At 34.8% G+C, this 72,089-nt stretch overlaps 2 protein-coding genes across 5 annotated transcripts in view; both read right to left on the minus strand.

The window, feature by feature from the left end:
* Nucleotides 1–3,374: 3,374 nt before the first annotated feature.
* On the minus strand, nt 3,375–32,455 carry LOC106867971 (uncharacterized). 4 transcript variants are annotated; one of them, XM_052965940.2, is made up of 9 exons: nt 32,259–32,455; nt 24,648–24,809; nt 23,057–23,216; nt 21,997–22,106; nt 20,154–20,258; nt 18,665–18,820; nt 18,234–18,392; nt 10,979–11,221; nt 3,375–3,871 (listed from the first exon to the last, which is right to left on the minus strand). In XM_052965940.2, exons 2-9 carry the CDS (start codon nt 24,798–24,800, stop codon nt 3,752–3,754), a joined length of 1,206 nt encoding a protein of 401 aa, XP_052821900.1. In that variant the 5' UTR covers nt 24,801–24,809; nt 32,259–32,455; the 3' UTR covers nt 3,375–3,751. The 4 variants fall into 4 exon arrangements, with proteins under 4 accessions (XP_052821900.1, XP_014768537.1, XP_089203843.1 ...); XM_014913051.3 differs by having other exon boundaries at nt 24,648–24,877; XM_089347717.1 differs by lacking the exon at nt 32,259–32,455 and adding an exon at nt 30,037–30,156 and having other exon boundaries at nt 24,648–24,877.
* A 34,450-nt stretch (nt 32,456–66,905) lies between these two features.
* LOC106867963 (splicing factor YJU2) overlaps nt 66,906–72,089 on the minus strand; it is a 17,039-nt gene continuing 11,855 nt past the window's right edge. The window contains exons 6-7 of the mRNA XM_014913045.3: nt 71,582–71,714; nt 66,906–67,750 (exon numbers count right to left, since the gene is read on the minus strand). Coding sequence (XP_014768531.1) covers nt 67,430–67,750; nt 71,582–71,714 — 454 coding nt within the window. The 3' untranslated portion in view covers nt 66,906–67,429. The remainder of the gene's footprint in view (nt 67,751–71,581; nt 71,715–72,089) is intronic.

The following is a 72,089-nucleotide window of genomic DNA, read 5'->3' on the forward strand; positions in this document are numbered from 1 at the left end:
AGCGCACGTCGTTTCTCGTTTGATAAGTAGGAACGTGAAATTCAAATGATTAAACGTAAGGTGCCAGCTGCTGCAATTAGATATACATACATAGTAATATGTATGTGTATATATATATATATATATATATATATATATATACATACATACATATGTATGTGCATAAATACACAAACTATATGGTTCATGAGACTGATAGAACTGAACCCCAAACGAAGATGACTTAATATATATTTTATGAGTCTGGGAGAAGGAATAGTGCCCATGACCCTTGAAGGTCTTCCGAGACCAGTGAGATTGATGTCGTTTATGTTCCGTTAAACTGCTGTGAGTCGAACTTACAGGAAAGATATCAGCTAAGAGGATACTCCAGACGGCTGTTGTTCAAGTAAGGTAGGTAATGACTGACATATAATTAGGTGCAGGGTTTGGGGAGCTGGAGACAAGTGTTACGAGAGGTGGAGAGTAATAAGTTAAGAGTGTCTAGGTGATGGAGAAACAAAGCCAGTCAGTTCAAACAAGCAGTGGACATAACAGCTGTGGTAGAAAGAGCAGAAAAATAAGATAGCACTTATGAGAAAGAGGCTGGAGCATGTCTGAGACTGGTTTTATGCCAAATCGAGCGGCCTTTCCTTGTATGAAGTCCAGTGTCAATACAGCATTGGGCATCTCATTCATACTTTCGCTAGTTGGGATGTTAGCTTTCATTAAGTGCTGTTCGTGTTTATTGGTAGGTGGCGTTTTAATACTAGCAATGCTTTTGTGGTTTCTGTAAACGGAATCAATGCATGTTTAATGTTGATAATGGATGATACATGGTTAGGGAAGGTTGGAGAGGAGCGAAGTGTCTTATTTACATAAAAAAGGATATTGCTGGAGGTGATGACAAACAGGTCACTTGATACACTGAAGGTTTAAAGACTTGTTTGTTCCAATTCTGTCGGATATTGAACCGTGAAGTTATATTTTGGATCAATCGGAGATGGTTGTCTAACTCGCTTTAGCAAAGATACCTCTATCGTCAGTAAATGGGTGATTTAGCCATACTGCTTAATCTATGCGACCTCGCTCACTGTTGAACACTTTACACATTACCGTTTCGACTTCTTTGACTAGCAGGTTACGCAAACAAATTAAATCGTGCTCTGTCAAATCAATACGATTGGTTTTCTTTACTAACATTTTTGTATGCCCACGCGAAAGAATCACGTGACTAAAGTTAAACTGGCAAACATTCTAACGAGAATGGTATTTCACGAACCTGATTTCCTAAGTGATCTTTAACGAAAGCCTTTACTTCGTAGTTACACTAAATATTTGTAACTACAGAATTTATTTCTTTATATCACAAATTAACATTACAAAACTAGCATTGATAAGTGTATCTAATTACATTTTCGCCAACGTTCTCGATAAACATTCTCTTTAAATATTTTCTGTCACCGTAAAATTTACTACTTGGTGAATTAAATCGTCTGTTTCGATTCTCTAACGTAGTTATTTCATTTCACTACTTTGGTCACAAATACCCTAAATTAAAAAAATGTCACCTTTCCATTTTTTTCTTTCTAACAGTTTCGAGATTCATATCCTTAAAATGGAACAAATTTTACTTGTAGTTTTTTAGTTTTTTTTTTAATAAAAATTATCTAGAAATGCTTGGTTAGTATTTATAATTTATCATCTGATATAAATAAATTACAAAGTAATTAAGTATGTAGTATTGCTTTAAAAAAAATAATGCAAGATTAATTATTTTCTTTTAAGCAAATATATTTTTCGACATTTTAATTTTTATGAATTTCCAAACAAACAATTTCATGGTTTAATAGATTCAAATTAGAAGAATGCCTTGTTTACTGTATTGTAACCTATAAAATGAAATGTTTCTAACATCTTGATGCCAAAATAAATTTCCCATAACAGATGTGAAAATAAAAATGCGAGATTAAAAAAATTAAGAAAACCAATTATTCTAAAGTGTTTAAAAAACATTTAGATTATTGTTTCAAATAAATGAAGCAAGTAAATATTTAGCACAAAAAAAAAGATATTCCTTACATTTCTGACAGACTTTTCATCAGATATTGAAAAACCTTCTTCAGAACTACTTCACTATTCGCCAGCATATCTTAGGTTTTAGATTTTTACTCAGCTGACTTCTTTTTATAAATAGCAGACCATTAGTTTTATTGAATTTCACTGATTACATTAAGAAATAGATTATTTTGACTGAGCACAAATAATAATCCGTATTCTCGGAACGTGCATGCTTTTCCATATCAGAGTTTTGTTTTTTTTTCTCGAACACTAGGATTTTGAAGCCGGCTATCCGGTTTCCACAGCGTATAAGTGATGAAGATCACATTTTCACTGATTGGGATGCCGGTCCGCTTCATGGTTCAAGGCCAGCAATTTTGAGGAGAGAGGGTAAGTCTATCACATTGACCCCGAAGGGATGAAAGGCAAAATTGACCACGGTCGAATTTGAACTCAGAAAGTAAAGAATCGAAAAAAATACCACTAAGCATTTTGTTCGACGCATTAACTATTCTGTCGTTCGACATCTTAATTTTATATGTAATAATCCTACTATAGGGACAAGGCATGAAATTTGGGAAAGGGAGTCGATTAGATCGACCCCAGTACTAAAGCCGTCCTTGGCAGAATTTTATCTGAGAATGTGAAGACGGACGAAATACTGCTAAGCATTTCGCCCGGAATGCTAACGATTTTGTCAGCTCGCTGCCTCGTAACAATGAAATAATTTTAACAATCATTGCGCATTCTCACAAAGGGAAAATTCATCTTTTTGACAGATAATCAGAGGCAATTATATTAGGTTGTTAGATAAATTCGTTTTTGTTTTCTTTCGATGTGGCACTCCATCGTCAAATGTCTGAAAAGAGGTAAAATCTATTCAAATTTCAGACACGATAAAAGAAAAATGTAGAGGCAGAATAGGGTTAGAAAAACCCCATAAAATACAATGATAAAAATATTTTTCGTGTTAATTCAAATAACATTGGAAAAGATTAAAGTGGGGGGAAAGGGGGGAATTTATCTGACAACCCAATATTTAATGCTGCATGACTGAAATGAGCATGCTGAGCATTGAAAGTAAACTAATAATTAGCTTAACGTTCGCCGCTGACTACATCGATTGTGAAGCCAAGATCAAGAACTGCGAAAGACAGATTTGTACGGTCAGTAAAAAATTTTTAAACATTTCTCAAATATATAAATTCTAAATAAGATTCAATTAGAAAAAAAATTGAAAAAGAATATACTATCAACAAACTGTAAAAAAAATACTCTTTCATGGGTCAATTTTTCCTTTAGGTGGGGAGGTGCTGGTCAAACAAAGCAAACAATTTTTTTATAATTCTTTGATTTATTTATTTTTATTTATTTTATTTTGGTTTTCTTTCAGGTACAAATATAGAAAATTATATCTGAAATATCAAGTCCAATTCTGAATATATAAAAAGTAGGCAAATGTCATGAGAAAATGTTGATCTAAACATTATGATTAACAAATAAAATAAAGCAAAAAAAATTAAATTATCAAAACTTGTTTAGCTGAAACGATGCTGAAATATACAGTTTATTTATATATTTTTGTATCATGCAAAAACAGATACATAACAATTATCCGTGATATCTGAAATTTATACACACAGACAATCACACAGAGAGGATTAATGATAAAGTGTATTAGACACGAAGTACCAACAACTGCTGCAATAGACTAACATAAGCAAGTCAACATTCCTTTGGTTGCTTTCCGAAGTGGTTGAGTTGCACTCAGAGCAGGATGGTGGCTTATACAGCCATATTTTGATTGTAGCGCAAATTTATGACGAGGACCCTAAAGAGAGGAGATAAACATGAAAATATAGTTTATTATATGATAAACCAGCCTTTCGGTTGAGTCATACTATTGACTTAACCGCCCTTAAATAAAATGGAAGATCTAAATTACAGATTTTAACTTCCCTCATCAATTTATATCAATGGAAAATAAGCTTTAACAGTTTCTATATTTGTATAAATTTACTCTTCTCACATTTACGAGTTTGGCGTATCGTCAGAGCCACAAAAGGAATAACTATTTAACTTTTTCAACAAGCATTGTTTTAATAAATATATTTTTCGATATATAGTTTAGATATACTTATATAAATTTTCTTATAATGATTGATTTTAGTACAAAGGCAGTAATAGTGGGTGCGGGTAGGCTGCTGGTGATGACAATGCTGGCTTCTATTTTTCTTTTTACGCTAAAAAGTTTCCTCGCGATCCTATGAGGAAAACATTGAAATCTGTTTCTCCAGATCCTTTCTTTCAAAATTTTCTAATCATAACTGCGTATTTTATTATCTTACCTTGTGCTGAGAACATTTGTCTGAAACAATCTTCCTCTGAAAATAATTTCCCCTAAGAATAATGAAAACACTTCTTGGCACAAAAATTAACAATGATAATCCTTTCTGTTGAAGGCACAAGGCCATGAAATTTGTGGGAGTGAGTTAGTCGATTACATCCAGCCCACTATGCAACTAGTACTTTATTTTATCGACTTTGAAAGGATGAAAGGCAAAGTCGATCTCGGCGGAATTTGAGCTCAGAACGTAGAGACGGACGAAATACCGCTAAGTACTTTGCCCGTCGTGCTAACGATTCTTCCAGCTCACCGCCGTAATAATAATACTTTTCAAATTATGTCATCAAATTGTTGAACTGGCGGGAATTTTTCCGAATCACATACTTCTGATTAGTGCATTCCACAGTTTAGTTATATTGCTCACATTTTCGTATTTTTTATGACTTATTAAAACTTATAACCCCAAACACACATTCTCCCAGACATATGATACTTGCATTCTGTGTTCCACACAGGCTTTATACATGTTCAATCTAGACACATCAGGCCTGGACTGAAACACTATTAGAATGTAACACCCTAGTCTTCTTCAACAGTATAAGACAATCTCTTTAGATATCAAAGAGAGAGATCGGCACTATACCCTCCTTAATAATGAGCAACACATACTTAAAACATTTACAATCCCTAGTTTTCTCATGTGAAAACTTCATATCCACAACAAAACCAAAGTTAACCTGAAGATATTGCGTTCTGTATTATCATAATTTTTGATCAGTTACAGACATTCAACAAAGTCCAAGTGCAAATCAAAAGTCAAGTCTTTTTAGTTCTTCGGTTAAGATTCAGTTCACAGAAACATTTTCTTCTAATATAACAGATTCTGCTCGTCAGAACTAAAACACTGCTTACCACTTTCGCTCCGGTTCATCCGACACGCTTACCTTTCCTTGTTTCCCCATACTTAACATGTTTCATCGCTCTAAACCCTACAATATTTGTTTTTATATTCCTTCTCTGAATTTCAATCTATGGAGTTCATATATATCGCACAAATATCAGCTTGCAGAAATTCATACTAAGCGTCAACTGCGTCACACACACATTAACTACATTCGAAGGGTTTGAAACGATAGGGAGTGTTATGTAATCTCCTTCGATTGAATATTGTTATTGTCTAGAAAAGGTATACGTATCAGGTGAAAGTAACCGGAATCATTGTACTCTGTGTAATCCAGTAAATCTGCAATACGCCATTCTCTTTCATTCGTGAAATATTTGAATAAGCAGCTGCAAATTAAAAATTGTTATATCCTGTTGTAAAGACACTGCTTTGTCTCTGAAATGCCTTGAGACTTCATAAAGAAAATAGATTATTATGAAATATTACTGTCATTCGGCTTAAGTCCTCACAGAGCAGAAAAATTCTTTGCTTCATAAAATAGACTAATTGAACAATTACAACCTGTAATATTCTAAAATTACAAATTATTAATATCTGTCTAATATAAACAAAATATTGATTTTAGAGATGATTTTGCATTGTTCGTATAACGAATTACCTTCCTCCTAATAGAAAATATTTTTAATGCTGCTAAATTAATTTCTTTTAAAATGACTCAGAAGTTGAAGGTTGCTACTGTTGTGCCAGAATAATGAGGTTACAAGTTCGCAAACGAATATCAACTTTGGCTGTAACATCAAAAGTCAGAATTTTAGAATATAAAATACAAATATAAGCGTGTTTGTAATTCTAAAACTTTTTTTCAAGATAACTTTATATATGACCTAAATGTCTCTCCGCACCAGACATCGACATGAAACTTAAACATTCCATGTTCGTAATGCAAGGCATATGCTACAAATCTATCCCGGAGCACAAGATCATCACACACAAGAACGAAATCCCAAAGGAGAGGAAAATTCTTAGGACGACAGACAAAGATTGCAAATCGCGTAGACAAACATCTCAAAAGTAGTGAAAAATCCTGTCTGAAAAACAACACTCACGGAGATTGAGAAAATTCTGCAACAAACCCGTGAAAAAGAGAGAGAGCAGATAAAGAATCCCGGGTATAAGTCAAACCTTAAATGGAAGGTAAGTGAAATACTGAACGAACGTTTCAAAAGTGTTTTTTAAACCCCATTAGGACACAGGCAAGTAAACAAACCAGCGCAGTTCTTTGCCACCACATCTAGACCAACGAGATTAATGATTGATTACATCGACATCAAAGAAGATGTAAACCTGGCAATAGATGAGGAAGAAGCAAATTCAGCTGCTGACCTTGGTGCATCCCCAGCAATCCTTCTCATCTCATGTAAACGAGTCCTAGCAAAACTACTTCAGTTTCTTTTACAGAGAGTGGTAAACTCCCAGGCAAATTAAAGGAAGCAGCAGAGCTAAAACGAATAGGCCTATCTGTCAGATCTCACACATCAGCAAAGTCATGAGGAAATTAATCACGTCCCTTGAAGGAAATGACTTGCTGACTAATACCCAGTGTGGCTTTCAACTAGATAGCAGCTGCCCGATACCTCTCTTACAGCACTACGACTTGGCGTTAATGCAGCTGCTGAGTAACTCATGTGGACGGGATATATCTCGATTTTGATTAAAGTTGACTATGATATCACAAAGTGCGGGACTTTGGCATAATCCAAAAACTTGAAGATGGCTACGTGACTTTTTAAAGATAGAAGTCAGGCTGTGGTAGCCAATAGAGCTACCTCTGAGGAAACACAAATAGTGAGTGGTTTTTCCTCAGGGCACTGTATTAGGGCACTTCTATTCATAGTGGCCATCTCAATCATGCCTCATATGTTCAGATAGCCATCTTTGCTAGCTATGTAGACGACACAAAAGTTTCTCAGGGTATACAGAACCCTAGAGACGCTACGCACCTGCAACAAGGGTTAGAAACAATATATAGGTGGGCTGACAACAATTACATGCAGTTTCATGCTGGAAAACATTCATTCATGCCATTAGGTGTCAATAAGTAAACCATACCCGTCACACTCAAGCGTATACGGCATGATAACATGTATATGTGCCTTGATTTTGTAAATTTTTTTAGGTGCCTATATAATCGCAAGCTGATATGGGCAATCTCTCGGCCTTCCGACACTTGATCCAGCGTAATATTCAAGATATCATAGCTGGAGGAAGAAAGAGATATACCAGTCCTGCCCTCGGCTAGTACTTATTTTAGCTGAGTAAAAAGGTGAAGCACGACACGTCATCCAGTCTAGAAATCGAATCCCAACCGCTGGACCATATAACTTTCACAATACATTCATATATAGCTTTCGATATCATTTTTAAGATAGTAGGCTATGATTTAAGGGAAATTTTGCAACTATTTCTGATATGTCAAGTGTCAATGTACCAGTGAGTATTGCTGGAGGCCGTGTACAAAAGTAGTGTATGCATACTAAACCAGAAAAATGCTAATGTACTTTTATAGATTAATCCTGGATTGCTTAACACGAAAAGAAAATATTTTAAATGAAGCGGTATAACATTAAATTGTTTTATAATTTAAGTGATTTCTTATACACAAAAATTTTGTCTAATTCATTTTGAGAAAAGACAGAAGATTTGAAGTATTTATGCATTTAATGAAACGTAGATTTCCTTTATGAAACTTGGGCGTTTCAACCAAAATATTCAGATTTAGTGAAGTAAACTATCCCTGGTCGATACAAAAGCGGGTTGTAGTTTTGACTTGATGCGAGTTCATCCACACCACTAACTATCGCTTTATATAAGAAAAAATATATAAGACTAAATCGATCGCAGTATGTTACGGGTATTTATTTTTTAACTGATTTGAAAAGAAAGCCTCAATTACTGAGGAACTTAGTACACTCATTCACATGAAAAATATTGGTAAAACGTAAAGCATCAAATGAATCTAACACTTTTATACATTGTAGTTATTGAATTACTTCCAACAGAAGTTTGATAGAATCAATCTAAAAAAACTTAGTCCAACACTTTACCGTTTCTACCATCTTACATCACAATTAAAGCGATATCGTTTCCAGTATACTAATGTCAAAGTCACTGGCAATATCTCAACAAAATGTATATAAGAAGAAATCGGTCATAAAATGACAATATTTTCATGTTTTTGAGGTCTTTTTATTTTCAGTTTTTATGTTACTTTATTTTTATTTATTTGCATCTTGTAAACAATCCTGTAATATTCATTTCATTCTAAAGTAAATCATTGAAATGATCGTAGTGGAATTCGAAACTCATTAGCAGACACAGGTTATCAAAAGCTTGTAGCATCATCTGCTATAAGTTGATTCTAGTGTCGATCGAACTCTGAGCATTCAACTAACAAATAATTTAGGTTAGTACTTATGTTCAAAAAGTAAATCTATACCATTTATGAAGTTTTCAAATGGCCGACTATTAAGTGGGGTAACTGCATAATCAACTAGTATTGTTTCTATTAGCGCCGAAATGTCAAGGTACTTAATTCGAGCCTGTTCGCCTTGCTACAAATATATATCATTAAATGGCTCATTCAGTGCTGAATGGAGGTGATGTGTGAACAGCCAAGTGTGCATATATTATACTGTTCAACGCTTTATATAATTTACCAACACCATTATAATCAGTTTCTTCCAATCACCCCTATCTTCTTTAAAATGATGTGCCTAAATTAGTTATAAAAAAGACGAGATGGTCACGACAGTAACATCATTGATCATGTATATGCTCGATGAAGAATAACTTTGAGCTAAGAACAACACTATTTAAATGTCCGTGTACTGTGCAATTAAATCAGCTTTGAAAGTAGCAGCACATTAGTATTAATCCTCGCAGAAATCTCTATGGTAGACTGAAATACTAAGTTTTGCTAGATACATAAAAGGAGGGTAAGTTTTAGGACATATGATGCATCGTAAGTTATGATTATTGGTAAAAGAAACAGAAAACCACTAAAACTATGCAAGAAAATATTCAGTTAAAATATTCGAAATGAATTAGCCATAATTTTAATAGATAGATCCGATAAGTGTTAGGAAAGTTAGTGAACTGTTGAGATTATCACAGCCATAATTCTTCAAATCTGCCAAAAGCTTGCAATATTGAACAAACATGAAATTGAAAAGTAAATATGTTCAACTGAAAGTTCCTGAATTTGACTATTGACTGCAAATATAAATGTCGCCAGAAAAGAATATCTAATTATGTAACCCATAGACTTGATGCTCAGACTTTTAGTGAAGAACCATCAAAACATTGCCCATAAATACGTTCAACTCGTACAGAGAATCATGAACAGAAAAAATATTGGCTTAATACAGGGCAAAGCCTGGATTTAAGCCAAACCATCTTATTTTATCATTAGCTATTTATATATTCGAAACTTGTATGTAAATGAAATTGCTTTCGAGGTATCAGACCATCTCTAGACATCAAGAGATACAATCAAGAAGTAAATCTCAACAGTTTAACAGCACATTTACTCAGTCATTTCGCTTCAACAAACAACTAATGAAACGTGTGAGAAGTTTTGAGTATTTGAAGAGTAGTCTTCTAATGACATAGTTCATTTTTCTTTAAAATAGCTTTCAAATCATCTGAGAAATGTTGCTGGGGAGACGGCGTCCTATCTAAGTAGGCATTTATAGTTTATTCCTTTAATGTCGGTTCTTAAGGGATATTTAGTATTACTAAGGCAATTATATATTTTAATCAACTTGCGACTATAACTTTATATGTTGCAAGAGACTATAGAAAAGGAGTCAAGGTTTTATTACTAAGTGTTTTCAACATTAACTTTTATCAATATTCCGGCGCCATTACAATATTACTTTAGTTTCAGCAAAGTACTCTAAGCATAGACTGGAAAACAAAATTGAAAAATTACTAAATAATTCAGAAAAAAATCTGATACGTCTGAATATGTGTGTGCGTGTACGTTATGTATATGAGCATGTACGTCTACATAATACACTATATGTGAGTGGGTGTGCTCGCGTTTGAAAACAATAAATTTACTCTAATGTCAGACGTGTAAATAAGGTCAAATTCAGTGTAAATTATGAAAATTTATTTGAATATATATATATATATATATATATATATATATATATATATATATATACACACACACACACACACACACACACACACACACACACACACACACACACACACACACACACACACACACACACACACACACACACACACACACACACACACAATATTGATTTTCTTTTATCAGATATCTGTCTCGGAGGTATATAGTTGATTGTGAAAGTTGATGGTAGAGTTAGTTCTCGAAATTGATCTATGTGGAAATTTCGGATCAGCGTTCAATATTTACTTCCACCTCCCCACGATAAATGTTAATATCTTAAAACCCATATGGATAAATAGTTGTAATTTATTCAGTGAACTATTTTACTCTCACACAGTTCGACCCTCACCTAACATCAATCACATTTCGGGAATTGAACAACTCGCGTAAAATTCTCAGAGTAATTAGAAAGGTTACATGTGCTTTGCTTAAGTGCTTATCTACTGATCCACAATAAAAAATATACTGAATGACTTACCTGATATTCAGATATTTCGACATCAAGTAGCTTCGTTGCTAATTTTTTAACGCAAGAATCCAACTGAAACCGTTTATAGCCAGTATAATAAGTTAACCCAGGCGTCCATGCTTCTTTTATGTTCGGTTTCAAAACGTATCGAGAAAGTAATAAAGCGGACGCTGTAATTTCTGAAGATCGATAAACCACGAATTCGTGATCCACTAGGGCCAAGTTCATCAAATATTTACAAAGGTCCTCGACCTATGAAACAGAATAAATTTGTCAGAAATCTAAAATATAATTGATGAGAATGAGAATTTCATTAATATTTTGTTTTAATTTCTTGCGATAGATAAAATATTTAAAACGGATTCGTCATTTCTAAACAAAGTTCTTGATTATTAAAATGGTTCTCAAATTTCAATGAAGAAAGGTTATATTTCTATTTCTAATACTAAATCAACTCATCGTGTATTAAAATAAAAGTTGACTCTAGACAAGGAGCGGTCGTATTTATACCGAATCAATAAAACAAAATTTGTCCATAAGCCTTAATACATCGTGATTGATGCTATTGCTTTTATGTGTACCGAGAATCAACCAGGAATTGAACAAGTGTCGTAATTTTCATTTGCCAAGAGATTACTGCTATTCTTAGAAACTTTGGCGTATTACTGTTTATTGCTTTTTTTCCCCTTTATAAACAAAGTTCTTTTATGCAGATATAGAAAAGACTTGAAAGAGATTAATATGACGAGTTATGTCTTGTTACCACATTAGCATAATTCCCCCGGTAAACATAACTTGTGTTCACAATTTTTTACATATTTATGCGTTGATATTTGTCTGTTATCTTTGGAGAGATAGACCACTTCAGTAATACAGATTCCACCTCAACAACAATACAGATTCTACCTCACTCCACATGCACACACAGGATAGCATCGCATATTTATAAAAAACACTTTAAAATGTATTTACTGCTCAATTCTAGTTTAGCAATCATTAAAAGAAATTGTTTTAAATTTGTTGCGATTAGTAAGTCCAATGTGGGTTTCTCAGAAACTAACTGAACAAATTAGTCAAAGTCATATTCGTGATTAAATCTGATATAACATTAGGAGGCAGAATCAAAACGAAATATAAATACTCAAGCCCACGAATCATAATGAATTCAGATTTACTATTAAGGTATAAAATTGTTTATGTGGGCGTTAATATACATCAAATTTATAATATTCTGGTAATTACATCGAGAGTTCGTCTTTGTTGACATAGCTTCAGTTTCTACTAGTATCTCGCTATTTATCATCTCCCACGTAGGGTTAGCATATCTTCCCCACCAAAATCATTTACAGCTTAAAAACAACACACATTTAGCGTTAAATCTAAGTTTTCTCATCACTAGTAATAGGTTATCGTAATACAAAACTAGACATGTTTCATGTTCAATAAGAAAGAAAATGGGAGTTTGTGACATCCATACTTTTAAATAAAACCTTTAACGATGAAAGCTAAGTGGAAATTGTTTCAAACAGAAATCGAAGCTTTTCCTGTAAAAACAATTTCTATTAAGCTTTCTAGACATCTTTATACATTGTTTACACCTTATGAATTAAATATTGTTTTTGTTAGATTTTTTACCGGATATAAAGGTCATACATTTTTGAGAAAAGGAATCAATAAGTGTAACAATTTAACTTTTATATAACTTTGGTAATCATTAATGGCTTCAGGCAAAGCGACATAGCTCAATTCAAAAGTGGACGTGTGTGGCATTTGTCAGATTGCCGTACGCCATTCTTTATGCAATAAAATATATTTTTTAAGTGTTTTTGAAAAATGAGGTTGTTTAATAAGTCGTTAAAATGTGTAACCGGATGGATTCTCTTGTTATAAGTTATATAAAAGATACGTCTTTATTCTTCTTTCTCTAAAATATAGTCTTTGTATCCAGTCAGAAACAAGCCAATATTTAATTCGTAAAGTGTAAATAAAGTACCGATAAGAGACAAGTAACTGTAAAGACTTACTACCTGGGAAGTTTACTAAAAGGTTGGATATTTGATTTATCTACTTCAGTAAAATCAATGTACAATCGATTCAGGAGATATTTGAACCCGGAATTTAACAGGATGAAATTAAACACAGTACTATGTAGTCTTAGAAATACAAAAACACGAGACTGTCATGGATGTAACATTTTGATTATATGTCTGTTCAATCACAGATAATAAGTGGCTAAACAACTGTTAAAAAATCTCAAGCTCAACTAGTAGCAGGTTTTTTTTTAGTGGTTTCTCATACAATATGAAATATAGCTGGATCAGTGTACATTCAACAGTATAAGGCTGGCGTACTTTCCACTAGATTTGATCTTAAAGTTACTGAGAGACCACCGTTCTCCAAATGTGGTCTCAGAGTTTTCAATGCGATGTTTTCGGGCAAGAAATTGAAAGGTCAAAAAGTTTTGAGAATAATCGTTATGAAATATTTTATATTACCGCTTCGTTGTTTATTAATTTCTTACACTGATTCTATGGAATTCTAATTCATAATGATGAAACGAATTACTAATGCAATTAGTTCAGTTTTCTTGTCTTGACCATCTGATACTTGACTGTCAGATAAAATACGAAAGATAAATAAGCAAGATTTAATATCACCAAACCACGCACACGCCTCCATACACTGTATATGACACCATGTGAGACATAATATTTTTTCATATCCACATAAAAAAAGATATGCGAGTAACAATATTCATTCTTGCTAGATATTTTCTGAACGGATTAATCTATGCATTTCTTTATTGTATCCTTTCATAAACTACATGTTTTCAAATTTAAACAGCTTTCCCTAAACTAATTTGCTTTTGAACATAATTTAATGTTACTGTTTACATAAATGTGAAAACAAATGTTTTAAAATGTTTTTTATTAATTTCCTCAATAAAAAAAAACAGTTCTAATGATCCGTGAACGATGGCTGGAATATTTTCGTGTAGCAGCAATGCTATTTCATACATGCAAACAATACTCCAATAAGGAGTTGCTTTCAGTTTTGCTGAGAGTGAGCTAATCCAGCGATTATATACGCAAGATTTTATAGAATTCATACTTAAGAAACTTAGAGTTTATCGTACCAAACTGACTAGAAGCCAGTTCTGAAGCACACTGCTTGTAAGTATTCGAAGTAACCGAAGTTATTGCTGTTTAGATTCCGGTCAGCTCCGATTAATTACACCTTTGATCAGGTATAATGCATCTAGAACTACGTTACGTATCTTCTTTTTAAGAGGGCAGAAAGTTACAAGAGATTTGTCTATTGTCACTAGTCAGCTTAGTTGGAGTGTGTCCAAATAAATTTTCGAGCTTAGAAACTGTGTGAATATAGTACTGATGTAGCTAATACGGTAGTTTCATCAACAATCGTGCTATATACAGAGTATTCTTAGTTGAGCAGTGGCGGATAAGAGAATTTGGATAAGTAGAGATCCTCTAAACAAGTTACCAGGTTGTCACCGCGTATAAATTTAAGAGGCGAGAACATTAAGGATATGCAATGCCTTAAGACATCTTTCTTGGCGCTAAAAACGTTGCTAATGGTGATCGTTTCTTGGACGGTGATAAGCCACTCTTTATGTAGTGTCCCCTTTATAGCTACTTTACAATTTACCTGTAACACGTTCAAAAGTTCAGGATTGAGATCTTGGACTGTTAGAGATGTAGAGACATGCCTAGAATGAGTTATCAGCCAGCATAGGTCAAAGTTGAAGCGCCTATGTCGCTAGAGGTTGTCAGCCCGAAATTGGCAGAGCTTTAAACATCAAGAATATAAATTTAATCCCCTTTGATACAACCCCCAAACCATGTCTACAAAATAATATTAATTGAACACGTCATGATTCCTCGTAGGTTAAGAGGTGTGAGGAGGGAACATCCTGTGATATTAGGTTAACTTTTAGGTTTCTAAGCGTTAGAAAGTGCTTTGGTCAAAGACATTATACGAATACTAATTAAGACTGCGCCTGAATGGCTAAAAATTCGACCTCTACACTGAAATTAATTCGTACATTGAAATAATTGAAAATATTTTAAAAGAGCTAAGTTGAAATAGGCTTCTTCAATGTACAATGATAGTTAATCGAACTGCTGTTATTGAATAGGGGGTTTTACTTAGCGGTGTACGCAGCAAATGAATTCACAGGAATACGAAAGAGACTATGTCTCGGTAATTAACAGATTTTGATAAGCAAGAGTAGATCTTATGTAAATATATGGACGAAAGGTTTATGTCTAAAGATTCATACGTGTGCTATATGTATAATTAGAAAGAATGGATGGAATAGGAAGAATTTCCCAGGAGAGTGTTTTTCAATTTTCTATGTGACTTCGCCACATTTGTGACTATTTACTTGTTGATGAAGACAGACGAGTAAATTCTTATGGTTGCAGTTAACCTCTACACCTATTCACCAGGCATCCCAGGTGCAGGCTAATGGATTTATTTAATAGTCTCAAAATTGATCAATGTGGATGACCCAGAATCAGTAGGAAACGACATTTTTCACTAATGGACAACTTCTTAAAATGCTTTTTGCGGATTCAGGTAAAATCTGGTGGTCGACCTTCATTTGGAACTGGTACGCTCATCGATGTATGAACATTACCAATATTTAAGCTCAAATATGCATCTGATCCGAGGGACGCAGCGTATCCGATGGTAAGAAATCGGAATTAAATCAGGCAATATGTTTATACTTACCACACTACAAAAATGAGAGTTGTGATACGTTCATCGTAACACTATTAGTAAAAGAATGTCAGGACTACCAACCACCCTAGATTGGTTAGTTTTATTTCAGAATGTCTAAACTCCTAAACAATCTGCATTAATTTTGGCTGTGTAACTTTTATTCATTTTTAAGTAGATTTTTTATGTGAAGATTGGAAATTTAACATAAAGTAAAGGTAATAAAACAAAGAGAGAGAAAAGGTGAAAGAGTCATCGAATAGAAAAAGCAAACCCCCAGCAGAAGAGCCTATGGGTATAGAGTTTGTATAGAGATTCAAAAATAAATTCAAAGGAAAAATATGTCAGAACAGAAGGGAACAATGTGCATGAGAAACAGAGGAGAACGAGATAGCAAAATAAAATGGAGGCAAATTTTCAACAAGTTAACGGGTAAACTTTTGGGAATTGAGTTGAGTTGGGTATAACAGATTTTAACTGTTAAACCAGATCAGTTCTGAACAAGCAGACCTGTTATTAAAAGCATTCCAGCCATGATAATCTCATTTGTTAACACACACTATGAAATTAATAGTCTGAGAAATCTGATATTGTAGTCGCCAAAATATAATGATGTTTATCATTAACTAATTTCCGATATTAATGACATCAATCTCAGTCAATTTTCTATATAAATAAGTCTTATTACAATAAAAGTGAACCCTTATTTCAGTGATTTTCTTCCAGAGACGATGTGTAAACAGACTAGATTTATCTTTTTTTTTAATAACAAACAAAAGTGATCTAAGTATATTTACGTGTATGACGAATATTTGTTTCAGAAAATAGTTCGTCTTTATGATATAAGTTTTATGTAATTAATATTTATTATTTTTAATACCATATTTATCAAATACTTTGTCCTGTAAGTGGTTAATCAGACGATCGAAACTAAAGGTTATAAAATTTAGCTTGTAACTGTTACCATTAGATATAGTACAACAAAAATTCATGATACGTGTAAAATAACTGAGTCACAGTTTAAAGACCTTAGCAACAGGTTTCTTTCAGTAAAAAAAAGAAATAATTTTGCTCATTAAACAAAACGCTCTGGAGCTATCGCAGCTTAAAACGGTTTCGAAATATAGCAAAAACTACATGACATGCAATTTGGCTAATAATGGGTAGGGACTGTGATATTAAACACCTGTGTTTCAAAACTCGGTGCATATATTAACTAAAACATCACGTGTTTTACGTGACTTTATAAAAAAGGAGTTTATCTGTATAAAATATTCTTTAGAGTGTAGTTTTTAACAAACATTTCATGCACAAAAGTCGGGATGGTCAAAAGAAAAAGAATTACTAAATTAATCTAGATATACACAAATGAACTATTTCAAGTTCTGTAAGAAATGCAGTAAACTAATTTGATTTCTTGTCACTTAGCTAAACTGCATTTTTAGAGCAACCAGTTCAATACCCAAATTAATTATATATTCAAATATCCTATGCAAATCAGCTAATTATATATTAAAATATAATAGGAAATTAGGCGCAAGATTTTTTTTTTCAAATTTTTCACTGGGTTACACCCCTTGATAAGCCTTGTATAAGTATGATCCTTTTAGAAAATAATTGTGTCAGACAATGTTATGTCTCGATTTTAATTAAATATACACAAATGTTATCTCGACTATCTCTTTTCAGCCGTTTCCTTGTGTTTTATACACGTTATACAGAAAGCCTTATCAAACAGCATGAACTTTGTAGATTCGACATAGATGTCCAGTTTTAGGTGTGTCTCTTTTTTTCCCCTTAATTTGTCAAATCATACTGGATAATTCAAATGATGGTTGTAAGCATAGAATTAAGCTATTTTTGAAATCTAGACATATGATAATGGATAAAAAGGCCTGTACCGTTACTTAAATGGCGTACAGATCCGTTGAGTGTATTGTATTTTTCTATGGGTGAGTTTTATTGCAAAATCTAAAGCAGTTGCTCAGTATGCATTCCCAATACGGGAAATTAAATTTCTTTCCGAGTTACATAAAAAAAATGGCCAAGATTGTAAATGGTAAAAATAACACTTCTGCACAAGTCACTCCTTTCAAAATTTGCTACAATATTAAGGAATACACAATCCGTGAATAGAGAAAAATGAATAAATTTTTATCTGCCTTTTCTTTGACGAAAAAAGAAATCACCCATTTATAAAAACATATTTTGATTAGTTATGCACATATCACTATACCTTAAAGTGAAAACTATTGTGATATAATTTATAAATTAATGCAATCGTATAATTCATCGTATAAGAAAATAGGGAAGAGTTAAAATGTGATCCACTTTAGAACTGAAATTTTCAAATTAATCAATCAATATTGAATATTACAATATAAACAAAATAGATCTAACGAAAATCTTTATGGTTAGCAATTAAGATCCTCGTGAAAATATTCATTACTTAACAGAAATACACACCTGCGAAAATACTCATAAAATTCGTAAGCGTAAAGAAAATAAGGTTACATACTTCTCTCTTATGTAATTCAGCCAGTAAAAATCTTCCCAAGAAGACGATTGGCGTTGGTATTGATAATTCAAAATTCATCACTGCTAGAACAAACAATTCTGTTGAGAGCAATTGCTGTTTGCTGTAAGAGTTATCTGTCAGATAAATGAGCTGAGAGACCTGGAATTCAATTAAACACCTTCATTAGGCATGTGAATTGAGTGTTGTATTTTGTTTGTATTGTGATTATCGAGAGTATAATTATTTTTATTACTAAATCTTTTGTTAATAATTTCCCAGGTGAATTTCATATATATATGTATATACTGTAACTGATTTAATTTCAGGAGCGTGGGTGTATGAATACAAGCAAATACTACGTTTCTGTAGACAATGGCGTAGTAACAATGTTATCTATTACAACAATAAAACACGAAAATATAACGACTAACCTTTAAAATGTCTTGTTGGTAAAATTTGGAAGCAAGAAAAAGACATGCAATTCCAAGAAGTTGTAATTTATCCAGGGGTGTATTTTGAACAGCTAAAAATACATCTATGAGCTTCACTGTGAGCATTAAAGTTTCTTCGCAGAATTTCAGATGAACCTAGACATTAACATTAAAAAAATTGATTTTTCCCAACCTCATAACAAAAAGTCTCATGCTTATGGTCAAATAATAAAATAATGTGATAAATCTTTTACATATAACCCACTCTCTCGAGATAGGTCAACAGATAAAACTGTTGCAGTAAATAACGGGAAAAAGAATTCATCACTATTTTCATGGATATGTATGAAATTCTGTCCAAAAGACAATTCTAATGTCCCATCATACTTTTTTTGAAATAGAAGTGCTTTTACTCGGAGTTCTTTAGATTCTGAAACTAAAAGCAAAATCAAATTAGAAATTGGGTATATCAGCATTAGAACAATGCCAATTTATAGCCCACAGTTGTAGAATATTTGACATGGCAGCCTTAGCATGGATTTGAAATGCAATTTGCGATCATGATTCGTTTTGGAAGTATTAATAATTTATATCACTGCGTGTGTAGTTAGATGGTGAACAGACCATTTGAAATACCAATTGTCAAGACAAAGAGCTGATTACATATGAAGCTACATGGTTTCTTCGAAACTTGTTACAATTGCAATTTAGTTTTATCACTACTCTTTACAGAGACAAAATAATTAACAGAATGGCCAACAACTAATGAATGTACTACTTATCAATGTACTTATTGACGGTACATATTTTAATTATGGATGTATTTTAATTATGAATGTATCAGCTTCGCTGATAATATTTGAACCAGGAACAAAGCGGTATGAATTTGGACATTTCAATGCATCAACACTATGCACATTGATTTGAAGCCATTAATATTGGTGGTAATATTTCATGGTCCAAAATGTTCTAAACCTGGTTTTGAATGATTTGTACATAGAACGGATGTTAAACAAGAGGAATCGAGAGCAACAAATGCTCAGATTTAATGTCGAGGTCGTCCGAGGTCGAATATTATGGATTTAGTATTTCCGACAGTTTGATGAAGTGAAGCACGATAAAAAGTAAGTATCCTGCACAGAAACTTAACACCAGCAGCAAATTGATATACACGACTCATAAACAGATAGTATACTACATTACCAGCTTGAACATCTCACCACCCAATTTAATTCATGGACAACTTGAAAGTTTCATTAGACGAATGAAGTTAATGGCAAACTACAAAAAAACTAAAGTCAAATTTTGAAACAAGAAATTTTATCCATTGTAAAATTTCGAGCTCAATTAAAATTTGTACTTTCTTTTAAATTAAATAAGCTAAATATATAAACCACTGTGCCTACGTAGTTATGTAGTTATATACTGTGCACTATCATTCCAATTAACAGTAAATTGTAAGGAAAATAATCAGAAATTTTACACCTACTTGTACATTGATAATCCAATCAATCAGAATTCCTCGACTGTTACAGCTTACTTCTCTTTGTCTGCGTAGAAAGTCGGCTCTTAAGACCCATTTCTTTTCAATTTCCTACAATTTAAAAATACATAAAAAATTTTCAATAAACTCCAAAACCACATATTGCTTACAATTAACAATAATATGCACCGAATAGAAATTTGATATTTTTCTTTCAGATCAAACAAAAAGTTTCGAATGTTTTATAGTTTGTAATTTTAATTTCTCTGATTTCAGGATTCGGAAATAACTCGACTCAAGCTTTAATTCAGCTATCTGATGTTCGTGCATTTAAACAACTATACTCATCATTTGCTGTTGTGATTGAAGTTAATTAAAAACTGTAAATTTCTGTATATCCGATTAATATTGGTCATTAAAAAACCTGAAGTTCTGATTTGCTAAATTTATGTATTCTCTAGTTTTTTTGTTGTTTTTTTTTTACTATTTTGTATTCTGGTGGGATCAGTCACAGAATATGAAATGCGAAAAATAGAAAATCTTTTTAGAAGAAATATAAATTTGGAGGCAAAGATTTCATAAGGAAAATCTGATGGATAGCTTGCACCAGCTCATTAAATCTCTCAGAATAGCGATCATATTCAGTTTTAACTGTACAGATTACACCAATATTATTAAACATTATAAATTTCGATTACCTTGTTGAACGTAATTATACTGAAATGTTATGCTTATAGTTGACAACTGATAGCAAAGCATTTAGATTATATTATAGCTGTAGTTCGCTATTGTCAGCAAAATATTTTCCTCCCGACTACTTATGTAAGGTCATAGAAAAGTATCGTTCGCGTTAAATAATGTGATTTTACATAAACAGTATATGTCTATGGACATATACTGAGAAATCAAATTCTAGTCGTAAGAATATTGGTTTTTAGCACAATGTCATCAATTTCAGGTACGAGATAAGTCGATAGCATCGACCCCCAGTGCTCAATTTGTACTTATTTTATCGATCCCGAAAGAATGAAAGGCAAAGTCAACCTTAGTGGAATAGAATATTTTAAGAATATAAACTTCAAATGACTATAATTTTGAAAAATATGTAGTTGATAATTTTCCTCAGACTAGCTCCCTAAAGTGGGAAGAAAATGGAATTTTTAGCATCTGTTCTCTAAAGCGTTACTAAAATATTAGAAAGAGAGAGCTACTGCTGGGCATCGAAAATTGATCGCAGGTTTGCTTCCCAGAAAATTCAGCAATAACAGACTGGTGAATGAAGAAATAATAGTAAGTTTGTGTCTGTATCTATTTGATACATATGTAACTGTTGTAATTTTGATGTACATTAATATTCCTTAACATTAAAAGTTATCACAACGAACATCGCATTCAAAACAGGTAGTCGAGAATATAAATAAAATCACCAAAAAGCTTTTTTTAGTTTTTACTTTTATTTTTGCTTGTCTTTTACACAATTTCTATATGGTCTTAAATCCAAAAATGTTTTAAAACAAGGTTAAAATATCCATATATTCGTTATAGAGTGCTGCATCATTTTATCATACTCTAATTGGCAAATTTACACCAGCAGATTATTTGCTATCACTGCTGATTTATATATAGTCTTCAAGAGCATATGTAGTTCTTATGTAGTGGCAAAACTGAATGCCAATTAGGAGTAAATCCTTCAATTGTCAGATTATGGTCTCTTTCTAAAAGTGTATAATGCCAAAATTGCTTTAGTGAATGATAGAATGAAATGAATTTAACTTTTAGGTTTTACTAGATAAGCATAACGTTATAAAAGTAAAAACTGCAAACATTTGGAGAAAAAAATGAAACAAACCTGTAAGTACTGAATGATGTCTTGTGCATATTCGCCACAATTTGTGAAGTCCGTAACCCCAGTATCGATGTCGGTAACGTTTGGTGGTAAGTTTTTGTCGGTAGAAAAATCTATTTGATGAAATATTGAAACTACAAGCGTCGAAGACTATCTCAAAATGCATGTTTCTCGTATATATTAAATCTGATTAATATTGTTAAGTGGTTTCAGCGAGGTTTAAAAATCAATATAACTAATTCAAATACAAAATATGTTTGATAATTACATTAACTAAATAGTACATCTCGAACTCTGAAATAATTCTACTTAGAAGTTTGATATTAAGAAATGCTCACCACGGAATATGATGTTGAATATTTCTAAACTAGTAAGGAATTGTACGGAGATTAAGTGGCCTTGATGTATCTGATACTTAAACGAAAGTGATATAATCAAGAAACGAAACAAATCTTGAACTAGACTCTTGAGAGTCTACGGAATCATTTCATGGAAAATAAAATTTTGTTTGAATAGGAAAAAGATATTTCAAAGGAAATCTGAAAGACATATTGTGCGTAGTGAGAGATGAGAGCAATAAGTATTAAATAGCGATAGTACTATAAGACCGCGAAGTGATTAACAGCTAGCTCAGAAACTAGTAGTTTGCATCGTGTTACTAACATATTCATGACCAATAGGCGTAGATGAGGAATATGCAAATGCGTACAACAGTGTGACACAACCTATTGATGTAAAGACACTATGTAAAACTGACGAGTGTTTTGTTAATTTGTGGTACAGTGTTCAAATGTTCGCATAGATATAGGTTTTCTAAGATGGATCCGATATTGACAAAGTTTTTAATGGTGTTATATTTCTAAGTTTTCGAGATTCATAAATTCTTTTTTAATCGACTAACCTAAATATTATGTAATCTAAATAAAATATATTTTTTTCAGTTTGAGAGAACTACTGGGGTCACTCTAATATGAAATAGTAAATCAGTGATGAAGAACATACAATCATTGTGAATAACAGTAATTAAGGAGGTAACGTATGATATGTAGCGTGGCTTATATACCTGAAATTTGGAATGAGAGCCCTTTGCATTTGTTTGACGAACAGTTGCACTCAAGATTTCCATAACTCTCATCAGGTCCATCACCAGGTCGTATATAATTTTCATCACTGCAGATATCTAATCGTACTTTATGTTTAACATTTACAGAGTCTTGAAGAACCTGACGAAATTGAGTGGAAAAGAAAAGTTATTTCGCATTGAAATGTTCAGATACTAGATATTTTGTGAAAATATTACGTTTAGATTTGATTAGGACTGCGAAAATTCATTCTAACAAATTATGTAAAATAGAAAAGGATTATCTCTCGTGCCTTTAGCAAAAACCGAGTGCTAGTTTTGCTATTGCAAATTAGAATCATAAGTATTTAGGCCGGGAGGACATGACAAAAGTGTAGATGTGTAATCTTGTCAGTCATAGGTATTTACACAACCTCAATGGTTTAGTTCACATATTTGAAAATAAGTCGCATGGGAATGACGCGTATTTCGATACCTAGCAGTGCTAAGCGCGTATCCTTCCAAGTCGATAGATGATCGATCCAATGAATTTTCTCTTGTATTTGATTTATATTAATTTTTTATTTGTATTCCAACAAATCAGAAAACACAATTACGGTTGAAAATGTGAATAACACACACACACAGACACGAGATGCTAGAAATTTATATACTTTACAATTACTTTTAAACTATCTACCTAGTATCCATAGATACATTAAAACGCAATGGCTGTCCTTTCATTTTGTTGAATGCATTTTTTATAAAAATTAATTAATATTGAACAGACAATATATCTTGATATTAAATTGCTAAATCTTAGCATTGTTACCTTGCCAAAGGTTCAAAATGATTTAGCTTGAGTCATGTCAGTCAGCTCTTCTTTCTACATCTTTTTACCTTTGTGCGTGCGTTTAGAAATAGATAAGTGAAGTAGCTTTGATGGTTCAGAACAATCTGTAAATGTATGCGTTGGGAGCTGTTACCTTCATCACAGGATCTTGGTGCATTTTTACAAAACTGTATCACCAAGTGCAGTATCCCAACTGTGCAACATGTTGAAGAAGGATGTCATCAGCGGTAAGGTATTTGTTGAAAGCAGAGATGCTGTAAATCTACAGATAGCCTAAGTGCACTTCATTAAAAAATTCAAATCAATTAGTTAATTCCCTTCCCATCCATCGGGATATCCATCTTTCTACCTATCTATACTTTTATTCATCGAGTCATCTATCTGCGTAACTATCAGTTTATTAACATATCTAAATGCCTATCTCAACTATTAATAACGTTGAACCTGAAAACCTAGACCAACAACAAAACTTTATAATATTCTGACAATCCTTGGTATTTTTTAAATATCTTATCACTTAATATCAGTTGCTTGCACTGCTATAAATCACAATTTCAAAGAGACCATACTCGCAAAAAATATTACCATTTTATGTACTCTGTAATTCCTTTCACTCATTTAGAGTGAAATAAAAGCAAACAGCTTGGTATATCAAAGTAATGTTAAAAATCCGTTTATCGAATATGCAAAGTCGTTAATGTTAAGTAATATTTTTTTTTTAATTTAGAAATTCATACTTACTGTTTCAAACTGCTCCGAACACTCAGTGCTGGAAGATTCATAAGATATTGTTGAGTGCCTACGTTGTTTAAGTTTCTTTTGACTTTTGTTCTCTAACTTTTCCAGTTCTTCAGACATGCGCCGCAACGATAATAACTGTCTCGCAGTCGTCATGATAATCGCCTGGCAGAAACAGATTGCATTACCATGGATACCAGATCATAAACATATTGGAAAGTGGTAGGAAATATCTGAAGGAAGAAATTTGTTACATTTGTTTACTGATGAACACAAATTTGTTTCTAATTATTGTAGTTATCAATTAGAGCGGTTGCGGGGTGTCATTTGAATTCTAGTTATGTAATCGTTTTCTTTTCCGTCTGAGCTAATTTGGTTTTCGTCTCAGTCGTTGTGTAGCTTTTTAGATAATTGATTTTAAAATTCCCGTTATAGAATTGCAACGATCTCATGTTTATATTCTTTCTTCTTAGTTTACATCAATATTGTGAAACGAAAGTCTTTTTTAAAAAATACTGAATATTAATCGTCAGTTTTAACTACAAGGTACGGTGTAACAAAATAAAGAACTGTATAGCGGTGTAAGAAAAAAAGACAACCCATATATGATTACCATCGGTTAAGGTATTAAAAGGTTGACAGAGCAAAAGATCCAGCAAAATGTCAGACTATGCTCCTCTGTATTTAACTCACGTTCTCGGTTCACATCTCTACATCTACGTTATACTTTTTTTCTTTAATCGCTAAAATAAATATCAGTCAAGCACTGCGGTTAATTTATTCCTCCACACCTCCTCCAAATTTTGTGCCAAAGTTAGAAACTTGTGTATGGTTTTCAAATGTGTAGATTGCGTAAAAAGTGAGTAGCAGATTAACTACCGTTCTATACTTAGTCTGGATTTCAAAGCCCAGCGTGATTTGACCTTTCCCATCATCTAATGACTGTATAAAATAACTCCAAGTTAAATACTAGATTCAACTAAATTACCTATACATATCTTACTCGTTTGTGATCTCCCAATGAAAAACATTAAAATGTTAAAAGATTCTTGAGAATTTGCTATAGAGAGTTCGATTTCATTTTTCTGTATAATAATTTCAAATTCTAGCAGAATCAGCATTAGATTGACTCAACATATACCTCGTACTAAAGACTGCTTGGTGGTGGATAATAAGAAAAATGGAAATAAGCTGAAGGTGATGAGTGCATACGGCTGTAACCATCACATTTACGGTATCGAAATTTAAGATTTTGCCTTCTTTGAGAAGACGACAAACTATTTGTGTTTCCATAAATAAGTAGTATAGCAGACTGTTAGAAGGAAACGACATGATTGCACAAGTATATATGCATTTACTCTTAACATGCATACTCACTATATTGTCAATTTCTTGTACTTTTGTAATCTTGAGCATACATAGTTGGATGAGTAGCGATAGTTACTCCAGGAAAAAGAACATAGGAATGCAAGTCATAACTTTCATGTCTTTCTTTAAAGTTTCAAGGTAAAAGAAATACAACTTGGAATCCTAACCAAACCCTAAATACAAGTTACTTATTCTGTCATACGTCTGTGTTTATCTTTAAAAAGAAATGGATCTCGGTTTTTTTTTATGAGGTAAAAGAAATTGATTTAACATTCAACTAAATAATTACCTATATACAGTTCTGACTCAACGGATTTACTTAGAGGAAAGAAATAAGAAAATTATTTAGTGCGGTGCTTCGATATAACAAAAGGAAGATTAATTGGAACGACACCGTAGGCTTAACGAATTTAAGTAGTGTTAACCTCACAACTCTATAAGTGGAATTAAACTATGCTAAAAAAATATCTTTAAATGTTGGTTGTTGTAATATTAATTTTTAACCTGAAAAACAGAAAGAAATGATTAGTATTTCATTAAGGCAGTTCCGATTTATAGAAATAAAATTAAATTGCGAAATATATAGGGTTTCATTACTTCTTCAGCAATAAAAAAAGGTAATGAAATTGCTTTAACCCTTTAACTGCGAAATTAAATTTCATGGTTATTTCAGTAAATAGAATTGACATTTTCTGCAAGTCACGTTGCTTCAATAAACTTGATATGTTTCGGCAAAACATAGCTTCAAACATGCCACTCCTCAACAAAAGATAGATTGGTATGTAAAACGGATTTTTTGAGTGGATATTTTTGATTTCTGCAGAAAAAGGTTTAAGTAGGATTAGAGATAGATGACCCTGTGAGAATGTAACTCAATAACACTTAAATCTCATCAAGATATTAACTATTCTTCACTATATGCTAAAATCTAATATTTCGTAGAATGAAATGTATAAAATTGTAACGCTCACGGTTATTTGGTGAGCCTTTAAAGGTATAATTTATGTGAAATTACTTCATTCAAGACCCACTACGAATTCTGCTGGGCAGAAATGAATTTAAGCAAAATATTGGTTTCAAATTTTTATACAAGGCCAGCAATTTCGGGGAGGCTTAAGTCAATTACATCAACCCAAGTGCTTGGCAGGTGCTTACTTATTTTATCAAGCTCGAAAGGATGAAAGGCAAAAATCGACATCGGCGGAATTTGAACTCAAAACGTAAAGGCGGACGAAAAGCTGCAAGGCATTTTTCCCGGCATGCTAACGATCCTTCCGGCTTGCCGCCTTCCAATTCAAGTAAAATATTGAGGTTTCTTTTGTCTAGAAACATGGGGTTAACATTTCTGTAGAGGAAGAATAAGAAATTTGATTAGCATACTTCCTGCAGCACATTCACGGAATAAATGCTTCGATTGAAAACTGAAACCGCGTTGTGATCTCAGTTTGAAAGTAAGTTAACTCTTACACGACTTCGTTTACCATATGCACAAGTAAATTATTGATTCGTCTCAACATATTTCAAGATCATTACATACATACGTTAATTCGATTGCCTAAAAGGCAATCGAATCAGTGTTTGTATGTAAAGATCTAAGAAGAAAATTATAAAATATTGTGATTGTACAGGTTAGACTACTTAAATCCAGACATTTCCTCTGACTCAATTCAAGTGGAAATATATAATCACATCTGTTAAACCTGGTCGATTTACTGCTAAACAAAATGACTGACGAACATCGAAAATAATGAGAATATCACGAAGCTTACTTGTTTCTTAAGTCTTGTAACTTTGACAATTGACCTTTAAGTTTTATCGAAGCCGATCTCAGCAGCACGAAATATAATGAAATAGATATTCAGTTTTATCCGATAGTTACGATTGTCTTTAAATGAAAATCAGAAAATAACGCTTCCTTTTACACACAATAAAACATACGCACGCATGGTTTAAACTAAGTTTATTAATGGAATAAATCTGTTTAGATTATTTAAGTAGTTATTCTCAGCACTACCATTATTTAAAGCTTTTCTAAAAAGGGTAAAATATTGTAGACAAGCTATTTCAAGTGAAATATTATGTGCCTGTATTAGAAACAGGCACGGACTACAATAGTATCTTACAAATATTTGCAATGTATATTTGCTAAGTTACTGACTCCAAATGAACTTTTTAATAAAAAGATGAAAAAATAAAATCCATACTTATTGAAAAGATTCATCAAAAGACTAGCAAATTAGATTTGATTGCTTTCGTGCATCAATTAAGCATCAATCACTAAGTAATGTCGCTTATTTTGAAGAGAGGACGTTGTTTTCCAGCAGACGAGAGTATTGTCGAGTATGCAAGCTGTATAACAATATTTTCCACCATTTAAGTGATGTCAGTGCATGTTGAAGATAATGATTGCATACGGTTTGGCTGAGCGTTCAACAAGGAAGTTTCTACATAGTCACTCTACCTGCTGAAAATAATCGACTTCCTGTTATACTCAAATGGAGGGATCATGACTACAACGCTTTTTGTCACAGATTTGTTCGATCAGCGCTGATCTGGAGCCAAACAACTGCCAAGTTTTCTTCCAACCAGCGAGAAAAAACTCCTCATTGATCGCTCGACCTCAGATTTTTTACTGCGCACACTGGTTAGGGTTAGGTGGTGTGCACTCGCTTTACCTTCGCCCATTTTATGTGGCGACCTGCTCGAAATAAATTTCTTCAGAATTGTACCCGACTGATGACAATTAAGAAAGGTTTCATTGGACAATGTTATATTCATAAAGATGGAATAATAGATTACATAAATTAGAAAAAAATCGCCCGTAATATTTTTGTGAGTTAATGAAACATCAGACATATATATATAATCTGTTTTGATGTATTTAAGAGATGAGGAATTATGTACAGTATTTACATTCGACAGATATTTGTCCTCATCATGTTTGTTGTTAACACAACGTTTCGGCTGATATACCCTCCAGCCTTTTTCAGGTGTCTTGGGGAAATTTCGAATCTGGGTTCTCATTCCTAAGGTATTTTTCAATATTGTTATTATTATTGTTCAGGTCACTGCTTGGAATCGAACTCGGAATCTTGAAGTTAATAGCCCGCGCTCTCAACCACTACGCCATATGCCCGTGAGCATATGGCGTAGGGGTAATATCGCGTCGAATGTAAATAATGTAAATATGCATAATCTATTTTGATGTTTTTACGTACGAGAGGGAGCATGATCTAATAGCGCAAATGCCTGTCTAGGTCCGCAAATTTTAAGCACTGTGAAAATTTCCCGTAATGTTTGGGGTAACTTACGAATTCCAAAACAGAAAAGGTTTTACTAATTTATGTTTTTGCTAGATTTATTTCCTATAATGTTCGTCTTAAAGACGTTAATGTTTAATGAATATGAAGCACTTATTTATGCAATAACTTGTGTTATATACAAGACTACTTTTTGTCGTATTGAGACGTATTGTTAACTGATATAAGTGAATAATTCAGAAGAAAAATTAAGAAATGCTTGTCGCCAACTTCTATAGAGAAATTAAAACGAAGTTGATATAATCTAGAGTTGAAACCGTCGTACAAACATAGCTATTCTAATTTCTAAAGACGTGCCACAAATGTAATAACTTAACGGAAATTCGTCTGTGTTTACAAAGGTTTCGTATTTTGACAATTACAGCCAAACTTGAGTCTATGTATTCTCTTCAGTGTAATCACTTTAGTAAAATGAACCTTTTGTAGTAGATACAATTAAAATAGTTTCCAAAATACCATTTAAGACTTATCAGACAATCCTATGGCATATCCTATTATGTTTGTGTTTGCTTAAACAGCTCGTGAATTGAAGCATTCGGTTTGCAAGTCTAGCTGTGATTAACAAATATTTGTTGTACTGTAAACACACTGCCATTGTTCAAAATTTAAAACATGCAGACTATTGAAGCAACATTTTATGCTACACAGAAAATGTTCAATAATTAAATACGTTTTCTTCATTAACACTTCAGAATATAGCTTACGTTTTCTTGTGTTTGTTTCACTCATTGGACTGCAACTATGCTGGAATACTTCCACGAATGGTTTTAGTTAAACAAATCGGCACTACTTAAATACAGAGATCCCGATGCATCTACGTAACGATATGAAGGGGAGGATTACTTTTAGGGTTAGGGTGTCATTACACGTCCACACAGCAAACATTCAAAATGTTTCGTACGTAACACCCGTATTTAACCTATAAAGTGCTGGGATTTGCACTTACATAGTATGGACTGCTGAGCACATTATACGAAAATAAGATTACCATGCACACGTAAAAAACAAAAACAAAGTTAAAATATCTTCTTAGTATATAAAGGTGGCAAGTTTTACATCATCTGAAAAGTCATTAGTTGAACTCTTGCATTCTGTGGGGGTATCGGAGCGATTGAATGACATTAGTCCCCAACAAACGACCATAAATTAAATGCATCTATGTGGGCCACGATCGTGGCCTGTCGAACTGTTCCTGACGGCCTCGATCGTGGCTCGTCGCGCTTTATGTGTTAAGTAGTATCTCTGTATTTAAGTAGTACCAAAAAAAATCGACCCCAGTACTTATTCTATAAATTTCAATTCCCCGAAACGTTAGTTACGGAGACGTAAATAAGCCAACACTAGTTGTTAAGTGGTGGAGTGGAGACAAAAACACATACAAATATATAGGGAGGGTGCAAAATTAATAACTGGAGTAAAATGTGTAATTTCTGATTTCTCATTATTTTCTCTCTTTGAAATCATTAAATTGCCGGTATTACATCACCGTTTTGTACTGTTGCTTCATCTTTAGGATCAAAAGTTGGTCAGCATAATAGTTGTTGAAGTTGAGAGCTTGAAACTTTTCAGGTGACAGGCACTTTCTTTTCAAAAATTTTCCTCAACTCTGACTTTGATAGTAATTGAGATAGCTAATAAAATATCTGGATAATTTTTGGTGTTTAACAATCAATATTCTTTTCTCTTTTGGATTCCAAGTCATTTTTTCCTACACTAATGTCTAATTTGATGAAATTCAATTTTCAAAAAATGTCTTAAATGGGGTAATATGAGTAATGACTAATTTCAATAATTGCTTTACTTTAACTGCTTGGTGTGTAAATATGTCGAGAAGAGAGCCACTATTGCAGATGGTAAAGAAGCTATAGAAAATATTTTAAGTTCTTTTTTTATTATTTAGTTGTGTTTCGTTGATTTCATATCATTTGCCATTTTTCCACGATACCTTTTCATTTGACCTGAATATTTAAAATTTTGTTACGTTTTTGACCTTTCTGATGTCTAAGGATGGATATTAATGTATACGAGTCTGTTTACAAATATAATTCTGAAGAATTAAAGAGGCAAATTTACCTCATCTTGTCTTACTCATTTTGCCCCAAGTAAATTTGCCATATGTTCAAAGACAGATAATTTTCTTAAATATTGTTCTGAATATGTTATAATGGTTTTTAATGCATTTAGAGGTCATTTACTTAGTTGATATGATTTTTGTATGGTTGTGAACTTTTGTAAAAAAAAATATTTTTATTCTCAGTCAAAAGTGCTGTAAAACAGTGTGACCCCCCCCCCCACATATACAACACACAGACACACACAATGGGCTTCTACACAATTTACGTCAACTAAATTCATTTACAAAGCATTGGTCAGCCCATGGAGATAGCAAAATACATTTGTCTAATGTGTCAAGGAGTGGGACTGAATCCGAAACCACATTATTGCAAAGCTATATATATATATATATATATATATATATATATATATATATATCGGAGTAGATATATATACAGGAAGTTATTTACTTTGTAAGAGTATGTTTAATTGAAGCGACCACCATTAAATGTCTCGTATTTTATCATTCACAGAGATAGTTTCTTTAATGTGTTAAAAATTAACTTCCATTTTTCAAATTGACATAAAAATGTTTTTTTCTACTTTTTCTTACCGATAAAACCCTTAAATTAACTTGTAAATTGCTATTAGATATTCGTCTTTCTATGTAGTTTTTCAATTTACCATTCCATTAACTAAGAAATGTGCTTGCTTTTTTTTATTTTCGATAAACCAGTTTATGAATATTTATCGGAACAATAATTTCAATGATTCATTAGAAAAACCTATAACAAACAAGTATCTAACTTTTACAAAACTTATATTAAAGTAATAAATTAGGAAAATTAATTAGTTTAAAAATGTGGTTCACCTGATTTAGAAGTCAACTTCGATATACTGCGTAATAAATCCTTTTGAACTGTTTCTCTCAGAAAACTGTTTCAGGCGAAATAACTATTGAATTCTCGTGAAACTAGCTATGACCAAAGTCATTTGAATATGAATTGTTATGCGCAAAGCAGGTGCGCAGGAAACAAAATCTGCTAATCACAAAGACTTATTCTGGGTAGGAGTAAATGAAGTTATCTGCTGGGCCTTATAGGCTGTTCGGCTGGAGGATGTAATTTCTATGTAATTTTAAAATAAGAACAAAAAACGGATCTGTTTAAGTTCTCAAATTTTTTTGTAAGATCTCATTTATTTTAAAATTCATTTATTAAATTGTACATAATAGTTAAAATCAAAAATTGTATATAAGCACGATCTCATTCATTTTGTGTAATTGTTTATCTTGTGCCGTCCTCATTTATGCGTGATCCGCAGTGATCGTAATAAAGATTTTAGCTTTAGAGTAAATGAGTAACAGAAACAGCAGACCACTGGATAAAATGAATCGCAGCATATATTTACATCAATTTATGTTTTGTTTTCAAATCCTACTAGGATTGCATTCACATCCCACCTGCGTTGCTTATTCTCGTTCAAGTAGATCAAGTAGTTATCTCTAATATAAGCACCAGGATTGGAATTTGTGAGAAAAGAATAGTCGATTACATCCATCCCAGTGTGATACTATATTTCATTGCCTCTGAAAGGAGAAAAGGCAAAGTTGACCTCGGTGGCATTTGAACTCAGAAGGTAAAGACCTGTAAGACATGCTACTAAATATTTTTGTCGGGCACAGTAACGATTTTGCCTGCTCGTCGATTTAAGTTAATCAACCTATACTTATAATATACTGGCATTCTACTGAATCCACTAATCTATTTTCTTTTTGTTTTCTTGTGTCATAAAAATGATTATTCTCCATAATTTTTGCTAATTATTATTTCTTTGTTTAAAAACGCAAGGCCACACATCTATAGGAAGAGAAAACGAAATGGCATAATAGTCTTACTATTCTTATCGACGTAAAGGAAGAGAATTGGTTGCAATCAACAATCGAAACCGGTTTGCATAATCATAGCTCGATAGTTTACCTTTTCTCTACAGAAAATAGTTCTCTATGTGTAAGGAATGAAAACTTGCTGTAACTCTTAATGGGTCGTTTATATAATGTCATTATGTCGTGGTATTCAAAGCAACTAAAGACGACGGAATGATTCTAGATATCGCTGGTATGTGGAGCAAATAAAGTGAAAACGGTTACTGGAAATCGAACTCTTGGCGAGATCGTACCATCATTATACAACGCTCAAAATTATTACCTGATATCTACAAATCATACTAAATATATATTTACAGTCGCTAGGACAGCTATTGCAATATTTATCCTGAAGTTATGTCTCTTATGCAGGTAGAGTGTTAAAAACAATAAGTGTCAGAGGAAGGCGAAAATTTGTCCCAGCAGCCAGCGAGAGCGCCAGATGAATAAATTTACTCTTTCGTATTGCAAGATGTTTTTTATGTAATCTTGGTAAATATATCTGTTAAAATTAGATGTCAGTGTTATGTTAATTTTTTTCGTAATTTAGGAGACAGTTTGGATCTTTTTTAAAACGTGGGCCACATTTTTCATTAACGAAACACTTTGAAACTTGGAACACTGGTAGAATGTGTCATATAAAACATCTTTTTCTCTTAGTCTTCTTTAAAAAAAAAGAAATCCATAAGTTTTTCCATGTTAAAGTTGTCGTATTTCTGTAATTTCAACCAATCACTGACGTCCATTCAGCCGATATACATTAAGTGCCGACTACATAAACAAACGATTCTGAAACAATTAACCCTAACCCTAACCCTAACCCTAAGGTTAGGGTTAGGGTTAAAGCAAATTTAAAATGAAAAAAGCAAATAAAACGAAGGTATGGAGATTAAATACGCTTTACATCGCTTAATCAGCCAAAGGAGTAAATGTAAACAACTGAATACTTGTCAGTGATTGGTTGAAATTATCGAAATAAGACAATTTTTTACATGAAATAAATTCGAATACAAAAATATTTTTCTGTTCTATAACACAAAATAGATAAGTATACGAAGTTTGAAAGTCTTTCCGTACCAAAAACACTACGTAAAACATTAATGAAAAATGTGGCCCCCGTTTTAAAATAGATCCGACAGTTTATTCACCGCACCCTGCATGTACATTTATGTATGTATGTATGTATGTATATGCTAATATCCGTATACTCATCCCAAATTGAGACGAGTACCAAGACTTCCATGTGGCACGCTTAAACAATTGTGAAAATCTTCTCACATATATATATATATATATATATATATATATATATATATATATATATATACATACATATATATATGTATATGTGTGTGTGTGTGTGTATGTGTCTGTGTCTGTGGCTGTGTTTGTTCCCCCATCACCGCTTGACCACCGGTGTTATTGTCTTTACGTCCCCGTAACTTAGCGGTTCGGCTAGGATAAGTTCTGGTGTCGATTTTGTTCGGTTAAACCCTTCAAGGCGGTGCCCGCGCACGGCCACAGTCAAATGACTGAAACAAGTAAAAGAATAAAAGAGTTTATATATACATACATATATATATATATATATATATATATATATATATATATATATATATATATATATATATATATATATATATATATATATATATATATATATATATACATACATATTCTCCCATCGTCTTATGCAGCTGAGTAGACCTCGTCTGTAGAAGTCGGTAGGTTGTGTCTGGAGCTAAGACTTTACTTCGGAAGTAAGTTCATCATCATCCGAAAAGTGTTTCCTCTTCGAAAAAGACTTCATGGTCGAAGTCAGATGGTGCCAGGTCGGGAAAGTAAGGGGAGATGAGGAATGATCTCACAGCCAGAGCAGTGTGCTTTAAATCTGGGCAACATATTCATTGTGAACTAGGGCGTTGTGAACTAGTGGAAAACTACAATTTACAATGTTACATGTAGAGACATGCATGATTATATCTGTACAAGTTCCATTTACTGCAATAACCGGAAGTGGGCCAGTAGCCTTTGGCTCGGAGTTTGCGTAATGCAGAATTCGAACTATGGCCTTTTAGTTGATACTATGACAAGCTCTTGACTCGGTCATCGGTATCTGAGTAGAATTAGTATAATGAATATGCAATGTAAATTGTCTATAGTCGCCAGTCTTTTGACAAATACAAAGTGGACTTTTGAAATTGTGTAGTACATATTGTGTATCAAAGAAACCACACATTTTTAATTCTGATTAACCAACTAAATGAAACATCGTCATTTATCTGACTTCAGTATGTACAGAGCGCACCAAGACGCCATAGTATCTCATTTCCTATCAATTTATATACTTAAATCCTTGTAACTGTTGGTAAATGTTGTGAACTATAACTTTAATTTACACAAAGAGTTCGTCACTCAGCTTCGAATTCCTATCGAAACCACATTCTTTTATATATGTTACTAATACTTGCAGAAATTCGTGAACGTCACAACTTTTGCTTTCCCTCTAAAGTGTTAATTGGCAAAAAATATGACCATCTCAAGTATAACAATATGTATGTATGTATGTATGTACGTATGTATGTATGTATGTATGTATGTCAATATTCAGTTTATTTCAAGATTTCTTGCCAATAGAGAAAGAGTGGGTTTCTAACCTAGATCCAAGGTTCCTTCATTAGAATTTCAACATCTGCAGGGTATTTTTGTATGTATGTATGTATACGTGCAGATTTGTATGTTTTGTTTTATGTATGTTTTCTCATGCATATCTAGACATGCTCATATATACTTAAATGATAAACTTCTGGAAAGTTCTACAGATTTTTACAGTTCTAGTGATAACTTGGATCTGTAGTCTTCGAATTTATTCATATCTCCAAGAAAAATGTGTTTTGTAATTACGGTTTCTTCTATAACTATAGCTAGAAAGAATCTGTTTACCTGTTGAGGTGTTGTTTTCGTTCTGTTCCTCGGTTGTGTTGTTGTTGATGTTGTGTCAAGCCGTGTTGTTTGTAGTAACTTTCTGCATGGTAAATTCAAGTTTCTGTCGGAAGTCATTACGATCGTGAATAAAAGGCTCCCTCAGTTAATTCATCTGAAGGTTAACCAGTAATTTAACAGGGCTGATAGTTGTGACTCCAAATTTGGAGATAGAATTCATCATATTTTCGATAAATAGTCTCACGCCAAATACGCCACTTTATATTCATAATGTGTTTCTTATATTGTAATGAAGCACGTGTAACATGGAATTAGAGATACTAAATTCTCCACTCTCCGCTTGAATACTTACATACAGGTGTGTGTGTGTGTGTGTGTGTGTGTGTGTGTGTGTGTGTGTGTGCGTGTGTGTGTGTGTGTGTGTGTATGCGTGTGTGCATGTGTGCATGTGTGTATGTGTGTGTGTATGTGTGTACGTATTAACCTGTTACTAAGAAATTAACAAGCCACTTTTATCGGTGTTTAGGTTGTGCCAAGCAATTTTGTTCATATCTGTATATACATACATTATGCCCTCATGAAAGTCACAATATCAAAATTCCCTTTAGACATTTTTACTATATAAAAGAAATAATGGTGTATGGGTGAGAAACTCTATATAGGTGGATATATATTCTGAATGAATATTCTTTTATTACAATAAAACGAGGTATGTTTTATAGTTTCACCGTTCTACTGATTGACTGAAAGATAGACACGTATCAATATATTGTGAATATATTGATACGTATCTGCCTTTTCTCTTTCTTTTAGAAATCCTATAATTTCTAGATCACCATGAAAACATTTGTTAGAGAATGTGGAAATTTAAAATCAAGATTCAAAACTTTTACTAAAAGCCGAAAACAATTCACCAATATCTAATGGGTAATTTACAACATGAAGTTTGAGTACTTTCGACATAATTTCATTGTTCAAAGTCTGTTTTACCGTTATATTTCAACTAAGACTATATTCCATGATTATGCCTCCATTTTTGTTTTGAGACAATTCTTTTGGCATATTACAGTGCACATCGCTTTTGGTGTATGAGTGGAGATAATTTGGACAATTGCCTATAGTACTGATCATATCTTCTGCACGAACGCAGCAAAACCGCCATTTTGATCTCCTTGTGTCCTGTTTTTTTTTTCTCTATTGCGTATTACACTTTAGTTTATAGGTATCCCTATAAATTTTCTTTACGCTTTAGTACACATGTTCCTTTACACGCTCAATCCATTATTCAGTCCTTTAATCACTGGCATTCAAATTGCTTTTCGTTGTACGCTAATTTTTAAAAACATTAAGAAGGAATTGTTTTAAATAAAATATGACGCCGTGCATTCGTAAAATACATGAAATAGCTTCCTACCACCCACCTAAAATGGCGGATTATCAGTTAATTGGTATCACTATTCATGTTCAGTACCATTACTTTGAACTGTAATGTGCTATTTGCCACCTTCACATTATTTCATTCCTACTTCTCATTCCCAAACCTTTTTTCTCTCCCACCCGCGCTCTTTCTCTTCCTTTCTTTCATCTCCTCCTCGACACCATTTGAAATTCTTCATAAAGCTACATTTATCGGAAATTGTCTTCCTGTTTCTGTAATTTTCGAATTAAATCTTCGTTAGTCCCAACGTTAAATTAAACGACCAACAAACAACACCAAACCAAGCCAATCTATGTATACAACAAATAGTCACAATCGATAGAAGAGTATTTAACACAACCTAGCTAATAAAAAGCCGATACATTTTATGTCACTTACTGCAACATAGGAAAAGTACAATGGTTTTGTTCTTCGTTGCTTACTTCTATCGGTAGCCATGGAGTGTTAGACTTGTGAGAAACAAGAATTAAGTATTGTGACATCCATACTGTTGCAGCGGTACTGGGGAAATATAAACGAAGTCACTAGCGGCAATTAGAAATAAAAGCTGCGATGCTGATATGAACTCAGCTCACCGGAAATTCACTCTATTACATTCTCCGTTCTTTTCCAACTATGATAAATAAAAGCGAAACGTGATCAGAAGTTGAATGACATTATTATAGGAAAATGGTCAAATAAATTTCTAGAATGTTAGAGATAACTTTGTCGTCTAAAATCTTACCTTATAGTCGATTTATGAAAAGCATTCAGTTTTATTACTTTATTATATAAGACAAGTGGAGGCGCAATGGCCCAGTGGTTTGGTCAGCGGACTCGCGGTCATAGGATCGCGGTTTCGATTCCCAGACCGGGCATTGTGAGTGTTTATTGAGCGAAAACACCTAAAAGCTCCACGAGGCTCCGGCCGAGGAAGGTGGCGAACCCTGCTGTACTCTTTCACCACAACTTTCTCTCACTCTTACTTCCTGTTTCTGTTGTGCCTGTAATTCAAAGGGTCAGCCTTGTCACACTGTGTCACGCTGAATATCCCCGAGAACTACGTTAAGGGTACACGTGTCTGTAGAGTGCTCAGCCACTTGCGCGTTAATTTCACGAGCAGGCTGTTCCGTTGATCGGATCAACTGGAACCCTCGACGTCGTAAGCGACGGAGTGCCAACAACATATATAAGACAGAGAAACGGCTACATTTTCCTTGACTGCGATCTGGAAATTATTTATTGCACTAATAGTCTAATTGGGTTGGAGGCCAAAGTTCCCCTTAACAGAGTAGCGGAGAGGGTTTACTCGTACGCTCTACATTTTCTGCATCCTCACAGATCACAAGATTTCTTTTATTAAATCTATTTTCATATATATATTAGACACTCTGCCTTTTATTGAATAACCGCAGCTTCGTCCCGAGAGAGCCTTTGTGGAAGATGTTAGGTTGGTTAATGTGCCACCTGTAGGGTGTTCTCGATTCCGTGTCATACAAGAGAGCAGTAAGAATGGCAGATTTATAAACTTGTACTTCCACATTGTCCTTATACTTTCACAAATGATTGTTTCATAAATATATGTATGTATTTAAACTTACTAGTAACGTCACTGAAAAGATTATAACAGCGTTTTCTTGCAAATCTATACATATAAATTTAACATGGGCGGTTCTTTCTTGTCTTGGGATTCACAGTCAAACGGCTGGGTGGAATTGCACGAAAAATTACACAGATGTGTAGAATGATCCGGTGGTGATGCTGGGCTTTGTATTTTTTCCTAACTCCCAAGGTTACCGAGATAATCTATTATAATAATACTCTTGTATTTATGAATGAGAAAGGAAGGGGTGATAGATGAATAAGGAAGGAAGGGGGGGATGTCATATTTTTTCATAGCTCCCATGGTTACCGAGATAATCTACTATAATAATACTCTTGTGTTTATGAATGAGAAAGGAAGAGGTGATAGATGAATGAGGAAGGAAGGGGTGATGTCATACTTGGTAGTGGGATGATGAAAATTGTACGCTGAAAAAATAATTCAAACAGCGTTTCAACTCTGTGTGAGTACATGTGTGTGTATGTAAAAGGAGGTATATTAATGTGTGTGCGTGTGCATGTGTGTGTGTATGTGTGTTTGTGCGTGTGCGCCCGCAATGGAAGTGGGATGGTTCATCTTTGTTCGCTTAGTATTGGTTTATTTTTTGATTTGGTTGAATCTTGGTTGGGTTTTTTTTATCAGTTATTTTTAGCGTTTTGACAAAAAAGTCATTCTAAAATTGTTTTTAACGTAAGCGTACCCAAACAAGTCGAATGCTTACACAGAGCAGCTTTTACAGCCACATCATCCAAATCGACCGGATGAAACCGGACTTAGCTGCTAGTAAAATTATAATACCATGTCATGATCATTAGCGCTTTCAAATTATCATAATCATTACATAATACTTACTTGTCATTTAAATTAATCACCTCATTTTAAATACATTTTTGAGACAATAAAAATATTAATGTCACTTTTATAATATTCAAAGTGATACAAATAATTTTATTGACTCAAAAATATACTTAAAATAGGGTGATTCATTTTAATGAGAAGTTAGTATTGCTGTTTGCCTGTATTGTGTAAAGGTTATGATAATTGGAATGCGTCGATGATGATGAAATAGTATTGTCATGTCAGAAAATATTATTATAACATTTTAGGTAGAAAAATGTTATTATAATCTTTTCGGTATCATAAATGGTGAGTTTGAATATATGCACATTAGTATGAAATAAAGATTGGTAAAAGTATAACTGTGTGGGAGTAAAAACGTTGATTTAACCTAACAATGTAAAAAGAATCGTCAATAGTTTGTATGTGTGTGTATATATATATATATATATATATATATATATATATATATATATATATATATATATATATGTGTATGTACATAAGTAGGTATGTATATATGGTTGGCAGATAAAAGAAGAAGAAAAGTGACAGTATATGTGTGTGCGTGCGTGCATGCGTGGGTGTGTGCGTGTGTGTATGTGTGTATATGTGTGTGTAGACACCGAGTGAATGTATATATTATGTGTGTGTAAATGGGTAAAGGCGAATAAATCTTTTATTGTATGATACATATATACATACATACACACACATACATACATATATATATATATATTATACATCCATATATACATATACACATGTATACACACTCAGGCATACACATATGTACACATACACACACATGTATATATGTCCTCTATACATATGTGCATACATATGCGTATATATGCGTGTGCGTATATATATATATATATATATATATATATATATATATATACTCTTTTATTCTTTTACATGTTTCAGTCATTTGACTGCGGCCATGCTGGATCACTGCCTTAAAGGGTGTTAGTCGAAGAAATTGATTCCAGGACTTATTCTTTGTAAGCCTAGTACTTATTCTATAGGTCTCTTCTGCCGAACTGCTTGGTTACGGGTACATAAACACACCAGCATCGGTTGCCAAGCGATGGGGGCGGGGGAACAAACATCCCCACACACACACACAAATATATACATATATATTTATACGACGGGCTTCTTCCAGTTTCCGTTACCAAATCCACTCACAAGGCTTTGATCGGTTCGAGGTTATAGGAGAAGACGCCCAACATGCCATGCAGTGGGACTGAACCCGGAACCATGTGGCTGGAAAGCAAGCTTCTTACCACACAGCCACGCCTGCGCTATACTATATATATGAAGATATATATATAGATAGTTAAAGATAGATATGGCCGGTCTACATGGTTACCCTGGATTTTACGTCCATAAAGCGCTTAGCTTTACGGCGTTTCTTCAGAACCTATGCCTGTAGCCTCTCTAGAAAATGGAGGAGGAAAATACTTCGTTACTCTGTCAACAACAGGGGGTTTGTCTCCCTTTGATCGCTACTCGTATTTGACCTTATTATCGTGTGGATCCCAGGACGCCAAGAGGTATATATAAAAACATATAAATATGTACACGCATACACATATATAATGCATATGCATGTACACACACATATATATGCACATATATATATGTGTATCCAAACACACACACACAGGCAGACAGACATGCGTATAGATATGTAGACACAAAAACAAATCCGTTGTACGCAACACTGACCACTGGCGCCAGTCCTAAATCTTTTTACAACAACAACAATCCCTGAGAATCATCCGGCAATTAGACAAATACTTTATGACCTTCCAAATCCTTTGCTCGGATACTTCATACGCCAACCACTGGCATTCTTCTTCTTCTTCTTCTTTCACCGCCACCACTAATATCTCCACACCGTCCCTTCAGTTGACTGAGTACATATCCCTTCACCAACCCTATTGTTTAAAATATTCAGTATTAAGGTTAACGTGGTGGTGAACTGGCAGAATCGTTGGCACGCCGAGCTAAATACTTAGCGGTATTTCGTCCGTCTTCAAGTTCTTAGTTCAAATTTCGCTTATGTCGACTTTGCCTTTCATATTCTCGGTATCGATAAGATAAGTGGCAATCAGGCACTGGGGTCGATATAATCGACTTATCCCTTCTCTTGAAATTGCTGGCCTTCTGCCAAAATTCGAAGTCAATATTAAGATTAACTGGAGTGTGGGGGCAGTTTGCAGAATCGTTAACACGCTGGGCAAAATGCTTAGCAGCATTTCGTCCGTCTTTATGTTCTGAGTTCAAATTCCGCTGAAGTCGACTTTAGTTTTTATCCTTCGTGGTCGATAAAATAATTAGCAGTTGAGCTTTGCGATTGATGTAATTGATTTGCCTCCTCCATCGAAATTGCTGGATTTGTGCGAAAATTTGAAACCAATATTAAGACTAATCCTTTTACTTTGTACTAAATCCGTCCATTTATCAAAATATCCATGCATGTAAGCAGTAGAACTTGAGCATAATTGGCAACCTGACGAGGTTGACCATTGGTGAAACAATGAAGTCACTTTCAATGAAGTCATTACAAATTTCTTAGTTTTCCTTACAATGAATCCTTTTTCGCAATTAATACTCATAATTTTTATGTTTATATTTATATACACCTAGGGCAGCAAGCTGGCAGAATCGTTAGCACGCCGGGCGAAATGTTTAGCGGTATTCCGTCTGCCGTCACGTTCTGAGTTCAAATTCCTCAGAGGTCGACTCTGCCTTTCATCCTTTCGGGGTCGATGAAATATGTACCAGTTACGCAATGGAGTCGATGTAATCGACTTAATACTTTTATCTGGTCTTGCCCCCCCCCCCCCCGTGGGCAATAAAGAAATATATATTTATACACACAAACCACACACATACACAAGTTTGTACGGATGTATGAATGAATGGATTAATGAATGAAAATAACTAGCCTCATTGTTGAGAACTGCGGACATCATACACAACCACCTCTCCAGGGCATATACTGTGGTTTGTGCAAAAATCATACACTCTGTCAGCCTGCCTCCCCCGTCAATTCCTATTTCTCATTGATCCATATTCATCTTTGTCAACCGCGGACCCATTTTCGGTCTAGCTGGTCACCAAGGAAACAGGAATAGAGGTTCTGAAAGGTTCACTTTTCATCGCCTGACCATCATCTCTAACTTCCGTTCTGATTCATCTCTTTCGGAACTGAATCGTTCGTTTTACGGGCTACCCAACCGATGCACGATTGATAAAGGCGACTCATTTGTCGGGAGAGAGTGAATCAACCTAACAGCATGACCGGTAGTTATTCTTGGCTTACTCAAAGAGATGAAAATCCAAGTTAATCATGACGGGAATTCAGTTCAAAATATAATGACTAAATATATCAAACCATTTTAGTCTGGCTCTCTTCCGATTTAGACAGTCTTCGGCGGCTGATTGTCAATTCTCTACCAATGTTACCATTCCAATGTCTTTACTAGGGATGATTTCTAACTTTGACAGAAAGAAAGAAATTTTAGGTGATATCTATAATCGGTTCGCTCTCTCCCTAGAACCTAGTACATATTTATTCGACCCTGAAAAAATAAGCGGTGAGCTGACAGAATCGTTAACACGCCAGGCAAAATGCTTAGCGGCATTTCGTCCGTCTTTACGTTCTGATTTCATATTCCCCCGAGGTTGACTTTCCTTTCGTCTTTTCAGCACTCATGACTTCCGGAAACCTATTTTTTCACGCTCAGAATTGCTGAAGCATGGAATAAACTATCTGCATCAGTTGTAAGCTGTCGAGACATTACATCCTTCAAAACTTCCATGCTTCCAGAAATCGGCCGACAGTACACCTGATGGCCTTTTTATTTTATTTTATTTTATTTTTTTAGTTGTAGTGCACTTGAGCACTGTATACGACAATTTCCTTCATTATTTCATTATTTCATAAATTAAATACCTGTGAAATACTGGGTCAATCTAATCGATTACTCTCCTCCCCAAAACGTTTAGGCTTTGTGCTTTTAGTAGAAAGGAATATTTGAACTCTAAAGGTAGATAGAAATAACTTAAATCGTTGTATCTGTCGGTTTGTTAGTTCCACTGCTCACCAACCCAGACAATAGCAAATGCGGTATTAATGACTGAAGATAAATATTTAATCAGAAAATGTCCGATTAGACGACAGCACATGACACGATAATAAACAGAAATCTATAAACAAAACGTGCTTTAAAACGCTATAAGAACCAATGATATAAGGAAAGCATATTGCAAATGATGATGTTAAGATGTTTAGAAGCAGATGCAAGTGCTTTGATGTGAAGACCCAATAATATTATAACCAGATTTAAGTAAGTACCAGTCCAAGAGCATTAGCAAATACATAAATCATGAGCTGAGAAGATTAACCACTAAAATCGGCTAACGCATCATGTGCATACTTTATATACGTATCATTAGTGTATATATATAATTGCTCGTTGTGAACATATATATATATATATATATATATATATATATATATATATATACACACACATATACACAGATACAGATATATATACTCATATATATGTACATATATATATTTGCATATATATATATATATATATATATATATATATATATATATATATATATATATATATATATATATATATATATATATATACACACATACATATATATATATATATATATATATATATATATATATATATATATATATATATATATATATATATATATATATATATATATGTCATGCACATATATACGTGTGTGTGTATGTGTGCTTGCGTGTGGGTGTGTATGTATGTATAAGCAAAAGAAACGACGAAAAGACGTTTCCAAAACGATTAAAGGCGGCTTAATGGCGAGAAAAGAAAAACAACAGAAAGACCTAGGTAGATACACATTCGATATGTCTGGGGGGGGGGGGGGTATTGTTCAGTAAGAAACTGTCGAACTCTTTTTTGAACTCTAAATTAACAAATAAAGTGATTTGCTAGGCGGAGGTCTCTTCATTCCCTTCGAAATTTATCCCTAATAGTGGTTTGAATTTTGGCTACTCCTTCTACCGTTCTAGGTGTCCTATGATGGTCACCTCTAAGGTATTTAAATGTACACTGTATATATATATATATATGTGTGTGTGTGTGTGTGTGTGTGTGTGTGTGTGTGTGTGTGTGTGTGTGTGTGTGTGTAATTATAGATGGACATGTGTGTATAGATAAATGTATATATATAAGTGTGTGTGAAATATGTATTTACATACAAATATGCATTTGATATGTGTTATTCTTTATAAATTTTAGTCAGGCTGGAAATAAATAACGATGACCCTTGAGGTTTTCTGGAAGGGAATTTTCTTCAAATTCGATACGTGACTTAAATCCTTGAAACAGGTTGAACTTTGGTTTCGAAGATGAGAGCGTTAAAATGCACGGTAGATTAAGTCTACCATCGAAGTACGCCCGACAGAATTTGAACGCAGAACGCAAAGAGCTGGAGCAAATACAGCAAAGACACCACCGTAGCGACGTAGCTAGATGGTTGAATGATCTCCCTTGCAAGAAAAGTCAGAGAGTAACGTCCCTTCCCTAAGTTTCTCGAAGCATCTGTGTCACGATACGTGATTCTTAATTATTCAAGAAACTTAGCGTTTCTCTTGGAAGTTTCTAGAATGTCTAGTGTTCCATTAATAATAACAGCTTGCTAACCCATCTTTTTGCTTCTTAGTCAATTAGACCAAGAGCCATCGACGTCGTTGCCGTCTATTTCTCTGCGGCATCACTTAACTGAACTTTCTTGCACAGATTACTTCATTGAACTAGCTTCTGCAATTTGATTCCATGTATTATCATTGATAAAAGGAAATAAAATATTTTTTATGTAGTAAATACATAGATCTTGAATTTATTCTTTCATTTCTCTATGAATTCTTGTAATAACATGCACACAACCACATCAACTTGTACTGACTATATATTCCATTACACCATTGTTACTATTCCACCAATTCATTGCTCTAGATGAGTAAATTTGTATTATGAGCTTCGAATGTCTTTTCGCCACTGTTGTGTCTCGTTGACACAGTTATGTCCTTCTTTGCACACTCTGTATATGCCACTTTATAACGTGAACTTATAACAAGGTTATAAGAATACAAATATAAATCAGAAACAACACCTAACAAACGATATCTCTTCTTACGACTTCTACAACAAAAATATTCATGTAGAAGCCCATTGTAGCATTTCTGAGACAAACAGTCACCCACAGCTTGAAGCCTGGATATTAATGCGATGTCAAGAACTACATCCGGTAAAGTTTTAATGAAATGCATTTGTTTCAAAACAAAAGTTTTCATCTATGACTCAAAAAGATGGGTCACTGGACCCATGCACACATGGATCATACCCCTGTTAGTTTTATCAGATTGCGCTTGTCAAAATGGATTCCTTTCCAATGAGGTCAGATGTTTAAAATACTCTCACAGAAAAGCACAATTACATACAGAACACTCACATTTTCTGCATGCTTGCTTATTAACAATTATCTTTCTGGAGCCTTATATATATATATATCTATATATATTTCAAGTAATGTTTTCTTTCACAAGCATTATGGCATGTAATGAACTGTGTCTTTCAGTAGCTTTCCAAACAAATTTTTATAAACATTTATTTCACTGAATTTTCTTTCAACCAATCACATTGCAGTATGCGAAGTTTTGTTATGTTTTGTTTGCATTAGCATTTTTGTTTGTTATACATTATCTCAATTTTTGCATTACTGCTGCAATTCATATTCTGGCACATGTTTTATATCGGCATGTTTTGTTGGCCTTAAACATATATACTTCTCTTTATCAGGCATAGTTTAATGTCTACGATTTGTAATTATTCTTCAGGAAATCGATTCGCAATATTTCCTATTGACTATTTCTTGGATAACATTAAGACATGACTATTCATTGAATCCTTTTGAAACCAACAGATTACTACTTAGAAACCATGTAAAAATTCTCTTACATATGAAATATAAAGAGGTACATGAACAAAACATATTTTCATTGCATCTGTGTTGGAGTCAGTGTTTATATGACGCAAGGAGGAGAAATAATTCTATATATGTATTGGCTGCTGCGTTTGCTCGATGCATCAAAGCTTGCAGAAGCTTCAACGTACGTAGGACGTTTTGAATTTCAACGCAAGTAGTAACGCATGTCGAAAAAAGGGTTGGCAAAAACTGTTTTGTTGCTAGGCAACTGATTTTGTAAGTGTAAAGTTGTGTATCTACCACAATGACTAGGCCGACTTTCTGCCCCACTTTTCTGACCATCTCTTCGTTCTGCTCTTTTCAGTGTGGCCTCTCTTTCACTATCTATCTTGCTTTATCAAATATAATATTGTTCATCCAGTCTCTTTACCAACAGAGAATGTAACATTGATGAAAGGTGTATCTTAGCCCTTATTGATTTTTACCTCCTCCTTATCAACCAAAGGAATCATATATGTAAGTCGCTGAATGGTTCGAAAGTAGAATAGGCGTAGCTTAACGTTTGTTTGGTTTGCAAATTTAGACGCATTTTAGTGAATGCGTCGTTCCTAAATTATGTAACATAGTAACTATTTGTTTTGATCCATAGAGTAATGTTTGTTGATGTAACTGCAAATTTATAAAATTGATTTAACAGCATGAAATTTTCGCTTCAGGCAGAACAGTCGACTGTTCATTTCCTCTCACCAGTACCTTGCATTTTTTATTCTATCCGGTTGTAAATAGAAAGATACACAGATAGATGCAGTCAAATAAATCTATCAGCTAGGGAACTATATAGTGTGAAAGTACAACGCTCTACTGCTTCAGGTGTTTTGTTTTCTTTTACTTACTGGAACTATGATGTAGATTTAAAGAGAGGGTGATAAAAAGAGAGAGAATTAATTGAATTGTTAGACTTTAGTTCGGCTCTTCTCTACTACACTATTATATAGCATCACATATAAATAACGCTTTCTTACATAAGCACAAAGTCGGAGACTGGTATTTATTTTATTGATCCAAGAAGGAAGAAAGGTAAACGTGACATCTGAACTCAGAACATAATGTTACCGTTACTATATACCACAGGGCACCTAACAGGGCGCTTAAACGTTTCTGCAAAGACCAAAACTCGTATTCTTCGGTATATTCTACGATATATTGCCAATTTCATTACTTGAGAAAAAAAATTGAATATTATTTCAGAACAATTTTTAAACATGTATTTAGCTGAAATAATAGCTTTTCAATAATATATTTGACAATCTCAAAATGACAATGCTAAGTATTAGAAAGGAAAGAACATCTTCCCAAATACATTTCAGCTGTTAGTAATTACTCGCATGTTAAGCGCAACTTCTGCAGTCAAGCTGTAATAGTAGTATATTTTAACTTATATCTTCAAAATACCTCCAGAAAATATACCTTCGAAATCCATAATCCAATTTTCCTCCATGTTCAAAATCTTTATAGATATGTGTAGTAATTTGGCTGACATCTCGTCAACTAACTTTAGTGTCATCTCTGTTGTTAAATAGCACAGCGAAAATAAAACCCTGTTTCCAACGACGAGAAAATAATTTCGTTCTTTCCACGCTGTGCACGAATTCCTACGAAGAATTCAATTACTTCTTTTTAGACACATTTTACGTCGTTTAAGATATCATAGTGATCCCACCCCCTTGTCATATTAATATGTTAATGAAAAATAATGCCTTAACGTAACGTTAGATTACCGTGAATGTTTTACCTTCATATCACTTGTCAAGAAGCCGAGCTGATTTCTCTCAAGTTTTTGTTCATATAGAGCAGCGCTTCTCAAACTTTTTTCTAACTGTTGTCCTCTTTTCTTTTGCAAACACTTTTTTAACGACCTCTTGCTACGAATTAACTCTTCTACCATTTTTTAAATCTTCATACACCTAATATCCGGTCAGACTAATTTATCATTGTTGATGTTGATATTATTGTTTTTGATGTGATTGTGGTTAACAAGCCGTTTATCATAATATATTTAAAATATTTTAAGAAGTTAATATGCCAGGCGCAGTCATTTTTACGTAGTTAAGAGTCTTGCTTTACAACCACGTGGTTCGGATTCTAACCTACAGAGCAGCACCATAAGCAATTGTCTTCCACAATAGCAGTGGGTCGCCCAATGCTTTGTGTGTGAATTTGGTAGACGGAAACTGTGTGGAAGCTCATCGTGTGTGTGTGTGTGTGTTGCTTTTTTCCGCGAGAATTGGTTTACTTTAGTAATTCGGCAAAAACAACTGTTAGAATAAGTTACGGACTTGAAAATTAAATAATGAGGTCGATTTGTTTGACTAAACCTTTCAAGGCTGTGCCCCAGGATGACTGCAGTCCAATGACTGAAATAAGTAAAAGTTTAAAAATAAATAGAAATATAAAACAAAAACTAAAAACCTGTTACAGGCCACTTGTGTAACGATGGTGTTCGTCACTAATTTCATATGAGTGTCTTGTGACAGCGTATGTAAAGAAAGTCAGAAAGCAAGGTGTATATATAGCATTGAAATTTATTGTTGAAGGGTAAAAAGTACTAACAAGAAGCAAATAAGAATTGTATTTCATTTGGGTGGCTTGTATACCGCAGAATGAAAACAGACATAAATGAAATGAGTTGCGCAGCGTTAATAGTGTACACTGTAATAGTAGCATATCGGAAGAGGAGATGTTGCTACTAGGACCGCCAATGCTGCAACTAATTTAGCTATTTGAAAAAGACGCGTACACTGCTAGGCAGAAGTTGCCACATGTATCCTTCCGCAGCCAGCTCTAATTGGATGGAGTGGCTATAGCACGACTGTGGTGTGCCACCACGACAAAATAGCTCTTTTCTGTCTCGCTACAAGCCCAAACCAGATGATTCCTCGCCCCCTGTCGTTCCCTTTTTCTTCAATACTCGTATGCAAATTTTCCGCTGGTATAGATTATAAAGAATGAGTCAGCCAGGTGCATACATACTTATACTGTATGTGCGTAAATCAGCCATGTCAGCCTCTGTTCATTCAGCATATTAAGGGTGTGTCAACAAGTGGAATCCCTCTTCGTGTAATGTTATAGAGATATGTCAGCCATGTGGATTTCATCACATGTATTTTCGTTTTGTTTTGTTTCTTTTTTTTTTTCAGATGAATCTCTCTTCGTGTCGTGCATCAAGATGTGAGTGAGTCAGGTAATGTCAATCACTCACCAGGTTATTGACTGCGGCAGTAAACTACAAATACGAGGTAAAGCCAAAAGTAAAGTAGCTCAACCAGTAATTGAACCGAAGCTTCAGGTTCATCTCACAGACTTACAGTTAGCAATCTAGCCACGATAAAAAGAAAAAAATTCCTTTTCGTTCAATTCGGTATATGCAATTGAAGTAGTATTAAAGTAAAATAGCAATGTATGTGTCATACTTCATGCCTATGCATCATTGATAGGCAAATTAGTGGAGTGTTCGTCCGAGATAGCGTCTTTTATGAACGTGCTGTGTTTAAAAACACAATGTCTAAAGGGGAGCGACGAAAATCGTCCCAGTAGAGGCTAACGAGAATGCCAGATGCATACACAGCATGTCCGTAAGAGATGTTATATAACTAACCAATCAACGATGTATATACATTAAGTATGATATACAGATGGCTATTCTACTTTGTTCAATCTCGATTAAGAAATTCGTTTCAAGTATTGCTTTTCAAGTGAAGATTAGACCTTGCATTTCGAAATATACCAACTTAATTTCGTGCTTTATATTTTCACCATTTCTAAGCTGGATCCTCCAAATGAGTTTCTTCTAATTTGTATAATCTAGTGGTGTAGCTACAGTGTGTACCACCCAGTGCAGTCCTTAATTATTCCCACCACAACCATACAGGCTTTTACAGCAAACCCACAGGTGCCTCCCCATAAAAGCGTTGTTCACGGCGGACCACAACCTCGCTGACTCCCATCTCCATGCTACTGGTATAACTGCATATTCTAAGGAGCTTTTTCTGTAAAATTTTATATAACTAAGCATATAAAAAGGGTATAAAACAAGGGAAAATAACTCGTTTATGACATCTAAAACAATTTTGTAGAATTTCAATCAGAAGAGGAAACATTCCCATATTTTTATTGTATCTTAGAGATGAAAGAGCAGAAAGTTTTACAGAGTCTATGTGAAAGATAGAAAAATGGAAGAACTTATTGTCAGACTAGAAACCTTGTTCGAATGCCGACAGCAAAGTGGGCTCTGCTAAAGGCATTCAAGCGTCAGGCGGTGATGTTAAACTAAGCAACGGATTAAGTCTGCAACTCAAAAGTAAGAGCAGTTTCTCAGGAGGGCTTCCACACAGTTTCTGACTGCCAGGTTTCACTCACAAGAATTTAGTCAACTCGAAGCAATAGTAAAAGGCTTTTGGCTAAAGTACTGTGCAGTGAAATCGAACCAGAAACGACAATAGTTGCGAAGTAAATTCCTTCCCCCACAAGATAATTTTTACATATAAACTCTAAACAATTTATGAAATATGTTTTACAAACTAATTTATTTGTTCTTTTCTCGAAGATGTCTCAATATACATCATCTGTCTTTAAATATTGATTTCTAACATTGTATAAAGACCATAAATTTACCGGGAGGAGGACAGTCGATTAAATCAAATCCGTTGGGATTTGGACTGAGAATGAAGTGACAGAACTAATAACCGTAACGGCCTTCTTGTTTTTCGTTTTCAATTTTTGTTTTTATTTTTTTATTTTATTTTTTCGCTCTACCGATTCCACTATTGTATGTCTTATAATATTAAGGAAAACTATTAGTGGACTGGAAGAATGGTTAGAGGGTCGAACAAAATGTCTCGAAGTGGTAATTTACGGCTTATTACGTTCTGAATTGAAATCAATGTTAAAGAAAAGTGTGTGTAATTTTCCTTAAACTAGTCCAACGCGTTTAGTCTGGCGTTCACCTGTTTCATCAATCCAACGACCTTCACCGAAGGCATTATTTATTTCTTACATCTACCGAAAGGGAAGGACAGAGTTGATTGGATTGTCTCTAGTGTATAACTAGTATTTATTTTATCAGCAGTGATGGAATAGGATGGCCGTTTCTACTTTTTCATCGCTTACATTGAAGCTATTATTAATAATTTTTCCTTAAGCCCTCAGACTCATAAGACCTATTAGCGGTTTCCATGGTGTGTAAGTGACCAAAATCAGAACATTCCCTCGAAGAGGACACCGTCCCGTTGCAAAATTCAATGCAAGCAATTTTGCAGAGAAGGAACAAGTCGATAACAGCAACCCTAGTATTTAACTGATACTTTATTTTTATCGACCACGAAGGAAGAAAAGACCGGGGTTTAAACTCACAACCTAAAGAAGCGAAATAAATAACAAAAAGCATTTTGGCAGACGTGCTAATGATTCTGCCAACTCACCGCTTTTTAATGGTATTTTGCATAAGTACAAATATGCAGACGACTGAATACTCCTCAATGTATGACCGGCTGAATGGCGGTGAGTCAGCAGAAATGGCTTACGCATCTGACTCTATATATTTGCAGCATTTTGTCTCATCATCCAGAGTCAAATTCTATCGGGTCGTTTTTAATTTTTGTGTCTCAATAAAATAAATGTTAATTATTTACTGGAAATTAGGGCAGTGGGCTGGCGGAATCGTTAACACATCAGGCGAAATGCTTAGCAGTATTTCGTCCGTCTTCACGTTCTAAGTTCAAATTCTGCCGAGGTCTGCTGCGCCTTTCATCTGTTCGGAGTCGATGAAATAAGTAGCAGTTGAGTGATGGGGATTAGTGTAAGCGACTTATCAGCTCCCACGAAATTGCTGGCCTTGTGCCAAAATTTGAAAACAACACTATACTGGAAATGACTCAGCCAAATGCTAAAATCCACCTCGGGGAAAATTTCTCTCTCACACAGACGCGCTCCTCTCTCTCTCTCTCTCTCTCTCTCTCTCTCTTTATCTCTCTCTCTCTCTCTTTCTCTCTCTCTCTCTCGCTCTCTCTTTCTCTCTCTCTCTCTCTCCCCTTTACATTTAATGTTGGTCAACGAAGAATTAAAACTGATAAAACTTTATTTAACTACTAAGCTCTGATGGAAAGCCAAAGCATTTCCAGAGACAGTTCGTCGTATTTGATTTCTAGTCTACGATCACTGGATATAGAATCCGATTCTTCTTCAAAAACTTTCAAATAGAAAATATTTAGAATTTCCGTGAAAAGGTCTCGAATCCAATAATATTATTCTATATTGGAAAATAAAAGCTCCATCTCTCTTCGAGATCTGTCAAATGATAGGATTTATTTTCTTCATGTGAGTTTTGGAAACATTTCAAAATTGCTATCATCTGCTTTCCTTCTCCAAATTACTTCTTTTTTTTTTATTTTTCTAGAACATTTCTAGATTATCTATAAATGTGAAGATGTTTTCGTTTTTAATTTGCGTACTTTTCTGCTCAGGCTTTTAGAGTGATGAAATATCCTTGTCAAACATTCCAGAAATCTAAAGGTCGCGTTGACGATTTTCCCAAAAGTGATTTTTATGAACTTCTTTCAAAAATGCAAGACACGCCATAATTCATGCGACAGCAGAGTTCTTCCGCTGCCTTTTACAAGCCATCTCAATTCCGTATATAAAAATTAGGATCAATACTGTGAATCTATATCAATAAAAATTCTCTCAAAGAAATGAGTATTTAATTGGCCTGTTTTAAATAAAATTAACCTTTTCAACGACTTCATCAAAATCTTGTTTCAATTCAACTCCCAATGCTTTTGCAATCAAAACCTTTCTGTATAAAACACATTGAATTCTAATAACATCTGGATTTTCTTTCTTTTTGTTTTAATACAAGCGTCGCAAGCCCTTTCATACGGCTTTTCGTAATGGGATCAACAAACCTTCCATGATGATTTTTCATTTTTCAAGGTAATTGTTTAAAATATAAAAAAATATCAACTTTCGTAGTGCCTGGCATTTCTTTGCAACAACGCCTGGTTTCCTCTTTGATCCTCATCAATAAAACGAAAAACTGTCAATAGCTGTGTTTTATTGCTAATGTCTGTTGACTCGTCAACTCTATTTCAACAAACGAAAATACGTATGTTGAAGCAGATCATGGCATAACATTTTCCTTGATGTCAACACTCAATTCTGAAATGCGCCTGCGAACTGTATCATTTCCTTGAAGATAGCAGTGTCCAGTTTTGACATATCCATTTAACTTGCTGGAATGCATTTATTTATTTGTCATTTGATATCCACATACCAAAGTGGTGAAGGCTGATCATTATTCCTAATCGAAATAAAACCACAATTTTAATAACTGTCGTCTTATTTGCGATTACGAAGAGGTTTAACATTATGAATACGGAAATTTGTTGTTTTTAAGCAAGTTCATTTTAGGATTCACACTCATCAAAGCTACGTTTCTTGTTTAGAATTTATCCATTATAAATAGATTTGAGCTTTCCACTGTTGTTTACAGCGGGTTTCGCGATGCCGCTTATTCAAAACAACTAGTTTCTTCATTTTTTTTTATTTTTTACGTTGATAAATTCTGCTTTCAAAATGGTCAAAGACAGAAAACGAGAAAGGCTTATAGGCTATAAATCTTATTATGCATAAGCCTCGCTTATAAATAATAATAATAATTATTATTATTATTGGTAGTAGTAGTAGTAGTAGTAGTAGTAGTAGTAGTAGTAGTAGTAGTAGTAGTAGTATCCTTTCTATTAAAGGCACACGGCCTGAAATTTGTGGGGAGGGGACTAGTCGATTACATTGACCCATGTTTCACTGGTATTTAATTTCTCGACCCCGAAAGGATGAAAGTTGATCTCGGCGGAATTTGAACTCAGAACGTGAAGAGGGACGAATAATAATAACAATAATAATAATAATAATAATAATAATAATAATAATAATAATAATAATAATAATAATAGACTAATGGAGAACTGACCACAAACAATATTAATATAAATTGCAACATTTTCTAAGGTGACTGACTTTCACTTCTATTTTTGTCTGCATAATCTTCATATCCCTTACAAATAAACTTGATAGAACAGGGTATGTGTACAAAATTGGTGACAGGAAAATAAGTCATCTATTTTATAAGGATGACTTAAAACTTTATGGCAAAGATGATAAGGATTATTAAGTACGGTGAAAGTATTCAGTGATGATATCAGATTGTGATTTGGTCTTGTTGAGTGTTCCAAGTCCACTTTCCAAAAAGGGGAATTGAAGACCTCACATTCAGTGGTGTCAAATGTTGATAGAGTTATAAAAGAACTTGAACAGGAAGAAACTTAAATACCTCAGAATAAATGAAGACTCAAACATTCAGCAGAGAAATATTACAGGAGAGTTCGAGCACTCCTAATATCTAAGTTAAATGCACGTAACGAGGTGTTAACCATAAATTCGTTAGCAGTTCCAGTAGCTATTTATAGTTTCAATGTGTCGAACTGAAATTGAAAGTAAAATTCGTAAGCTGCTGACTTGCAACAACATGCATCACCCAAAGGCAGATGCAGATCGTCTTTACCTTACCAGAGCTCAAGGAGGTCGAGGCTTGATCCAATTTGAAATCTCTTACAAAACACCACGGTTGGACTGGCCAAATATCTCGAAACATCTAACGACAGGATGCTAAAACTCGTTGAAAATCACGAGAGACGTAAGAAGCTTTATTCTGTTATGAAGGAGAGCAAAACATTTACTAGTGAGTGGTGGTGGTGGTGGTGGTGGTGGTATCCGAGTTGGGTACGAAGGGGAAAGAAAAAAAGGAAACTGACGGAAAACAGTGAAGGAAGCGAGAGTCAAGGGGGAGTAAAAATAAGAAATAGAGAAAACTAGAAACAGAAACATAGAGTAAATGTGAAGGATGAATATGAGATGTTACGGAGGTGTATATTTATAAGGGAGAGGTGTTGAAGAAAGTGATTTTATTATTAGAATGAAGCATAAGGCTGTGAGGTGACAGAATCGTTGGTACACCGAACAAAATGCTTAGCGGTATTACGTCCGTCTTTACGTTCTGATTTCAAATTCCACCGAGGTTGTTGAAGTTAGTACCAGTTAAGCATTAGGGGCGATGCAATCGACAACCTTTCTCTCAAAATTTTCAGACCTTGTGCCTTTAATTGAAAGGATTATTAAAATGAAGCATTAGAAAAAAACTAGGAAGGCTATGTAAACATAATTTAATTCGTGTAAAAAGAAACAGGATATCTACCTTCTGCTGTTCTTATATGTTACTAGTTCTTAGAGTAAGTATACCAATGTTTTATGAGATGATGCGTGATGAATATGCGAAACTTATGATTTTTACGTTGTTCAAGAACTCAAGCAATAGCACAGACATTCTAAAGTGTTGAATTATATTTTTTTTAAATCTACAGCAACGCACATTAGGAGCCACAGCGTCAAACAATTAGAGATGAATCATGTCGTCAGAGTTATGTCAATAATGAAGTTTTTTGCTAAAGAAAAGAAAAATGACAAAAACTTTAAATCATGAAAAATGTCTTCGAATAATACTTGAGTGTGGTTATATTCTAAACTGCCGGTTTCTTTCAGTTTTAAAGTAAATAAGATGGGTTATTTATAGAATAGTGTTAAACTCCTATTTACATCAACCTACTCATCAAAACCGCTCGACCAGCTAAGAGTGATATTCACATCTTCAAATTACACCCCTATACCTTCAAAAGAAGGAACACATTAGATAATCTCCTCCAAATACATTGTATGTATAAAATATACGATAACAGCGACTGAACCGTCTTGGATCACGGATCTGTCTGATCTAAACAGACTAGGGTGCTAAGTGACATTTAGATAGATCAGTTACTCATCTGTCTTCCAGATCAGTGGCGTATCTAGCGTGTGAGCCGACCGGGGGCGGCTATCGGAGTTGCCGTCCTTGACTCCATCTGTCCCTCTACAGGTTTATGCTGCAGATTTTAGAATGTTATCTCCATAAGAGTACTACCCGGGGTAGATCGTCCTCATCATTCCCCTAGCTACGCTGCTGCTCCAGATATATACATATTCTTTGGACAGGAGAAAACTTAAAACCATTACTTCTATATGTAGATGTATTAAGAATACACTGCTCGGAGCTTTGTAAAAAGATAGATACGAAAACACAGGGTCACTAATAATAATAGTAATAATAATAATAATAATAATAATTATTATTATTATTATTATTATTATTATTATTCCCTGATGCAGTGCCTGGCAGTGGCTTTCATGGCTTCTGATCTTAACTTATTGGAAGTGTTATCATGTACATTGTTTTGTCTTGGTATAAAAGATAGACTACAGCAAATATTCTGCTTAATACCACTGATTTGCTTGTCAGTTGTTTGACCTTAACCAGTTGAGCATGTCCCCTGGTGGCTGACGCTATGTGCATCTCTGATCATGGGCAGAAGTAGTTGGGGAGCATCATAGCCATGTATTGAGAGGAATTCTTTGGGGTTTGAATAATTCACCTTTGGAAACATGTGTGTCTTGTTCAACATCCTTAAACAACCCTTATTCAGGGACCTTTTGAGCGGGATGGGCTACTCGACCTGAAGAAAATTCTAACTGGGCCCCACCTGCGAGGTCATGCATTGATTATCTTGATATTAGATCATTATGTCGTGCACATATGATTGTGATGCATGTGCCTGGTGTACCCTCATCAGACGGGTAGTCATGATGGGTATACTGGGCTTCGTAAATTTTATCCCAGTGTCACTTTGATGGCATGCACTGCTCTATAATAATAATAATAATAATAATAACAATAATTAAGGTATGATACTCAAGGCCATACTCGCCTACATTTTTAAAAAGAGAAATTTTCTCCTTACCACTGCAACCGAAAACTTGTGTGTAAGTACGATTATGCACGCGTACGCTTCACTAGAACACATTTACAACAATTTGAGTGGAAATTCTTCGATTACACACGAAGCTGTAGATGCAGTCGTCATATCACAAATGATATAATTTCCTTTCATTCGTTGATTTCTATTTCAATCCTGTTTTCAAATCGATGTGTTTCGTGCGAACAGGAAATATGTATTTATGCAGCCTGCAATAAATTAAATGCATACACGTACAATATACTTAAGTACGTACATTGTGAATTTTATTGTGCGTATGTGTGTGTTTGTGTACATATATAATACTTTGCATTATACTTACATACATGTGTGTATATATATATATATATATATATATATATATATATATATATATATATATACATATTGAATAAGTTAGCTAGTATATTTATAATTTTAAGCGTCTTAATTCAGATTTAACGATCTGCAGAGAAACCCAGCCAGCTTCTTAGCATTCAACAATTATTCGGAAAAAGACCTGAAATATTTGAAATCTCTTACGGTTAGTTCCCACTATTTAGTAAACTAATGTATCACGCAACATAAAATCGAGCGAATAAAGTTTACTGCGAGTAAAATTTCATGTTATGTCACATGACAGATGAATAAACCCATTTTCTTCACATGCAACTCGGTGGAGACTATTCACATGAAATTGTGCTTTCGTCTGAATGGTATTTGCTTAAGTAGAATGGAAAGATTATTCTCTAGTTATTCTACTGGTTAAACTCTTAAATGATTGTGCGTGTGCGTGTGTGTGTGTCTGCCTGTCTGTCTGTCTGTGTGTGTGTGTGTGTGTGTATGTGTGTGCGTGATTTAGTTATCTTTTTATACATTTATTTAGATCTGCAAATGGTTAAGTGGACTATGTCTGTGATGTTCGTATCTTGATTCCATCACTGGCACCACATCCACCTCGTAGCGTCGCGTTGGGTGCACAAAACATGCCGCCCGCACAGGATGATCCTTTTGTATACGAGTGTTTGCTGTAGACGGTGTCTAAAGAAAGAACGGACAATTTTGGCACAGAACGGGCAAAACCTACTCTACGCCTCTGCATCCCCTTGTTATCCTCTTCATCATTAGCCTAAAAATGTCGTTTTAAGGAGAGCGTTCCTCCTCAACTGTTTTTGTTGTTTCCTATTGACCTTTATCTCTCGTTTTGGTGGATTTCTTTCTCTGTTTCCTTTTACGATAAGAAAACCTTCCTCCGCAACCATCAGCAATCCCACTCGTTGCAAGACGATAAAGTTGTGCTGCTTTGGATTTATTTTATATGGGTGGGTGTATTACTGTTACTGTGGATGCACCTTATCCTTTATCTCCCTTTCACTGTCAACGCAGGCTATGGATAGAAAGATGGATTCCTCGGTTTCCTAGTCAACTTCTAGAACCGAAAACGATGTAATATTTTCCGCCAGTTCCGAAGCTTTGACTGATGGTGTTGTCGATACAGTAGCCTCTGGATCCCGCTCTTGTTGCTGTTATTTATTTATTTATTTTTCTTAAATCTTAAGGAAAGAATGTCTTCAAGTAGCTCTTGTTTCCATAATTAAACAGCTGGGCTTTCTGCTTTCTACTGTCAGCCTCACTGATCATATTTCGGCGCCCTTGTGGCTCTGTGTGGTGATAAGGACTTGCAAGTCCACACTTACACACGTAACTACATATTGCTCCTTGATACTTTGTATCTCTTATCTCACCGACACTGCTCTACAAAAGTGACGACGACATGCCACAGACAACGCTTCTGGCAATTCCCCTCACTGCCACCTTTGTGCTGCAGTGACCCACGTACATCTAAGAACATACACTTAAACACGAGTATGGCTCTTACTTCTTCAGCTTGTCCTCTCGCTTCGTCCTCAGTCCCAGGCAGACAGTACTGAGCGTTTTACTTCATTCACTAGACAAAATAGTGCCCCATTCATTGGCTAGTGCATATTTCAGTTCATTTTTAGAGGGCATACAAAAGGACCGCTCCTGTTTTTTTCTCCTTTTCTTGGAGAAAATATTGAGAAAGCAGAGACAGTTTTTCGTAACCTTCTAAAAATTGTCCATAATTTTAGCAAAGACGTCGGGATGAGCATAGGGCTGGACAAATGTGCCAAAGTGATACTTAGAGGAGGCAAATTAATCAGCACTGAAGACACTGCACTCGACATAGACATAGAAATCAGAGAATTAGGCCACAATCGCCCATACAAATATCTAGGAATAGACGAACGAGCTATAATACAACACATAGAAATGAAAAAGAAAATTAGGAGAGAGTATACAGAAGAATTAGATGCAGCAAAAATCTGCCTGAAACTACCAAATATTGAGCAATAATAATAATAATACGTTAGCCAATAATAATAATAATAAATACGTTAGCCATACCAGTCATAAATTACAGCTTCAATATAATAAATTGGAAGATCAGTTAATTGAAAAGCTTAGATAGAAGAACCAGAAAACTATTAACAGCATACCGACGTCACCACCAAAAACAGACGCAGGCAGAATATATCTACCCCGCTCAGAAGAAGACCTGACACAGATAGAGAACTACTATAGGATAACAACAGTTGGACTAGAAAAGTACTTAGAAACAGAAAGTAGAAGACTAGTATCTGTAATAAAGCAACAGGTGACAAGATATAAAACAGAAACAAACTGCACTGATACACTGATCTCAGATGACAACATAGCAGGAATGGTCAAGAGACAAAAAACAACATGAAAACAAAACTACAAAACATGCTAAAGAAGAAATAGAGAGAAAAATCACTTCATAGCCAATACCCTGCAAGATTTGACAGAGAAGAAGTGAGCCTAAGTAAAAGCTGAAATGGAAGGATTGATTCTCGCTGCACAAGATCAATGCCTGACTACAAGCAATTCTAAAAACAAAATAATGAAAACAGGCCCTAACATCAATTGCAGAATGTGCAATCAGCACAATGAGACAGTTGACTACATCGTTTTTGGTTGCCCAGTCCTTACCAAATCTGAATATATATATACAGACATGAACGAGTAAGTAGTTATATCCACTGGACAATATTCCAACACTACAACATAAAAACTGACAATAGATGGTATAAACATGTGCCAAATAAGGCACATGACAACAACCAAGACACAATCATCTGCGATATACCTGTTCAAACTGGCAAAGAAATGAAAGCTAATCGCCCAGGTATGATAACCAAGGATTGGAATAAAAGCACTTGCTTACTGATAGACATTGCAGTCCCTTCTGACTAAAATATTGCCCAAAAAGAAGTGGAGAAATTGTCAAAGTACAAAGACCTCGAAATTGAAACATTCAAAATATGAGGCATGAAGGTGAAACAGTAAGGGAATTCCGGAACAAAAGGAAGGAGAACATGACAAATAGCTGGAAAAACAATGAATTTCATGGCCAATTCATGCAACAAAGCGAAGTATAGAACGTTGGTTGTGGATGTAAGATGGAAATCTGAAACGAGAAATTAAATTGCTTGTTATAGCTGCTCAGAAACAAGTCGTTAGAACGAACTTAATAAAGACAAAGATTGATAAAACTCACGCAAGATCTGTGGAAAAGGAAATGAAAGCATTAACCATCTATTAAGTAAATGCTGTAAACTATCACAAAAAGGGCATAAATGCAGGGATGATTGTGTCAGCAAAACAGCACAATGGGTTGTTAGCCGAGGATGTGTGATAACAAGAACTATAAACAAAGGAAAGTTCACAAAATTCAAGAAAAGTTACTTAAAGTCAATGAATAATCTTAACAGATCGATGATTACAAAGACAAGTGCCCTTTCCTATTATTTCTCGGTCTACCGACAGATACCCAGGATATCCTCTTTCAGTGGAACTAAACTCACTACTCTTAACTATTATTCAACATAATTAAAGGTAGAAATGGCAGCACTTCTCTCTCCATCCTCATCTTTTTCCCCAAATGAAATATGAAAAATTCGATGAAGGCTTGGCCGAAGAGTCACATGAACCGCACAACTATTTTCACTTTAACTACCAGACGAGAAAGATGGTCCATCCCATTTAAAGGATGGTAGTCAGTCGATTGTCGATCTTCAGGATAGACACGAGCTGTAAGCGTCCAGTCTTGGTGTTCGCTTGAGCCAGGACAACAGTTCCATCAAAGGAACATGGTGAGGGAAAACGCACATGATGAAAGGCAAAAACATTAGTTCAGTCTAGTAATTTTTGTAGATGCTGCAATTTTGGTGCATATCTGCACACCGTCAGTCATCACATACCGAGCATTCTGTAAAGAGAATGATGACAGTTGATGGCCCTCCTGACCAGTGGAGCGCGTCCTTTCCCCAAGAAACAAAATAATAGACTCTCCAGTCTCTTCAGACAAAAGTTCGAACAAGGCACAACGGTCAGGCGGGAATATAACAAGGATCCGATGTACGTGTCCGATTCTTCTAATCGACCATTCAGAATAGTTTCCTCTCAGCCTATTTCTGCACAAAACTCTATCCTTGTCATAATTTTATCCCAATTCCTTTCTACCTGCAGGTCCAGAGCGAGCCAAACACAAACTAGTTCCTTTTTCATGAGCCCTACGATGCTGACAGCATGAACTTGCTTCTATAGGTGCTGAACTACAAGCCTAGAAATTGACCCTGTTTAATCTTTGCTCCTGTCACCGCCTCGCGTTCTTTTACGATCGTGCTGACTACATTGACCACAATACTGTCCAATACCATTACGATGACGTCGTCTGCATATGCTAGTGCAGCTCTCCTGCATTGTAGTTCAAATGAAATAACCCATAACACCTTCAGTTCTCACAGCATTAGCCTAAAAGTCGGTAAATACAAAAAGGATGGCGAAGGACGTTCAGGATTCGAAATGGTTTCGACGGTTGGGCTCTTTGATCACCGTGTAGATGACGTTGTACATTAAAGCAATCCAGTCTCCGTGTTTTGAAAGCAGTCTTTAAGTAACGATTCTCAAAGTTATCGGACGCTTTCAATTGATCCAAAAAGAATCAGAGCCCCACCGAAACTAAGATTGGTATCCCACCAACACTTTCAACGATGTATAACATGAAGTTATACATCGTTATACATAGGCAATAGATCAGCCCGATCACAAGTGCCAGCTTCTCTCAGCTAGTACTTTGGCCATAAACTCACCATTTTGCAGAAATCATTTATAATGTTCCCCTTGTTTTCGTCCTTATTCGACAACGCCACCATTTTTCAGCTCACAGAACTGGAGATTATCCCTTTCTGCTGTCAACTGCAAAAATAGATGTCTGTCAGGACGTTGGTGAAAGAGTCTGACGTGTTCATAGAGCATACAATGTGATTTACCCCTCTTACCTGATACTGCTGACCGTATGTCAGTTACTGTTAGTGGTCTTTCGCCGAGAGCCATGACAGGCCATCAAGGTAAGCATTAAACTCTACTACCGTCTCCGGCCTACTGTGTGCCTCAGAAAGTTAAGCAAAGTACTACAGGAATATCTGCTAGGATTGGAGTGACACATGCTCGTCCCGGTTCGCTTAATCCGGTTTTTTAAGATTTTTTTTTTTTTTTTTTTTTTTTTTGGCTCAGGCAAAATAATTACAAGACAATTGGAAGTATTCACATACAAACACACACTTTAACGGATGTGAGACAAAAACGTAAACAATAAACTGTCTGATGCGTTCATGATTATCTCGAGGGGAGAAGTGGTTTAGTTGATACTGGTCCTTTACATTATCGACTCTGGAGGCATGGAAGGTTGAGTTGACATTGGCAGGATTTGAACTCAGATGAAAGAGATAAAGCAAGTACCGCAGAGCTTTTCTCCCGGCGCTTTAATGATTCATTGTTGTTAATACTAATAGTAGTCCTGACTTAGAAACAAAACCAGTAATGTTGAGAGCATTAATCCTTTATATCGACCATGGTATATGGGCCTCAGAGAGATGAAAAGCAAAACTGACTTCAGCAGGGTTTGAACTTAGAATGTAAAGAGCCAGATCAAATATTCTTTTCTACTCGAGGCACAAGACCCGAAATTTTGGGGGAGGAGGCTAGTCGATTAGATCGACCTTAGTACGCAACTGGTACTTAATTTATCGACCCCCAAAAGGACGAAAGGCAAAAGTCGACCTCGGCGGAATTTGAACTCAGAACGTAACGCAGACGAAATACCGCTAAGCATTTCGCCTGGCGTGCTAACATTTCTTACTTCTTTATTGCCCACAAGGGGCTAAACAAGGACAGATAATGGATGAAGTCGATTACATCGACCCCAGTGTGCAACTGGTACTTAATTTATCGACCCCGAAAGGATGAAAGGCAAAGTCAACCTCGGCGGAATTTGAACTCAGAACGTAACGGCAGACGAAATACCGCTAAGCATTTCGCCCGGCGTGCTAACGTTTCTGCCAGCTCGCCGTCTTAGCCAGGACAAATATTATAAGAATCTTTCTTTTTTTTTTCACGCTTTAACGATTTCGACAATTCACTGTCCTTTAGGTGAAAGCATAAGTAATAAACCTGAAATTTTTGAGAAAGGGAGAGGTCTAACTAATAAACATCAATTACTTTATTTCCTACATAATACATGGCTCCAGTTTCTCTCTGCAATGATTAATGTGTGTCAGGATAAACCTTCACTCTTGCAGAGTAAACCCTCACCATAAGCTAGTCTTTTGACAGGGTCCACTCAATTACATGCAGACCAAATCAGAGGGTAATTCTATATCTTGAATCACTGCTTTCTACTGCTGCAACCCATGAGATGTAGTTTCTTTCTCCCTTAATTCACTACAAATCTTAGAAACCCTGCAAAGGTCAAAAGTGATGCATCACCATCATCTTTTAATGCTGTCGTTTATGCTGGTATAGAAGCCCAAAGATATAAACATCTTTTAAAACAAAAATTTACATAAAGACCATCAGTGCTACAGAACCAGCACTATTTGTAATTGGACTAATTATACAGATGTCTAAGACTGCATCACGAGGTTGAGATTGTTTACAATGCAGCTCGCACAAAAGCCATTCAAATACACACACACACACAAACGTATGCACGTTGTGCATGTGTACCCACGTCTTTGCAATAACCAGTTAGACAGTAGTGACATTCATATTTATGTGTCGCCTGACTGGCTCCTGTGCCAGTGGTACGTAAAAAATAACCATTCGAGCATGATCGATGCCAGTGCAGCCTGACTGGCTCCCGTGCCAGTAGCACGTAAAAAGCACCCACTACACTCTCGGAGTGGTTGGCATAGGGAAGGGTATCCAGCTGTAGAAACATTGCCAGATCAGATTGGAGCCTGGTGCAGCCTCCTGGCTTGCCAGTCCTTAGTCAAACCATCCAAACCATGCCAGCATAGAAAGCGGACATTAAACGATGATGATGATGATGATGATGATGATGTCATATACAAACATATATTGTGAAGGCGTGTGGCTTAGTGGTTAGGGTGTTCAGCTCATGATTATAAGGTTCTGAGTACGATTCCCAGCAGTGCATTATGTCCCTGAACAAGACACTTTATATCACAGTTCTCCAGTCCACTCAGCCGGCAAAATTGAACAGAACCTGTATTTTAAAAGGCCAGCCATATCACATTCTCTATCAATTGCACATTAATTCCACCAATTGCACATTAATTCCACAAGCAGGTTATTCCACTGATAGAATCAACTAAAACATTTGTTGTCGTAACTGACGGAGTGGCAGTCAGTTAAACACATACTGGACATTTCATAAATTTGACACATAAAGGCCAACAAAATAAAGTAGTTTACTTGAAAACAATTAAGTATTGGCATCATGAAAAGCATTCAGCAATAGAATACTACCTAAAGAAGACTCATCCAACTCATGACATCATGGAAAAGGTAGATGTAAAAACAGCAGTGAAAGGATTACACAGTGAGCAGCTGTTTATTATGTCTTAGGAAAATACAGCAACACAAAAATGTATTGTACAATCCATATCATTATCATTTAATATCCAGTCCCCATGCTGGCACGAGTTGGATGGCTTGACCAGAGTTGGTAAGGCCAGAGGCCACACTAAGCCCCGTTGTCTATTCTAGCATAGCTCCTACAGATGGATGCCCTACATAACACCAACCACTTTACAGAGTGTACAGGGTGCTTTTTATGTGGCTTCAGCACCAGTACTTTTAACATGGCACCAGGATGAGTGATTTTTTTATATGGCACCAGTACTTTTAACATAGCACCAGCATATATTAAATAAAATCTTACTATTTTTCTTGCACTACAATTTGTGTTTGTCGATTCACACAACAATTGAAAGAGCATTAGACTGAAGATATAAAAGTATCAGGTTCAATTCTAACTTTCAGTATTTGACAGCTGACTCATGTTTCCATATTCTTATTGGTGAAGATTGGTGCTAATCTCATTGTAAGTGTTGTTGTTAAAGTACAAAGGACCAGAAGAGACCCACAAGGGATTTTACTTGACCACTTAACAGTTCCATCAATCCACTGTCCTGGATAAGACCCTTTTTGTTGCCTCTGAAAGTATGAATGGCAAGGTTGGCCTTGGCACAATTTGAACTCAGAAATACTGACAATCAGATCAAATTCCACAAAGCATCCTATCCAATACCCTAACATTTCAGTCAGTTGGTCACTTTTGGGAGTGAAAAAGAAAGAAAAATACAGATATTTCAATAAACATATTGAAAAAAGAAAAAAAAAACACTGGTTTTAGAATAAAATATTTGAACATTTAACATAAAAATTAATAAATTGACTTCTGATATAGAGAAATAACATTGTGTGACATCACATTCGTTTGATAAGAATTTTAGTGACAGAAAGTGAACTGGCTTTAGCCATGTACAAAAACCTAGTTAATACTTGAGCAATTACTCAAATATATTTAGAGTCACAGAGCCAGTTGCATAATGAGAGAAAAGATATTTGACCAATGCAGATTAAAACTGATCATTTTCCATTGTTTTTTTTTTCTTTTCATTGAGACCTACTGACATAAAAAGAAGATCTCATGTAAGGGATGAGTGCTATCATCAAACATTATTGCCAAGAATATAGCACAAGCTGTTCTTGGATTTCTTTTGACTCATCACAGTCAATTGAATCTACCCCCATCATATTACTAGTACTTACATCATCAACCTGAGAGGGTTGAAAAGCAAAGTTCATCCTTGTGAGATTTGAACCCAGAACCTAGAGACAAAATTATAATGAATTTTTAGTTTGACACACTACCATGTCTGATAACACTCCTGCATTAATAATATCAAACATATTTTATACTTTATAAAGAAATTTCTTTTCTATCTTTTTCTCTTTAACTATCACTGTCAGAATCAGAATAGTTTCCAAGCAAACTAAGAGCTGATGATACTGGTGCGGTTTCATTCTTTTGGACTTTTGAAGTCTTTGTGGAATTGTCATTTGCTGGCTCATCTGTCTTGTCACATGATTTATTTTTCTCGTTAGTTTCAGTTTTACATTTTGTATCAGTTGAATTCTTTTCGCATGTCTCACTGCTCTCATCCGTAACAGTTTCAGAACCCTTTTTCTTCTTAACCAAAGAAGAGAGAGACTTTAAAGAGAGTAAGCCTACACTCTGATTATAAACACGTTTCTTCTGTACAACAGCATCATCCTGTGAAAAGGAGAAAACAAAAAAACAATTAGAAACACAGAAATCAATTATTAAACATTAATTGAAAACAAGTAGAACTATCATCATTTTAACATCAACATTTCCATGTTTGCATGGATCAGATGGAATTCATAAAGACATATTTTCTATAGCTACATGCCCTTCCTGTCATCAACTTTTGCTTATTGCCAAGCAAAGTAATATTTCCACATGACCAGACATATTTTCAAAGAAGGCTGAAAACAAGTGACACAGCTCCTGCATGACAGACACTCACTACTGTCACACCATGTCAAGACAAGGAGACACAAGCATATACACACACACATATATATATATATATATATATATATATATATATATATATATACAATGGGCTTCTTTCAGTTTCTTCCAACCAGATCCACTCACAAGAATTTGGTCAGCTCAACGCTTCAGTGGAAGATGCTATACAGGTGGACAAAACCCAAAACCCTAGTGACTGGAAGACAGACTTCTAAACTATATATAGCTTCAAAACAGTATTGATCATCATCATCATCATCGTTTAACGTCCACCTTCCATGCTAGCATGGGTTGGACAATTTGACTGAGGACTGGCGAACCAAATGGCTGCACCAGGCTCCAATCTGATCTGGCAGAGTTTCTACAGCTGGATGCCCTTCCTAACGCCAACCACTCCGAGAGTGTAGTGGGTGCTTTTACGTGCCACTGGCACGATGGCCAGTCTGGCAGTACTGGCAACGGCTACGCTCAAATGGTGTTTTCATGTGCCACCTGCACAAGAGTCAGTCCAGCGGCGCTGGCAACAACCTTGGTCGAATGTTTTGTTCATGCCTCAACCTATAAACTAGTTTGGATATTTTTAAGACTTTCAAAAACATTTTTTATAGATTTCTGTTGTTGCTTTTATTGCCCACTGTTTTATATCATCAATAATTTCATGGAGATAATAAACTCATTGGTCTCTGGATGATTCAGTGCAAAAATATACTACTATACTTTATTGTTTGTAACTCTAAAAATACTTGAATATTTCAATTGAAATCACTGCAACAACCTAACAAACCATTTATATAATGCCATACCAACAAGCAACCTCCAACTGTTTTTTTTTTATGACTTAGAAGTGGAAGGGTAGTGCCAACAACATTTTTCAAGTCCTCTGAAACTGGTGGAAGGAAATTCTCTTTGATCTTGATGCCTGGTCTTGAAAGCTTAAAACAGGCAACTCCACTAAATGTATCGAAGTGCCAGGTGGCGGTGTCTAACCAAGAAACCGATAAATTCATTATCATTCTCATCCTCATCACCATGAATTTAAGTCTACTTTTCCATGTTTACATGGGTCAAATGGCAATTGCTGAGACAGATTTTCTATGGCTAAATGCCCTTCCTGTTACCAACCATCATCTGTTTCTCAGCAAGCAAGTTAATATTTCCCCTGGCCTGATATGTTTTCATGGAAGATAGGAAACAAATGGCACCACTTGCACAATGGTGATAATCAACTTAATCCGTTTGTCTGTCCTTGTTTGTTCCTTCTGTGTTTAGCCCCTTGTGAGCAATAAAGAAATAAGAAGCATGAAAATATACAATGAGAAATGGTAAATGAGAAGAACATTTTATAAGCAGCAGCAATTTATGACAAAATGTGCCACAGAGAAATTTATAATGGTTCAGTTTAAGTGTAAACTAAACTACCATATTTGATGTCATACAAGATGCACTTTTCTCAAAAAGAAATCATCATTTTCAAAAAAATGTCTCAGAAATATACCCCTTGGTCCTACATGCGAAATCAGTCCTAAATTACGTGGTTTAATGCAGTAAAACCATTTTTTCTCGGAATATGTGCTGTTGAAGTTGAGATGCATCTAATATACTGATACATCTTTTATACCATCAAATACAGTACTTAAGAGTTCAGAATTAGTTTATATATCAAGGGAGATCACTTGCACCGCTTCATTACGTAAAATAAGCAAGCAAATTTTTAAAAATGTAAATTGTATGTAAAACACTTTTTTGGGAAACACTTTTTTGCAAAAGAAAATACTTTGAAAATTACTATGAGTCTTCCACAGTGCTAACTGGGGAAGTTGTTACAATGGTTTTCTAAAGTTTGACTGAAATCAGCCCCTATCTCACTACTTAGCAATTACAAGTATATTCTGTACAATAATACATTTGATTTAACTAATGTGTTGTTGATATAAATACAATTACTTAGTACATAAAAAAATTGTTTTTTGTTTTTTAATTCTACAGCAGTTACACTACACTACCCTTGTTGCTGTGCTATTTGTTTACTAGTGGCAGTGGTGCAGTAGCACCATCTATTCAGAAATTGCAAAAGGTTGGCTTCCCATCTCAACAAATAGGAATTTTTTGTTTATTGACGCTTGAGTGTCTATAACTTTGTACGTTCACCACCAGGAAAGCCATTTTCAGTCTAGCAAATTATCTCCCTCATCTAAAGGGACTCTAGTAGAAGACTGGGACTAAAGGTGGCGAGCTGGCAGAAACGTTAGGGCGCAGGGCGAAATGCTTAGCGGTATTTCGTCTGCCGTTACGTTCTGAGTTCAAATTCCGCCAAGGTCAACATTGCCTTTCCTCCTTTCGGGGTCGATAAATTAAGTACCAGTTACGCACTGGGGTCGATCTAATCCCTTTGTCTGTCCTTGTTTGTCCCCTCTATGTTTAGCCCCTTGTGGCCAATAAAGAAATAAGAAGACTGGGACTATAGTAGAAGACACTTGCCTAAGGTGTTACACAGTGGGAGTGAACACAAGACCACATATTTGGGAAGCATAGCTATACCTGAGCCTGTCAGATTGTCTTTTAGCAAAACATGCACTCATCTTCATCTATGCTGAAGAAGCATGGAAACAATGCTACAGGCACTGGTAAATGAGAACTTGTATAGAAAAAAAGAGTGGTTACTTCATGTGGATCCAATAAGAAGACCAGAAATTGAGGTTGACTGTATCGAAGCAGGGAAAGCAGCAAACCAATCAAAGGTAGTTGGCAAGATGCTGAAAATATCTGACAAAGTATGACGTGTGCTAGTTACTCATACATTCAATCAAATAGTGCAGGGAAGAGGCCTCAATTATATATTCACCTAATCCATGCAAACATGGAATAATAAAAATAAAAATGAATGAATATATATATATATATATATATATATATTTTTTTTTTTTGCAGTAAAAGAAAAGCTAACTGTGCAGTGAATAAGCATGTTCATTATTTCATAGCTTTATGTTCTGAGTTCAAACTCTGCTGTGGTCAAACCTTGCCTTTCGTCCTTTCAGGGTTGAAATAAGTGCCAGTTAAGCAGTGTTTGATGTAATCCTCGAGCCCCTCCCCAAGATTTCGAGCTTTGTGCTATGATAGAAAGGATTATTTCATGGGATTGCAGTGAGATGGCAGGATTGTTAACATGTCAGACAAAATGCTTAGAAGCATTTCCTCTGGCTCATTACAAACTGAATTCATAACTAGCTAAGTTCAACGTTGCCTCTCATGCTTTCGAGGTCAATAAAATAAAGTACCAGTTGAATAATGGGGTTGATGTAATCAACTATACCACTCCCACTATAATTGCTGGCCTTGTGCCATAATTTGAAACAATCATTTCATAGGTAATAACATATTGTAAATCTCTCTTCCTAGTGGAGAGCACAATTGCTGACGAAGTTTCAGCGGATACTTAATTAATGAGTTTTGAAAGAAATTGATGATAGTAAGGTTGTCAAATACATGTTATAAAAGAGAACTTCATAGAGTGTGAAAAGAAGAAAATAAACTATGAAATTATCTTACCTTAATATGTTCAGTGAGTAATTCCCCAAAATGTGTCTTGTTGGAAGATGAAGGTTCTACATTAGGAACTTCAGCATCATCTTCATCTTCTAGCCGTTTAATATAATCACTATTGTGATTATTGAAAATTGATCTGAAAGAAGACATGAGATAATCATCATCATCATCATTTAACATTCAGCTCCTATATTAACAAACATAACATCACCATTGCTGAAACTGTCAAATGCGAACACATGGAACTAAACATTCAAGTTCAAACACACACACACACACGTGCACACATATACTCTTTTACTCTTTTACTTGTTTCAGTCATTGACTGTGGCCATGCTGGAGCACCGCCTTTAGTCGAGCAAATCAACCCCAGGACTTATTCTTTGGAAGCCTAGTACTTATTCTATCGGTCTCTTTTGCCGAACCGCTAAGTTACGGGGACGTACACGCACCAGCATCGGTTGTCAAGCGATGTTGGTGAGGACAAACACAGACACACAGACATATACAC

The sequence above is a fragment of the Octopus bimaculoides genome, chromosome 2 (genome assembly GCF_046866305.1).
Source record: "Octopus bimaculoides isolate indiv1 chromosome 2, ASM4686630v1, whole genome shotgun sequence".
Classification (NCBI taxonomy): Eukaryota; Metazoa; Mollusca; class Cephalopoda; order Octopoda; family Octopodidae; genus Octopus; species Octopus bimaculoides.

Bases quoted from the DNA above. Each gene is read 5' to 3' on its own strand.
- LOC106867971 (XM_052965940.2), bottom strand. From the start codon at position 24,800: ATGACGACTGCGAGACAGTTATTATCGTTGCGGCGCATGTCTGAAGAA. The intron at 18,393-18,664 runs GTTAGTCGTTAT...ATTGAATTCCAG, and splicing joins ACCAACAAGACATTTTAAAG to GTCTCTCAGCTCATTTATCT. The intron at 3,872-10,978 runs GTAAGTCATTCA...TCCTCTCTTTAG, and splicing joins TCGAAATATCTGAATATCAG to GGTCCTCGTCATAAATTTGC.